At 46.6% G+C, this 71,371-nt stretch overlaps 4 protein-coding genes and 2 pseudogenes across 4 annotated transcripts; 5 read left to right on the plus strand and 1 right to left on the minus strand.

Annotated features, from left to right (window-relative positions):
• The first annotated feature begins 1,807 nt into the window (after positions 1-1,807).
• Positions 1,808-4,525, plus strand: LOC136523303 (uncharacterized; annotated as a pseudogene).
• Positions 4,526-6,541: 2,016 nt separating this feature from the next.
• Positions 6,542-7,972, minus strand: LOC136522700 (uncharacterized). The gene is made up of 3 exons (XM_066516512.1): positions 7,553-7,972; positions 6,897-7,400; positions 6,542-6,758 (listed from the first exon to the last, which is right to left on the minus strand). The coding sequence occupies exons 1-3, from the start codon at positions 7,670-7,672 to the stop codon at positions 6,621-6,623; spliced, it is 762 nt and encodes a 253-aa protein (XP_066372609.1). The 5' UTR covers positions 7,673-7,972; the 3' UTR covers positions 6,542-6,620.
• An 18,763-nt stretch (positions 7,973-26,735) lies between these two features.
• On the plus strand, positions 26,736-29,173 carry LOC136520428 (BAG family molecular chaperone regulator 1-like). Its single transcript, XM_066513940.1, has 4 exons — positions 26,736-27,298; positions 27,400-27,656; positions 27,847-27,993; positions 28,146-29,173. Exons 1-4 carry the CDS (start codon positions 27,004-27,006, stop codon positions 28,437-28,439), a joined length of 993 nt encoding a protein of 330 aa, XP_066370037.1. The 5' UTR covers positions 26,736-27,003; the 3' UTR covers positions 28,440-29,173.
• Positions 29,174-41,468: 12,295 nt separating this feature from the next.
• On the plus strand, positions 41,469-45,082 carry LOC136520774 (peroxisomal membrane protein 11-5-like). Its single transcript, XM_066514426.1, has 8 exons — positions 41,469-41,627; positions 42,482-42,689; positions 42,797-42,871; positions 42,964-43,038; positions 43,656-43,736; positions 43,885-43,959; positions 44,088-44,261; positions 44,695-45,082. Exons 2-8 carry the CDS (start codon positions 42,498-42,500, stop codon positions 44,725-44,727), a joined length of 705 nt encoding a protein of 234 aa, XP_066370523.1. The 5' UTR covers positions 41,469-41,627; positions 42,482-42,497; the 3' UTR covers positions 44,728-45,082.
• A 7,278-nt stretch (positions 45,083-52,360) lies between these two features.
• Positions 52,361-53,446, plus strand: LOC136521727 (dehydration-responsive element-binding protein 1C-like). The gene has a single exon (XM_066515499.1). The coding sequence runs from the start codon at positions 52,497-52,499 to the stop codon at positions 53,217-53,219; it is 723 nt and encodes a 240-aa protein (XP_066371596.1). The 5' UTR covers positions 52,361-52,496; the 3' UTR covers positions 53,220-53,446.
• Positions 53,447-55,295: 1,849 nt separating this feature from the next.
• LOC136522532 (pentatricopeptide repeat-containing protein At3g12770-like) lies at positions 55,296-60,425 on the plus strand (annotated as a pseudogene).
• The last annotated feature ends 10,946 nt before the right edge of the window (positions 60,426-71,371 follow it).

Genomic DNA, 71,371 nt, shown 5'->3' on the forward strand with positions numbered 1-71,371 from the left:
AAATTGGAAATGTGATTTGTGAGATACTCCCTAAATTTTGAAATGGTTAATTGTATTTCATACAGGAAAAGGTCAAATTTACAATTATTCAAACTACATACAAGTTAAGTTTATGATATAAAACTCACGTCAATAGATTTGTATTCAAGTACCTCCGCATGAAGCATGATGATATTGATTCTTTAGCAAATAATAACATTTTATTAGAGAAATCAGTGGTCAAATCTATTATGTATGACCTTTTGCTTATCAAAATATGCTTACCATCTGGGGACAGAGGGAGTATGGTTTAAGGGTTGCTAGTCAGGAAATATATGCCATCCCTGTTCGCTTCGCTGAAAAGCTATGACTAAAAGTACTGTTCACTGATTTATTGTGAGAGAAAAACATTGTTCATTCGCTGAAAAAGTACGGTGCCTCCACTCGCCAAAACAAGGCACATTTGGCGCCCACCATCTGGCCAGTGCAAAGCAACGGAGAATGGACCATATCTAGGCTGGCCAAACTTTGTTTTTTTTTTCCGAACAGAGGGAGATCCCCCATTTCCATTAAAGAAGTAACGGAAATACATCATCCAGATAGCGTTTCAGGAGAAGCAAGCTACAAAACAGAAAGAAAGACTACGGTAGCTACCCAGTACTAGGAGCAACTAACCATGCATTATCCGTTTATCAACCAAAACAACCTGATCGGGGCTGGCCAAACTTTGTTACTTATTAGTCCATTCATCCATAAAAGAATTCAATTATAGGTTTTGGATTAAGTCAAACTTTCTTAAGTTTGATCAAGTTTATATAAAATAATTATGCTTCCAAAAGGTTTATCATGAAAATATATTTCAAAATGAATCTAACGATACTTATTGCCGTCATAAACGTTAGTATTTTTTATATAATTTTGGTCAAAATTAAAATTATTTGACCCTTGGCAAAATAAAAACTACATTCTTTCTGAGACGGAGGCAGTAGCTTCCAATCAAACCCTAGTCACTTTTTCAAGGCAAGTCAATTTTCTTGACCTACTAAAGCCACAAAACATACATTGGCATAACCAAATTTTGGCAAAACACAACTTTTATTTTTTTAATTTTGAAAGGAATTTTAAATTACATTACTTAACCAGGTCAGCTAAATCGCTTGACACTAAGTGCATAATATAATCTGGCACTCTGGCCATTGCTACAGGTCCTGTTTTTCAGCACTACTTCAACAGTACTTTTCAGCGAAGGAACAATATTTTTCTCTCACAACAAATCAGCATAAGCAGCAGCAGCCAAATTTCAGCGTAACGAACACTCAACTTATCACTCATACTTCCTATAGAGGCTAGCTCATGAGCTACTGATTACATTCACACGGCACATACCTAGCTTGGAAATTCACAAAATTTTCCGCTATGATCTCCTTCAATTCATGCACCAAGCCACCCACTAAAGATCGCCTACTGCTCGTCGGATTCCAGGTAAACATTGTTCGTGCCTAGAAGCGCTGCCGCCTTCACGCCTTCCATGCAGGCAACTAGCTTCATACACAGTATATCTTGGCACATGCTGACATGCACCAACAACAACAAGGCAAAGTAACTTTGGCAATTGGCATGCACAAATTTTGGCAGGACTAGTGGGTCATAAACCAAACAGGGCCCTACTACCGAGTTGGGTTTGTTGGCCTATTTGGCAATTGGCACCTAGGGTTTACGGGGGAATCATACACATATATCGATCGGTCTATCTAAGGCAGCCGCAGCCGTAGCCTCGCCATCCACGTCTAGAAGAAGAGCTGACCGCTGGCAGGAGGTTAGGAGGACGATGGAGAACGGGGGTGAGATGATGCGGGGGTTCGCCTCGGAGTTGGTCATGTGTTCCACGTACTCCGGTTTTGTGATGAGGAAGGAGCGTACAACCATTCCCGATCCTGACGAGGAGGTGGTGACGGAAGCCGAGAAGATGCGGGACTTGATGCAGGCGATCCTGCTACACGGGCCTTCCAGGAGAAGGAGTCGGTTGAGGCGACGAAGAAGCAGTGGCAGGTTCTGCGGAGGAGGATGATGATTATGATGGAGACCAAGAGGTGCCCGGCTTGCTCCCGTTCGCTGTTAGAGATGTGCCCGACTTGCTCCCGTTCACTGTCAGAGAAGCCCGGGCCCGATGAGGAGGACAAGGCGGCCGGATCGAAGGAGAAGAAGAAGAGCTCGAGGGAGGAGGGCAACGAGTTGATGGCTGTCCTTCTGCCGCAGGGCGGGAAGGAGAGGAAGAAGATTGCGACGGAGGATGAGGCGATGGTGGTGAACGCCAGATCGGTGAAGAAGTCGAAGCAATCGAGGGAGGAGGGCAAGAGATCTAGCAGCAGATTGAAGAAGAAGAAGGCGAGGAGCGAGGATAAGGAGGGCAGTGGATCAAAGAAGAAGGCTAAGAGATCGAGTGAGGCATTTTTTATTTTCACAATAGCTTTCCTTTGGGTACTCTTTCTACAACTATATTAATATTAGTCTCGAAATACAACTACATTAATATTAGTCTCGAAATGCTTTTAGCGGAAATAGCTAGTGTAGAATTTATCTGATATAGAACACTCATCTATAAAATAGTTTGAACTATTTACTAGAAGGGCATGCAGCCCTTTTTCCAATTGCAAATCGATGACCTATGTATAAAAAAGATTTTTTTTTGGATTTGAAGAAGAATAAAAGGAATTCTATTAATTTTTATTTTCCATTTATTTAGTTTGTTTTTCTTAATGAAATCGAAATTATTAACTAACAGATGGAGGGCAGCGGATCAAAGGAGGCGGCGGAGACGGAGGGCAGTGGATCGATGGAGGGCAGCGGATCGAAGGCGGAGGCGAAGATGAAGGTCAGCGAATCGGCCAGCGGAAATGGGAAGACTAAGATGGTGACTAGGAGGTTGGACAAGATGTCCATTGATATTATTTTGAAGGATCACCCCCTTTCAAGCCTTTCACCTACACTACCCACAATCCCTTCATCCAATGCATGTTTGCTAGTGATATCGCCCAATATGAGGTTGATTGTGAGTTCCATGAGTACTTGCGACGCCAGTCCATCATCAGGGGGTATGTTGAGTACCAGCTGGAGGTCACCGATGACGAAAACTAGCTAATGACCACAAGTTGGTGTAGCACTATTGTCATGTGTGGTTGGTGTGGTAACGAGTTAAGGCTGCCTATAGCATAATAATAATCTTAGTATAAGTGATGAACCTTCACTTGTTTCAGAGGTATTCAGCTCTGTTAGCTTGTACTAGTAGTATTTAAGTTGTAAAAGTGGTATCTTTTGTGTGTGACCTAGCAGCATGCTCATTCACCCTGGTGTCATATGAGTACCTTGCTACTGATGTTATTCTCGCATCTTAAGACTTGAGAGTTGCTATATTTTCCTAGAACTCGATTCAGATGTTATTTAAACAAGCTATTGTTGATGTCTCCAACCAGCCACCCTGGTGTCATTGTCATATGAGTACCTTGCTACTGATGTTCTTCTCAAATCCTTAGGCCTTGTTTGGATGCATGTGTGTCCACCTCAATCCACATGTGTTGCAGTGGAATGGAATGGAATTTAGTTCAATTCCACTCCAATCCACTTCAACCAATGTAGATTGAGATGAATACATGCGCATCCAAACAATGCCTTAAAGAGTTGCTATATTTTCCTAGAACTCGATTCAGATGTTATTTAAACGAGCTATTGTTGATGTCTCCAACCGGCCGTGCTATTGTTGATGTCTCTAACCAGCGCGGCGGCCACAGTTGTTATGGGTGATTGTGTTTTTTCTTTTTTTTTGTATGGTGTTGTTTCTTTTGTTAACCTTCTTTCCTGATTATAACAACCTCTCAGTGTCGTACTAGCTCCTGTAATTTGGTGCTGTCTCATTTTCAGAAAAGAAATTCCAATATCTACACCGGTGTGGAGCAAGTAATAACATTTGTGGTTGGATCAGCTGGATCAACAGCTTTCTACTCTGGGAACAAAATACTACAATTTCCGTCTTTTCATTTCCTATGTATATCCATCGACTCTGCCCCTTGTTTTCATTTCTGATGTAGCTAGTGACAACTGCTAACTTTCCAGTCTTTCGAGGCTAGCCGTTTTGAAGCACTTCAACTCTGGGAAGTGGCATTCGAATACCTGCTAGCATATCTATCAAATGTCTTGGTATTCTAAGTTTCTAACAGATGTCTCTTCCTTGAATGATGATTGTTGCCCTACATCCTGTGAGAACACTAAGGAAGATTCGAGCTGGTTAGATAAGTAAGTGTGTCAAGTTCATTGTCAACAGCAAACATCAATAACCATTACATCTGCACTACCTCAGAAACATTTTGTCGGTGCCATTATTAACTGATTGCAGAACATGAACAGATTGGTGGATCTGAGGAGCTCAGTGATGCCGACTGACTGGATGCTTGGGTCTAGCTACTTTCCTGTTCTAACATATATCCTGGTGAACCATTAATAACAGGTTAAGTGATCTTACCATGTTTACCTTTTGCAGATGATACTGGATTAGTGAATCTAACAAAACTGTATATGAAGAGGGTGGGTCCTAAAGGAATTGAACAGCAGGTGATTAATAAAAAATATTGTGGGTTTAAAATACATATAAATTGATAGTATATGTACATGGTTCGAGGTGATTATAAAAATATATAGTTCAAGGTGATTAAGGAGTCGAAATGATTGTGTAAGCACCAGGGTCAAGCAAACCTCAAACACAGGTAAGCAGTATCACACCCAACAACGCTTGCCATTGGAGCTAATTAAGGATTGGCCTCAATATACTTTGGTGTTTGCTTGACCAAAATGAACTCGCAATGTATAGAACCAAATAACAATCGCTCTGAAATTATTCTACACGAACCACTGCTCTTGTTATCCCCAAAAAAGGAGTATCTCCACAAAGCATTATCACCAGGATTCAGGACATATATCAAGGTTAATGGTGTCCCCAGAGATCAAATTTGGTTTAATAAATAACTTATAAAGTTAATTTGGTGTAATAAATAACATAAAGTTAATTTGGTGTAATAAATAAGTTGCAGAATTATAAGGCAAGTGGCCTCAGAGATCAAATTTCACAAGATAATCATGTGCTCTACAGATTTGTATTGCTAAGAAACATGTGCTTAACTGAGCATGTTTGTTGACTAGAGTACATTTGATGGTGATGAATGGGTAAAGGTGTGAAACATTAGAGTGCCTTATGTAAATATCTCTCTTATAATCTAGGAGCCTTTTTACCTCTGCAGCTCCTTTTTCTACACGAATAGCATTATTGCATCAAGTCTTCTATCCCGACAGATGTCCATCCGAAGAACAGAAGCATCTGAATCACCTCCCAGTGCTCATGCTGACACACATGCAACAGGATGACCCATCCATGGACCCAAATGTGCATCAGGATAATCCACAAAGTATTTGATACAGATCAAAACTGAAGAAATGACAAGTTATGGCATTCTTCCAGTTCAATAGTTTCTGACTTTTAGTGAACTAAAATGGAAGCACATACCTTAGAACATGTATCATATAATGTGCAAGTGTGATCCCAGGCATACAAACGTGCAGTGTTGGCTGCTAGTGTTACTCGTTGGAGCAGGGGCAGGTAGATCTGATTCGTGTGCTGATGCAGTCTCTGCTCCTCTCGTCACCTGGCCTGTCCACGTCACGATCACGACGAGGATCGGCTGCCGCCTGCCGGCTGCCCTCAACTACTATAAACTATGCAGCAGGTGACGACAGTCGACAGGGATCAGCTTCGTTCAGAGTTGCGTCTTGACAGAAAGAAACACAGGGTCTGAAGAAGTATTCAGAAACTCTTTGCATGCATGGCCATTCCATTCAGAAGCTGAGACTGCTAGTGCGCGTAGATTTTTTTTTTTGAGCAACTCTAGTGCGCGTAGATAGATCATTCTCGATCTCACCTAACTAGTAACTCTGCCTGTCCTCTGCTGTCGTCGAGGCTTTTCAGTTTGGCATGCATCACATCTGGTCGGCACTTGTTTCTTCAGAAGCATTTTCGGTGGATCACATTGTGCTCTCTGCTCTGTATGTGATAGGTTCAGAATTCATGATGATGTATACAGTATGTGTGCTGACTGCTGACAATGGGGACTTGGGGAGTGTGTGACATAGAGAAAGCCTATGCTATACATACATGCTCCTAGATGGATTGGATGCCATCAACAGTACCAGAGGATTGCAATAATGCAACAAAGTGATCTGCTCTATCTCAAGATAGAGTACGCTCAGTTAGCATCAGATCTTAAGTGAAAATATATGAGTATCTGACATTGTTATCATCACGAAGCAAACTGAAGCGGGAATTCTATCGAAGTGGTACTAATAATACTGTGAAACCCATACAGACCTGTGTACAACTAATGATGATGGACGGAAGTAGATCAAAGCAGAGTAGGAACACAAATTACAAATATATATATATATATATATATATATATATATATATATATATATATATATATATATATATATATATATATATATATATATATATATATGGCTTCTAAGTTCTAAGGACGATCGACCAAGATCAGTTCATCCCATGCTTGTTATTGGCAATTTTTCACTTTTTCAGCATCCAACTAATGCTTACATCCAACCATGAGCCACAGCCTGCTCGTCAGGGACTTGTTTCGCTCCGCCTTCGTCAGAGACTTGCTGCGCTCCGCCTTCCTCTTCTCCTTCTCGCACGCGGATTTCGTTTCTTTCAGTTTGTTCACCTTTTTCAAATCAAACGAAACAACAAGATCAGATTTTTCAACTTTTTGCCCGCCTCTGCAATCCCTGATCAATGTGCGAAATCTATCAGAGAGTTTTTTCTGTCGTCGTCGGCGGTGGATCGTCGGAGCGGAGCTCACCTTGATGGGTGGGTTGGGCTTGCTGATGCTGCTAATGCTGCTGGTGCTGCGGTGGAGCTGGCGCGCGCCCCGCTGCAGGATCTCCACGGCGCTCCAGCTCCCGCCGGCCGCCGCCGCGGGCTTGCTCTGCACCTTGCCGCCGCCGAAAGCTGGGTCCACCACCGCCACCGGCACGGAGTCGGACCACGTGGTGGGATCCTCGACTGGCGGCACGGACGAGGAGGATCCCAGCCCCAGCCCCAGCCCGAACTGGTGATGGACGGCCTTGCCGGCGACGCCGCCGCCGCCGCCGTCCAAGCCCAGCTCGCAGCTGACCTGCCTGATGCGGGACTCCAGCAGGTTGAGGCGGTCCATGAGGTCGCCCCGCACCTGCACGTGCTGCAGCGCCGCCGGCATAGACTTGGTGTGCTGGTGCTGCGCCTCCGGCGCGCGGCGGGCCGGGGTGGGCGCGCCGTGCTCGGCGTGCGACGGGCGGCGCTGCTGCTGCTCCTCCAGCTGCCGCAGCTGCACGAAAACACCACACGGATGGAGGCATCAATTAATGTGCTCGCGTCATCGGCGTGCATGGACGATGTATACAATACAAACGTCCATGCGCGCGGCCGGATGACCGGCCGGCCATCACCCATCAGCAACTACCACGACGACGTACGTACCCGGAGGTCGATCTGGTCGAGGCGGCCGAGCAGCAGGCTCTCTGCAGGCTGCGGGGGGAGGCCGTACCCGTATCCGCTGATGAGGACGCGGCGCTGGGAGTCCACCAGCACGTCCGCCATGACGGACGACGGCTCGCGGCGCTCTGGGGCTGCTGGCTGCTAGCTACCGCGACGCGTGGTTTATGTGACGGTGACGCTGCCTGCTGCGGCTGCAAGGACGACGCGCGTGCCATCGTCAGTTATAAAGGCACGGTGGTGAGGACTGAGGAGCAGCGCAAGATGATCGGGGCGGCGATCGAGGAGCATGCAGCGGCATGGCGACGACGGGGTGCGGTGCAGCGGACGCCGCCATGGTCGGAGCCAAGATCGGGTCGTAGACTAGGCCGAGTCCAACAACGTGAACCATCCAGGGTGTGGTGTGGTCGTCTGAATCCTGTTTACCGGGCTAGATGACTACAGGATGTGTGTTAGTGGCATAGAGAGCCGGCCCATCTTCAAGAATGTGGCCCATATAGTTCTGTGATTCAAACAATGGCCTGCTTGGTTGGCTTCCAATCATATGGTTTTTTCTCACTTTGTTGATTCTACGGCAGAAAACTGAGTGCTGGGCATAGAAGGAATCCGAAATATAAAGTTCTTTATAACAAAAAAAAGTATAACTTCTAGAATCTATAATAATTAGAGACATAGATACAAGTTAGACTCATAATCCTCTAACACTACTCCCTAGCTATTTCAAAATTCTAACTTTGTTATTTTAATTAGCCTAACATATAAGGAGTTTATAGTACAAAAGGTGGTTTGTTTGATTTGTATTTAGAAATGGTTCCTAATTGATGCGCAAACTTTTGTTGCTATAAATTATATACTTGCCATAGATTATATAATATAAACATGTCTACCATATTTATCTTAGGCCAATCTCAGTGGCAAGTTTCATAGCATAGTTACCAAAGAGTGCCACATCAGCTTTTTGTGTTGGTAGCTGTGACGGCGATTTTCATGCTGATAAAACTCCATGAAACTCTCTCTATCTCTCTCTTCACAATTAACCTACCAAGTCATCAAATTTGTTGACGTGTCACAATATTAATGAAATGAAACTCAGATGAAACTCCCACTGCGACTGGCCTTAGTGCCATCCCCAATCAGGTTTCCGATGTTAATGGTATCTCATCAAGGTTGAGCACATTTCTCTGATGTTCTCCTGGCCATGCCCATCTATCATTCATTGTTAGAGCAATTCCTTGCATAACCCTTGTGTCTTAGCTAATCGTCATCAAGCTCGACCGCTAGAGCTCACTTTCTTATTGTCACTCCTCACTTGAGTTAACCAACCTGACAAAGGTTTAGTTGGAAAGTGAATCAACTTTTGGTTCATATCTATATGTGAATGTAATTGATGATAATGTAAAGATACAAGTTAAAGAATCATCAACAGTAATGCAATTAAAGTTTTTCTTCTCTATTTAACTCCAGTGTTGATGAACCATGTTTCTAGGAGCATCTGAACCAATGATACTTGCTAGAATTTTAGACAAATTCAGGCATAACTTAATCCAGAAAAAGATTACCAAAAGATTTGTGACATCAAGCATGTGCACGTTTGATCCAATTGCAAACAAGTTAGTCGACATTTCCATTAATCGACATAGCCTTTGTTGGTGTAGTCGTCCTGCTGGGTGTCATGCAAAAGGTTGTAGTGCCAATCACATCAACGAAGATGCTAGGAAGTAGAGGATCAGAAGGTTGCCGAGAAGTAGTTGATCGGATCGCCAAGAAGTAGTGGATCGGATTGAGCAATCGCATGTAGACGCTCACCAAAAACCTAATTATCGGCCTTCACCTGAGCTGATGAACGCAGAGGATGAGAGGATGGTGTGGTTTTAGGGGCCAATACCTATTCCTGTGCGCATAGGAGCAGGACGGGTACTGGACATCAGGTTTTGATTCTAGTCCACCAGAAAGAGGGGCGTTTCCCCCTTATTACAGCCACTCCCACAGGAGATCAGGAGTCTCGAGAGAGGTCAAGAGTCAAAAGTGCACCTGGATGCTAGAAGAGCAATCACGCAGAAGCATAAACTCCCGCATCAATTGCATCATCAAAAGGCCCAAGTGGCAAAACTAACCCTAGCCACACACCACAACGTGTCATCAAAAGGCCTAAGGAGCTTCGCCATCAGCTCCGGTATCATCGACAGCACCTATGCCAACATAAGGGTTTCCATTGGGCCGACTACCCGCCATGGGTCTAGGCCGGCCCAAGGTCTGCTTGAAGACATGGAACAAAGGTAGCGTGATCTCCAAGTAATCAAGGACCGACCTAGTCAGATTTTAGGAAAGTTAGTCTCTGTAATAGAACTACAGCTCCTTAATTGTATCCGGCTAGGACTAGAATAATACGCCCTACCCTCTGGACTATATAAAGATAGGCAGGCACGCACGCCTTGTATCCAATCAATCATACACAACACCCCAACGCAAAGGCGCCACGCCTAACTAGACTATGGTATTATGCTATTCTAGTGGCCTGAACCAGTATAAATCGTTGTCTTCGTGTTTACAGCTAAGTTTTGCATACGCGAAAGCTCCCCAAACTCTATATGGGTAACCTCGTGATAGGTTGTTGGTCATTAAACACCAACATTTATGTTGAGAGGCTTTGCCATCAGCTTTGGCGTCACCGATGTCGCCTTCATCGCCAATTTGGAATGGGAGGGGGCTCACCATTAACATCAGTGTCTTCAACTTCACCTTCACCATCAATTAAGAGTGATGGGACCATCATCAACATCGATGTCTTTGCCTTCGCCTTAGCTGTCAGTTTGGAGCGGAGGGATCTTCATCAACATCGGCACGTTCAACATTAGCTTCGCCATCAATTAGGAGCAGGGTGATCGCCATCTACATCAACATCTTTGACTTCTCCTTTGCTGTCAATTAACAACAGGGGGATCGACATCAACATCGACATCCTCAACATTGCATTAGACAAGCAATCTACTCAAAGACGCAAACCTTGCCAAACATCTATGAACGAAAGTTTGAAAACTGTCGGCTACATCATTGCTTTCATGAAGGCTCAAATATGAAGAGAATCTATCGAGGGCACAAGCCCAGGCAAAAGAGCAAGCCACCAAAGGCTAAGTCTTGGAGGTTCAAGTGAAGTTTACCAGACATGCATCTCTAGATGATCTCTGTATAGACAAAAGCCATGTGTGTGCTCTTTTCGTCATACCCTTTTTCCCCGTAGGGTCTTTGGGATGAAATCTTAAGTGAGGCGCATACACGTGGGTTGTGAAAGGTGGTCCCCACAGCTGAGTCTGAGTTGTGATTAGGCCACACTTAGTTGTATTCAGCTATTGGGTCTTGTACTTTCGATTAAAATCGAATAGTTGAGAGGCTACTATTAGGGTGTATCATATAATAGGGACTCCATTAGAGTGTTTAGGCCCAATTACAAAGCTTGAGGGCTTGTTTGAAAATACTTAGGGACTATTTGTAGCCTCTAGAGACTCTTTTATAAATATAAGCTCCACTAGATGACAGAATGAAAAACTTCCAGCCCACCTCGCATTTAAAGAGGGGGAGGGGGAAGGCGGAGAGGACCCTTGGCCCATCACTCACTTTCTCTCTCTACCTCTCACTCTCCACTCCCACCTCATTATGTTCGGTGTAGGACCAACATTGTGACTTTCCATTTGTATTTCATGGACAAAATGATAATTTTTTGTATAAGAGTAACTTTGCATTTGTATTTTGTAGACGAAATGATAAAGATCCTTCACCCATCATCCCTAATGCCAATCTAAGGAGGTTCTTGAACATATCAGATTTGGTTTAACTATAGGATGTTGTCCTTGGTGCAAATCATAAGAAGGTTCTTGAAAGTATGAGTTTTAAAGTAAATAGGATCATATTTCTTCAAGAGTGTGGGGTTGATTTCTCTCTTACTGAATATTACAATGTTGTTTTCTTTATTCCTCTTCTTCTATCTGTGCATGAGTTCCTTTTAGGCGTGATGTAAATACTACCTTGTTTGAATGATAAGTACATTGTCTGGTAATAAGTTTAACCTGAGTACATCATTTCTTCTTAACCATTTAAGAACTCACTCTCCGTGTAATCAACCATCTATCAGCCATAACTCAAATCTGCTAGTGTAGCAATGAATTAATCATGTGTTACCTAAGTTGTTTAGCTGGCCTAGAGTTCTATTAAATGATCTAGGCATGTGTTGTCCTGATGATGAAATGCGTAAAGAACTTAGGTACAATTTTTACCTGCATAAATGTTTTTGTGTTGTAACTGATCTTTTTTTTGTAAAACTTGTTAATACCAAAGTTGTAGGAACTTTGATATCTGTGCTCCTAAAATTTTGAGAAACATTAGGATTGGGTGTTGTGATTTTCTGAAGATTACTGTCAGATTGGACACTTCTATGGGGCATTGCTTCCTGTTTTTTTCGACCTTGTTAACCTGTGTTTCAGGCTTGCGATGTAATTAGAGAGTTGAGTGCGTTTAATAAACTTTCCAAGATGTTAATGAACATAAATTTTGGTTAACTACAACCCTAGTACTACTGTCAAGCATTTTCAGAACCTCTGTTCACATGATGTGGCTGTATACATAGCTCCGTTAGAGCATATTTCTATATGTGCAAATATATATTCTAGACCTTGATGCAGAGGAGGACGATGAGGGCCATGCTGCGGAGGAGGACGATGAGGTTCATGGCGGAGATGGAGCAGGCTCACCATATCATTTTCTTGTCATAGGATGACGGGGTGGACCAGGAGCGTGTTGGGGAGGACCATCGCATATCATCCTCTTGTCATCAGATGACGAGTAGCAGTAGAGTGTTATGTAGAATAGCTTTCATGGTCACAGAAGATGTGATGTGAAGAATCTTGTATTAATTTTGCGTACGACTACTATTCTAGAAAAGACAGAATAACTTACATTTTGCGTATAACTTTCATTTTGCGTACGACCACTATTCTAGAAAAGACAGAATAACATAATCCTGTATCAAATTTGCGTACCGCCAATATTCTATTATAATCATACTACTTTGAGTATTTGCGTAGGACCAATATTCTATTATAATCAATTTTGTGTCATTATAATTTGCCGAATCTTTATCAATCCTGGTTTCACCGGTGACACTACAACCTTTCATATACCAAAATTACAGCAGAACTGCACCAGAAAGACCTCGACCATACTGTCAGGATTAGGGTCTGAACTAATGAAATCCCCTACACTCAATTTTCACAATATTTATCAATTTGGTCATTTGAAGTGCACAGCCAGAAATGTCCACCCTGATATACTTTGTCCAGAAAAAAATCAAATGATACATTTGTTTCAGCAAAACAAGAGTGAATAGCCTTAGAAAAGTTGAAGTCCAGTAAAAAAAGTATGGCAGATTATTAGTTGCTTTTTAGTGAACAAATATTTGTCATACGTTTAAAAAGTGACAGTGATTTTACATTGGTATAACCGCATTGCAACACATAATAAGGTAGGCAAGGTTTTTTTATAATATGTTTTTTTCTAACCGCATTGATGGACGGAGGTCAGCACAGGCTCCTAAAGTATCGAGTACAACCCATAGACAGTATGATGTCTCTAAGGTTTTGAAACTCACATTCAGACAATCAAATAGACAGCTCGTACAATGGGTTATACATTTAACCATCTACAGGTTGTTTAATGCTTACAGGTAGCCACTATTAAATATGAGTATGATCCTTGTATACCATTGTGTTGCTAGTTGATACAAATCAGATCAAGCATAATTAAGATGATATAATTACACTATTTTTAGACAAGTAATTTCGGCAACATAATCAATCATGAATATATTTTTGCATAGTGTCGTACTGATACAAGTAGGTTACCATAATTTTTGAATTTTTATTGAGCAAAATAGTTTTAAAAATATATATATATATATGAATGATTACACAAAATAAAATATACAGAGGACCTCCAAGGTGTAACATGTGTTGTATCACTTGTAGGTTATAGTTCCGGTCGAAAAGAACCTAACAAAATTTGAATCATAATTTTGTATTCGAATTTGATTTTATATGGATTTTATAAGTTTTAGTAAATGTGTGCACTGCGTCTCTCCCACCTTTCATCCACACCCACACCTACACACGTTGGTCCATACAGCCATATGCATTAGTCGATGCAGAGACTATGATATTAATATATTCATTTTTCTAAAAACACACGTTGGTACGTAGTTGATTCCTCAGAGCACAGGCCGAAGCCGACGTCTCACAAGACGACGAGCCCATCCCATCCTGTGAGGGATGTTTTTTGCAAATTTTCTCAAACGCAGACGGCTCAAAAAAGTCCTGTTGTACGTGCCCTTAGAACCTCAACATCTTTAAGGCCAAGACCAACGAGTCCTGCAATATCATAAATCTCAGGAAAGAGATAAAAAATTTATGCCCAAGAGAAGATAATAGAGCCAATAGAAACGAAAAGGTAGATACCGGAAGTGACATGACACAGAATCTTTTTTTTGTCAGGGTTAGTATTTTGGTTGTCAAGGATTTAGGCTGCTCCACAAACTCTGCTCTAACCTTTACCGTAGAGTAGCTCTACAAAAAAAAAACTAGAGTGTGTAAAGCACCTTTTTAGGTGCTCTAACAACTCTACCCTTTTTCCTCGAAGGGAGTGCGTGGAGTTGAAACCGTTTAGCTAGCAAACGTGAAGCAGAACTAAAAACGTGGACCGAAGCATGTTCCAAACACCCCTTAACGTGTAATGGAGATCTGTTCCGGTGACACAAAATCTTAATATTTAAGGCATGATGAATGCATCCTCATCAGATAGCAATGGATCCAGCAGACTCCTTTCAGTCCTAACTGCAAAAACTTAGCTCTGCAATGCGAGCACCCACCAGCAGGCTAACTTCATACATGCAGAAACAGAGTATCCTGCAATTCTTGCCTAGCTCGTTAATCTTGTTATTTACTCGCATGAAGATTAGCACTTTGCAGTGTTAATCCTATTTCAAAAAAATGTAAAAGAAAAGAGTACGTCTACTACACAACTATTATGTTTTATGCAGTTTCAACATATGAATTTTTTTGCACCATAGGATTAAGATCCAACAGCCTCCACCCTTCTTCTAACTCCAGCCTCCAGGCTCCACAAATCACAATTTTTTTTCTATGGAAGGACAAATCACAGATCCGCCGCCGCCACTGCCATGGCCGGCGCGGGCGCGGGGAGGCGCGCCGGACGTGGGTGCGGCCGCCACCGCCACTGCCATGGCCGGCGCGGGGCGCGGGCGCGGGCGCCGGGGCGAGCTCGCCGGTCGCCGGTGCCGGCGCCGGCTGTCACCGGTGAGAAAGAGAGAGAGATAAAAAAAATCCATATGTTTTTTTTTTCTAAAACACATACGTGTTGTATAGTATTTCTGAAAGGAAAAATAAAAATAAGGAGAAGAAGAAAAAAAGGTCCTCTTCTCTTTTTTGTTTCAAAAAATAGTACTGTATTAACTGGCAGAGTTGCTGGTCTTTTATTACATTATTAGTCTGCCCCAAAAATGGAAGAAGAACGGCAAACACATTCTTGCATGCCCTTCTGCCGTTCCCTCGTGTACAAACTTTGAATTTAAATTCGAACTCCATCCTCCCTATCAGTCCAGCGTGTCTCCTCTCTGCTCAGTGCTCGAGAGACTACGGAGTATAGAGTAGCAGTAGCCGGTGCAGCCAGCTCAGTAGTAGCTCCAGAGCGTTATGTCGCCGGCGCACCCGGCGGCGCCAGCCCCGTCGTCCTCGCTGTCCACGCTGCTATGCCACGCGCTGCCGCCGCCGCCGCTCTGCCAGTCATTCCCGCCCACCATCCCGTCGTCGTAGTAATACGAGTGGCCGAACTCCATGCCGCCGCCGTCCGCCGCCGCGGCGTCGTCCGCCTGCTGGTACGCCATAAACTTTTTTGCCATAAATTATAGAGTTTTGCTCCTCTGAAGCTTCCGAAAAAGTTTTCAGACATCTTAAAGTAACTTAATATTAATTAATATAATATCCCCAATCAAGGCTGAGCACATTTGTCTCATGTTCTCCTGGTCATGCCCATATGTCTTTCCTGGTTAGAGCAATTCCTCACATAAACCGCTTGTGTCTCGGCGGATCGCCATCGAGCTCGAGCCCACCTTGTTGAGTCGTTGTCACTCCTCACTTGAGTTAACCATCCTGGCGACTGTTTAGTTGGAAAGTGAATCAGCTTTGGGGTCATGCCGATCTGTGAATGTAAGTAATTAACGGTAATGTAAAAATACAAGTAAAGAAATCATCAACGTATGTCATCAACGGTGATGTGATTAAAGCTTTTCTTGTCTGTTTGACGACTCAATGTGTTGATGAGCCAGTGGTCTGTTCCATGCATGTTTCCAGGAGCATCTGAACCAATGATACTTACGCAAAATGGAATTAACAAATTGACACTCGAAGAAGGAACAAACGATGAATTTGTCCATTCATATGTTTGTTACACAAGTAACAGTGAAGATTTCCTTTCTCACTTCTTTTGATAAGTTTATATATTTTTGTTAAATAAGACGGCGGCGATGCCTCCGGCCCTGTGCCAATGATGTCTGAAGCTATAGACATACAGACACCGACCATGCATATAGAACCAATGATGGCAGTCAAAAGCTTTTAATTTTGTTTTGCTTTCCGGTTTCGTTTCCAATGGGAAAAAAATTGCCATCTACATATATGCAGCCTGTTCGGTTGGCTGGTTCATATCGTTGCTGGTTCGTGAAGAAGTACTGCTGGTTGGTTTGTGTAAGAGAAAAATATTGTTCCGAATGGAAATTTACGATCATTTACGATAAGCCACAGCCAAACGAACAGGCTGATGAACGAGAAGTGGTCATCCTCTGTCTCTCTCTCTCCATTTCACACTTAACTAGCTGGCCGGCGCTGCTTCTCTTCTGCCCTGAAAAAAGAAAGGAGAAAGCCCAGCAATGGTTTGCGAGTGAGTACCAGCTTGCAGAACACATGGAGCGTCCGAAAGTCAGAACCCGGATGATTGGTCCGGAACGGGGGCATCTATCCCCAAAGTCAAAACCAACTACAGTGTGGATCAGAGAGAGATCGATAATGGGCACAAATCAGTACCACCATGGATGCTTGTATTTGTATACATACAAGTAGCTGTCTCGGGATCCACAATCAACTTGCTCGATTGCATTGCTTGGGGGCCTTTTGGCTATGCCTGCCTGACAGTACTGCATCCCTCTCTGACCGGCCGTTAAAACGTTCTGAACATCCACGCGGTTCCGATCCGGTGCCTGAAACTCGTGCTGCACTGGCTAAACAATTCCATGTTGTTTCCTTGGTCAGCGTTGCATGCAACTGATGACCAAATGTGCATATTTATATAAAAGTTCATGCAAACACTGGCTCACTTTTTTAGATAATAATGAACCACTGGCTCACTAACCTTTACTTTTCACTTGACACCCCCCAAAAAAATAAACCTTACCACTTTTCACCAGTAGGACTTTGAAATGAAAGCAATCTTGCGATAAGATGGATTATTATATAGGACGTGTGGAAGACTACTACAATGCAGAAGAAGCACAGTCGTCGTCCCTCCACAAGTCCACATGCATGATCGATGTACATACAGACGTAACCACTGATGATTGACTGATTGACCAAACGAGCTAACAAATGGGAACGAGACAGATCACATGCAGCACATGGCTAGGTAGGATGGACACTGATAACCTTGATCCTGCATGCATGCATACATAGTCAGTTGCCGGACCAAATTTTAAAAAATTGCTATAGTACCTATTACATCGAATCTTGCGATACGTGCATAGAGCATTAAATGTAAGTGAAAATAAAAACTAATTGCACAGTTTGGTTGGAAATCGCGAGACGAACGTTTTGAGCCTAATTAGACCATGATTGAACACTAATTGCCAAATAAAAACAAAAATACTACGGTAGTCCAAAATCCAAAATTCACCCAACTAAACACCCTCATAATCCATCTCGCCTATTATTAGAGTATTATATATCAGTTATTATATATATTAGGAGTACTGCTACATGCTATATCAATAGGGTAGTTGGCTAGTTGCAGATGGCATGCATGAACGACGAAGGTGGCCATATGAGCTAGCTAGCTAGCTACTCCTTCCATCCCAAATTGTAAAACGTTTGACTTTTTTGACCCTAAGTTTGACCGCTCGTCTTATTCAAAAAAATTTATGCAAATATAGTCAAATTTAAGTCATTCTTGAAGAATTTTTATTAATAAACCAAACCACGACAAAAGAAGTGATATTTTACACAAATTTTTGAATAAGACGAGTGGTCAAACTTGGTGTCAAAAAAGTCAAACGTCTTACAATTTGGGATGGATTGAGTATATCCAAATACATGTTCCAAACTGTGACTGTAGGTGGTGTTTAGTTCCCAAAATTTTGCAAAATTTTTCAAGATTCTCCGTCACATCGAATCTTTGGACGCATGCATGAAGCATTAAATATAAATAAAAAATAAAACTAATTACACAGTTTAGACGAAATTCACGAGACGAATCTTTTAAGCCTAATTAGACTATAATTAGACACTAATTGTTAAATAACAACGAAAATGCTACAGTACCATTTCTCAAAAAAATTGGCCAACTAAACAAGTTACCTAGCTAGCTAGTTAAAGTACTACTGCAGTCTAATATATGCCTGTATAAGCAAGAAGGCTGCAATATGGTGCTTCTCGAAGCAGTGTGTAGCTGTACTGAACTGAAGCGAACTCTGTGCGTGTGTGCTCATGTGATTGCTTGCATGTCTATACTCCATAGCGACTGCATGGCACTAGGAGTATCATGCATGGGTACAGCCTGCCGATGGAAGAAGAAGATGGAGGGATCGGAGCTACCAAACCTGTTCCAGGTTTACTACGGGTCGACGTCAGGAGGTGGATCGATCGGAATGATGGCCCGAACGAACGAACGAGCCGACACTTGTCTGCATAGCCGAGCCGGTCAAATCAATATAATTCGGAGCAGAAGCTTCCCTCGTTTCCGTGGAGGATAGAGATGACCATATCGCTCAAAATTTTATTCGGATCATTACCAATTTTATTCGGACCATTAGCAGATGAGAAATTACGGCGCTACCTAGCTGCTTTTTTTATCTATATATATTCGCTTAATTTTATTCTCCTCACTCACGTGTATGGACTAGCCAGCTACTAGTTACTATACTATAGGTGACGGCGTCAAGATAAAAGAGCCCGTCGCAGCTCTAGCTAATTAGCTAGGTGCGTGGCTTGCGCCCGCGCGTCCGGTCCGCCCCGTCCACATTCGTCCCGTGCCCACGAGTGCACTTCACCTCTGTCTCTGTGCCTGCCAGTCCTTCCCCTGACCCCATCCTCTCTTCAACTCTCAGCGCGGGCGACACTCGGGAGCCGGGACGAGCGCCCCCCGACCCATCGGCCCCAGCGCCTCCGTCCGCCGCCCTGCCCCCTGGGCGTCGCGCGCCCTGTCCGCACGAACACCGATTCGCCCCCGGCCAAACAACGTAAAACACTTGCAACATGAATGCAATATAAGAATGAAAACAGATGAAACATTTGGAACATGCACCTGCAACATGTGTATGAAGCACATGAAACATCCAAATAAAACACTTCCAACTTGTAACATGAAGCCACCTGCTGCAATATATGACTGAAACAGATGAAACATTTGGAACATACTGTTGCAACATATGTGTGAAACATATGCAACATCCAGATAAAAAACGATTGCAACATACGTCTGGAAACAGATGAAACATTTTGACAAACGTTTGCAACATACCTCTGAAACACTTGCAACATATGCAAACATGTGCAACATCCCTCCGATCTACCTTTGCAACATCAAGATGAAACAATTGCAACATACATTTGAAACATCTGAAATATTTAAAATATACATGTGCAATATAGAGGAGGGAAGGTCGGGCCGGTCGATTTCGGCCTTCTGGGTGGGAGTCGGCGGTGAGCCGTGGCGTCCGAGCACCACCAGCACCGGACGCACTCCGTGGGTGCCCTTGGCTCTGCCGGGGAAGACCTGAGGCGCCATGGCACGTGCGCCCCAGCGGCCATGGCGGGGTCAGCGGCGCGCCCGACGGCAATGGGGACGGACGAACTCCGAGGGAACGCGCGGCGCAGGTGACTGGGATAGGCGCGCGCGCGGCGCGGTCGGCGATGGGGGGGAGGGCACGGCGCGGCAGCCCAACGAGTGCGCGATGGGGGAAGGGGGCAGACGGATGAGGGGCCACGTTGCTTCAGGCGCCGGGCGGATAAGCATGTGAGGGGGGGGGGGGGAGGGGCGGACGGATGAGCGACCATGCTGCTTGAGGCTTCGGGGGATATGCCGATGAGAAAGTGGAGCCGTGTCCAGACAAAAGTCACGGGACAGACGGCCCGTGGTGAATCATTATCCATTAGCTATGGGTCGTCTATCTGGAACTCTGGACGAGGGCCACCAGCTTGCATTGTGTGGCACACGTAGATCACAGTCGTCACCGGACGTACGTTGAAAATCGATCGACGGCCGCCTGACAAATGTTAACGTCTGGACGCTGAAACATACTACTACTATAAAACACCGGTAGAATGTACTCCGTAGAGGTGAACACACGAACGTGCGCAATAATGGAACTATATACTTATATGTATGCAATGATGAGGCCCAGCAGGTGCCAGCACGCTGGCACAAAGAGCAAAATCTTGTAGATTCTACTACATACCTAGGTGGTGAGTTGAGGTGTAGCCACGTAGTACGTACGGCGATGATATGTGTCGTACACCGGTGAATTTGTCATCAACAGGTCCGGCCGGCCCGGGAGGATTTGGTGAGGGGACGCCGTCGCCACGCCTGTGTGCCGGCGTGCCACCCACCCGGCCAGCTGGTGAGGTGAGGGTAACTACGGACCTGCATGCCCCCTGCTGCTCCGCTCCATTCCTCTCTCCTCGTACACGGCAATCCACCCACCTTTCCTTTTTCGGGCCTTCTATCTCCGGTCATTGGACAAAAACAGACGGGCCCTCCAATTTCATCTCATTTTTATTTTTTTGTATGTACGGTCTCCTTATGTATTTAGGGGAAAATACAGAAACGGAGCGAAAAACAAGCATCCTACTTCATCTTATTTTTTTATTCTCCTACGGTCCCTTTTTTTATTTAGAGAAGAAATACAGAAACAGAGGGAAAAACAATAGAGGGTTTTCCGTCCATTTTCATAAGCCCACAATACATCCCAATGCTCGACATCAATCCAAACAGGCTCCCTCCATACTTAGGCTTTATTTAAACACATGTATCCATCTCAATCCACGTGGATTGAAGTGGTTTGGAGTGGAATTAAACTAAATTCCATTGCAATCCACTCCAACATATATAGATTGAAGTGGATACACATGTATCCCGGCTTTATAGCGAGAAAAAAATATAGGAGTAGCTAGCTGCTGCAACTGCAAGAAGGCATGCAGGAGAGAGGTAGGTAGCTAGTAGCAATAGCAATAGTCCATCATGCCATGGTGGATGGCTTGGAGCTTTCGCTGGGGGACGGATTCCCGATTCCTTCTCGTCGGCTGGCCGGGCGCGTCGACGTCCACCTGTCAGGGACGACGAGCTTAATACTACGAACGTGGAACATGCCTTGGCCACATTCCTCAAAATTAATAAATCTCGATCAGCCTGTTTATGCATACTACTACGTCAAAAGACGAATTCGGCCGAAATTCGATCATGTCGACTGCCGTACCCAACCCAACTGGATCGACCGAAATCCGCGGGACCAGCTAGCTATATATGCATGGTTTATTAATTTGGAACGAACGAACGAGTCTGAAGAAGCAAACGTGGTTAGCAACAAGCTGCTGCTGGGTGTTTTGTTTTGGCACGGCACGAGCGAGGTCCCTCTAACTGTTGGGGCCTGCCAGGGTTGCGCCTGCATGCGAGGCTTGCCGCGCCGGGAACACGCGAACATGAACAGACACACGGCCGCCGGCCGGCCGGTAGGTAGGTTCCTTCCAGCGTCTTTTTCGGCGGCGGTCAACGCCGGCCCCGGCCCGGCCGATGGAATGGAAGAATTGAAGAGCCATGGAGATGGAGGGGCCCAGGGACCAGGGCGGGCGGCGGCCAGCGTGGAATGGAGGGGAACCCCGCGACACTCCTCACTGTCGGTGGAGCGCAGACTGTCACGTACGTGTCACCTTGTGCAAAAACAAGCGCAACGATCGTATCAGTATCACCTTCGGCAACTTTTGCTACTGCTCTCTCATATTCTCGATGCATGACCACCGGTTTCCTTTTTCCAACCTTTTTCTAGTGCCGCAGTGTTAGTTACGACTCCTAGTATTAATCATCCACTGTACGTGAATGATGTATATTTAGCATGGGACACGGCCCTGTCACCCACATGCTCACTGGAGTACTACCCACTGAGTTCGTTGTACTACTATTTCCACAACGGCAAAGGTGTAATAAACATATATAAAAAAGATATTAATACAGTGTTCACTATATTAAATAAGCATTGTGAGATTTATTATACAGCATATATCTTTTAAGAATATATCTATTTAGAGTTATAAATGGTGATACTATTTTTAAAATGGGCACGGCTATTGCAGGGTCGGCCGAGCGTTAGGCCAGTGCCACAGCCCACCGCTCTGCACGTGCGCTCTCTCTCTCATGTTCATCTTCTTTCTCGACACCGCGGTCTCACTGCTGAAACCCTAGCTCACCCGCGGCGCCATCTTCTTTCCTCCCCCCCCCCCTAGGGGGGGTCTCCGCCAGGGCCATGGCGCCCCTGCCCCGACCGCCTCCACCACCGCCAGGGCCCCTAAACCGCCCGCCGGCCTCCCCACATCCTGGCCGGCCTTCCTCCCCAACCCCCTTTCCTTGTAAGGCCGTCAGAGTTTGGGAAGATGAGGGAGAGATCTCTCCCTCATCTTCCCAAACTCTAGAGCTCGCCGGAACCCTGAAGAGCGGATCCAGAAGGAGGAGGAGGCCTACCTCACCGGTGCTAGAACCCGCCGCCGCCGCCGGAGAGGAGAGAGGGAGGATCCGTGTGGGGAGGACGTGGAGGAGATGGGGCTTGGGCACGGGCACGGGGGTAGGTCGCCGTCAGGGAGGAGGTCGCCCTGGAGCAGCTCGCCGAGCGTTAGGGAGGAGCTCGTCGGGAGAGAGAGAGAGAGAGAGAGAGAGAGAGAGAGAGAGTGTGCAGGCGAGCGGCCGTGCGTGGCATTAAGCGCCCGTAAAGAAGTCTTTACCTGTTAAAATATATATCTATTTAGAGTGATAAATAGTTTGACCGGCTAATCTATAATCAAACTTTTTTTTGAAACAGAGGTGGTACAAGAAAACGTATGCCTTTCTCAACTAGGAGCAAGAGCAGCGGCAGCAAGCAGCAGGGGTCACTGTTACTGTTAGTGAGACGGCCAATGTACATATAATGGCGTCCTTCCATGATTGGAGATTTGACGCGGACGCGATGACGCTATGGTAGCTAGCTTTGCCACCGTCTGATTAGATCGCACTGTTCACTCCTCCTCTGTACTCCCACTGCATGTTTGGCCCCTTGTATTAATGCCCATGGACATCCATCACAATTCATTTATTTCTGTCTGGTTTTTTTTCCCTCGTAAAAACACCGACGACGATTTTCCGTGTACCTAATCGTACCAGCATCAGCATGCCGATCCGATCACGTCGTCCGGACGCTGATTGCACACTTGCTAACGTAGTTCTGTCGCTTCAATTCGCCTTCGCTGCCAGGAGCGAAGCCGGTGGATGATACATTTCTCCTACGGGGACAAGAGTTTGTACTACATTTCTCTAGTATTACAGGTGACTGATCTTTTTGTTACGGGAATTGGTGGCGCCCGGACGTCCGATGGAATAGGATTCCACTAGACGGTACTAAACAGCCCAGCACAACGTGCCGCACTCTCACCGTATTGCTGCAGTCCTTCCCCGTCTGCCTCGTCCCACCAAGCACACGTACCCCGCCCCCGTCCGTCTCGCCCCACCCTGCACATGCCGCTCCTTCCCCCTAGCTCCCTCCACTCTCTCCACGCGGGCAGGACCCGGAAGCCGGGACAAGGATGAGCATGACCCGTCCGCAGGTCCCAGGCAGGCCGCTCGCCCTATCCGCCGGCCCCTGGCTCGCCGCGCCCCTTCCTCCAGAGCCCGGTCCGTGCCCCACATGATTCTCTGAACATACCTCTGAAACACGAAACACTTGAATTAAATGCAACAAAAGTCTGAAGCAGATGAAACATTTGGAACATACACTTACAACATGTGTGTGAAATATATGTAACATCTAGATAAAACACTTGCAACTTGCAACATGAAAACACTTATTATTGCAACATAAGACTGAAACAGCTGAAATATTTCAAACATACTCTTGCAACATATTTGTGAAACATAGGCAACATCCAAATAAGCACACCTGTAACATACGTCTGAAAAAACAGATGAAACATTTAGAACGGATGATTGCAACATACGTGTACCACCATTGCAACATGTGCACCATCCATATGAAACACTTGCAAACCTCTGGAACATCTAAAATAATTGAAACATACTCTTGTAACATTCGTTTTCAACGCAACATCTCCTTGTTGCTCGGCACAATAGAGGCCCATCGATGTGTGGTGTTCACCGGAGGCAGCGGCCCGATGACAGTGGCTGCACGTCGCGGAAAGGAGGCATGGGCCGCACGAGCGCGGTAGGGCGCCACGCCTGGCAAGGCCGGCAGCCAACCGCCGCGACTCGAAAGCGGTTGCGTGTCGTGCCTGACAAGGCCAGCGGCCGAGCGGTGCGCCTCGGAGGCAACCGCGCGTCGTGCCTAGCAAGGCTAGCGCTCGAGCGGTGCGCCTCGGAGGCGGCCGCGCGCTGCGCCTAGGAGGGCCAACAGTCTTGTGCTCGGAGGCGGTAGGCGAGCGGATAAGAGCGATAGGAAGAGTAACGAGTGGATATGAATAAGTGGATGATGAGTTTTTTTTTACAAACGAAGGAGTGTGGGTTGTTGGACTGGCGTCGTGGCCTAGGAACGGAGCGTCTGGGCGGACGGACGCCCGGTCCAGAGCATTAGAGTTTGTTATTGTTCAGGCAACATATAATTTTACTGTTGTTTGGCTATAGAAAGAAAGGAGTCTGTCTATGTCATAGTCGGGTGTTTTTTCCGGTTTCAACACCCGATTTTTTTTCAACTATACGATGAAGATCCAACGGTCCTGGTCCTTTCTTCTACCTCCAGACGCCGCCGCAAGAGCTCGCCCCCGCCGCAGCCCACCATAGGAGCTCGCCCCGCCGTCACCCACCGCGCCCGCGGCGGCCTCTCTCTTCCCCTCCCCTCTTCCCGCCGCCAAATTTTTCTCTAACTCCGGCGAACGGTCGCGACGCCCCCGCCCCGACCTGGCCCGGCCGCCTCCACCAGGGCCCCACCGTCCCCACCGCCTGGCCTGCCTGCCTCCCCCGGCCGGCCCCTTCTATACCCGCCGGAGTTAGAGAAGAAAGAGGGGGAGAGGCTCACCGGAACCCTAGTCACCGCCACCATCGTCTTCGTCTGCGGTGGAGGAGGAGGAGGAGAAGGCCGCCTACCTCGTTGGAGCCGGCGCCGCCGCCTCCGGAGGGGAGAGAGGAAGGCGTGCGGGCACGGACGTCGGGTTGTCGGAGTCGGGGAAGAAGGAGAAGGAGGTGGGGGAGAGGCGTCGGGCGCAGGAAATTCTAGCGCCGGCGGCTAGAAAAACACTCGGTTGTGCGTTAGCTTTTCCGATAAAAAGTGTAAATTGTCTCTTCTTAGCTTACCTTTTAATTATCCTGGTAAGTTGTGCAAGATTGTTGTGTGAAAGTTTAGGCCCCTGAGATAAAAAGCAGCTCCTTTTATACTACGAGGGTGTAATTCTTAGCCCCTGAACGGTGAACCTGATGAATGAAGGACAATACAACAGTATTATGTGACAGCTTCAAACCGTTTGCTGTTTCCTCAAAACTACAGTATCATCCGACAAATAAAGCCGCGTATTAACACCGCAGGTTTAGTTTGTTCAGGCTTCAGATCAGTAGTTGGATCGGAGCTAACTAACCCAAATCATGCCTCCTCCGATCCGGCGCTAATAATGCTCTTGCTCCTCCCCTGATCACACCCTTTCTCCGCGATGATTCGTTCATTTCCATCACCAGCTGCATATGCATCTCTGCATGTGCTGAACGAACTACCGGTCTACCCAGCCAGCCAACTGCTGCTGCATTGCTGAATGCTGGAATTGCTGATGCAGTGGTAGTTCAGTATAATTTTAGCTCAGCACGAGTGACTAGTCAGTGTGAGTGAGCACCTGCAACCGTTTCAAAATCATTCGTGGTTGTTTCTGCTTGTCGCAAACGGCAAACGTAAATTCAAATGCAAATTTTCCTTGTAAAATTGTGGTGCTGGTACGGTGGGCGATCGACGGTTGAGACGTCGTTGCTGCCTGACAGGCACAGCCCATCGCGATTAACGTCAAAGCACAGGCAAAAACCCATGATTACGAGACGCCGCTCTCTCCGCCCTCTCCTCTGCTGGCATTGGTAGCCGACACTGCGCGATTCCAACGTCCAACCAAACCGAAAGAATCGGGCGTCACCGATCAGGATTCTTCTACTATTTTCTTATTGATTATCAAACAAAAACCGCAAATAAATCCACAATTAAATAAATAAATCCAGGCAGGTAGCTAGCGTGAAGACAAGCAGGAAGCAGCACCGAAATGATGGAGCAAGATCAATCTGTTTTTTTTTTGCAGGTAGCAATAGCAATAGCAATAAATAAACAAATGAAATGGTTTCACATCAGCATCATCAGCTAGAGACATGCAGTGAACCATTTCATTTCTTTCTGCTGCGCGAATTAAAAACGGTTGGTTGCGATCGATCGATCGAGCCAAGCTCTCTGAAAGTTAATTAATCAATTAACCGGAATTATGTATGAGAAGTGGGGCTTGCGATTTTAAATCGTCTTCCTCCTCTGGACCTGATGACCGACGATGGTAATGGTAATGTATGCGGTCGCGGCCATGTGGGCAGTGGCCGCCGCTTCCGGTATTCTATTTGGCGTATATATTCCCCCTGTCCATGCGGTGGTTCCCGCATCCACCTCGCCCGCTGCCTCTCATTATTTTCTTCTCCTCTTCGCTGTCCATCCATCCATCCGTCCGTCGGTCTTCTTCCTTGGCTTCTCCCTCCGATCCCCGCTGCCCGCCCCACCTGCCTTCATATTCGCCGCCTGGCCGACAAGCTGTGGGCTAGCTAGCTAGCTGGGTGTGCTTTCTTTCGCGCCATTGCCTCGATCGGCGGCGGCGGCGGCGCCCAGGTTTGAGCAGTCGAGCAGGCAGGAGACAGGCAGTATGCTGGGAGCGAGCCCCAAGAGCAGGAAGGGCGCGCCGGTGAAGCTGGGGTCGACGAAGGAGGCGCCGGCGGCGGTGGCGGTCGCCACCGGTGGAGGGAACGGCGGAAAGGTGCCGGCGGAGGAGGTGTGGGAGGTGCGGCCCGGCGGGATGCTGGTGCAGAAGAGGGGCGGCGGGGGCGGGGCGGGCGACGACGAGCCGTCGCCCAACGTGAAGCCGGTGCCCACCATCCGGGTCAAGGTCAAGCACGCCGGCGTCACGCACGAGATCTACATCAGCTCCGAGGCCTCCTTCGGTCAGTCATCGGCTCCGCTCGCTTGCTCGTTTGTCTCGTCCGTTCGTTCGCGCCGGCCGCCGGCCTGACTCTGCTGCTGCTGCTGCTGCTGCGGTGTGCAGGGGAGCTGAAGAAGCTGGTGGCCGCCAAGACGGGGCTGCACCCGGACGACCAGAAGGTGCTGTACAAGGACAAGGAGCGCGACTCCAAGGCGTTCCTGGACATGGCCGGCGTCAAGGACCGCTCCAAGGTCGTCGTCGTGGAGGACCCCGAGGCCCGCGCGCGCCGCCTCATCGAGGAGCGCCGCAACGGACACCTCGAGAAGGCCGCCAGGGCCGTCGCCGCCGTCACCGCCGGGGTCGACAAGCTCGCCCCCAAGGTACATTTTAGCCATCCCCATCTATCCATATCCATCCATCCATCCCAAAGATTGCATCTTTTTCCGAGCCCATCTCGAGAGCAGAACGAACAGAACAGGGGACTAGGGGAGTTGACCAACCAAACAAGCAGTCGGTGCTGCTCACCTCTGATTCTGAAAAAAAAAAAAAATCTGATTGGCGGCTTGGCAGGTGGCGGCGCTGGACGCGTCGGTGCGCAAGGGGGAGAAGGTCGCGGAGAACGACGTGGTGCAGGTGACGGAGCTGCTCATGAACGAGCTGCTCAAGCTCGACGCCGTGGTCGCCGACGGCGACGTCAAGGCGCAGAGGCGGATGCAGGTGAGTGAGAAGCAAGCATTCACTAGTAGCAGAGTAGCAGTACAGTAGCGCATCAATTCGATATTTCGCCTCCCCACCCCACCCGCGTTGAATTCCAATGCCGCGGCTGACTGAATTCGAATCGATTCCGGCCGCCGCCGCCGCCGTCGCAGGTGAAGCGCGTCCAGAAGTACGTGGAGACGCTGGACGCGGTGGCGGTCAAGAACGCCGTCATCATCCGCAAGTCCAGCGAGAAGGCCGCCCCCAAGCCGGCGCCACCGCCGCAGCAGCAGCAACCGAGGCACCAGCACCACCAGCAGCAGCAGCAGCAGGGGCCGACGCGGTGGGAGATGTTCGACCTGCTGTCGTCGCTGCCGTCCACGTCCTCGGCCTCGTCAACGACCACCGTCAGCTCCACGGCGTCCTCTGGCGCGCCGCCGACGAACCGCCTGGACTGGATGCTCTGACGAGTGAGTGCAACCCGGCACCGGCCACCAGCGCAAAAGCAGCAGCCAGTCAGATGTGGGGAAAAGCGAAAGGCTGGTGCGATGCGATGCTTGTGTGCCAAGAATTGCACCCCCTGCCCATCGATGAGGCCATGATTGGGCAGGCAGGGCTACCTAGCTTGGTCACACAGCTGCATTGCGCTGCATGGTACCGTACCAGCCAATTCTAGCTCATCAATCATGTGAGAGTATTTCTTTTTCTTCTCCTTTTTTCTTTCTTTTTGAGATTCTTTTTTCTTCTTCTGTTCTTCTTCTTCTTGTTGTTGTTCATGAAACGTTTGAGATTCTTTTGTGTGCATACTATTCAGATAGAGAAAGAGAAAGAGAGAATGAGAGAGTTGGTTAGGGCAAGTGAAGTGTATTCAGATTGGAAATAATTAAGCTAGTCGAGTCAAAGAAAGGGTTGTCTTCCATGTCCAACTGCAGTTGTTGGTGTCTGAACTCTGAAGAAAGGAACAAAGAAAGAAATGTAGTCATGCCTGCGTAGTGCCTACTACACACATTACATACAGTACTACTACTACTACCACCAATACATGGATTGTGAGTATTACACAGTTGTTTGAGAGTGATGAGAGATCGATCGATGGTCGGTTGTCTGTCACTCCTCACTGCTGTGGTGGTGCAGATGCAGAGAGTTTTTTTTTTCCCTTCTCCTGTATAATGCAGCAATCAAGCAATAAAACAAAAACGTTTTAAATTCCTGTTGCTGTTGCTGAGTTAGTTGGCGCCTATCTGTCAGAGATGATGAACAGTGCCTGGGTTGGTGCGCTGTTGAATTCTTTCGTCCTTAGCTTATAAGCCGTACTTTATCGGCCAACCGTGTTTTTCTCTCACAGTAAATCAGTCAACAGTACTTTGGCTTATTAGTCAAGCGACAGGGCTTTTACGGTGCTGCCACACCACACCACATTTTTAGGTGCCCCATTTGCATCCAACCACAATTCCAATTCCCGTTTGGTTTGCTTGTTGCTCACTTGATAAAAGCAAAGAACCCAAGCAGGACAGATGGAGAAGGAGAAGACGACGACGACGACGACGACTCGCTCAACCAACAGCAGTGCAAGTGTGCAACTTGGTCTGCTGATTGATCAGTTGATTAATCGGCGGATTAGCAGGAGCCCGTTGCCGTTGCAGAGGCTGGCAGTGTGGTGTGCTGTCAGCGGTGCGCCCGTGTATGCAGCAAGCGTATTATCTCCGGTGGTTGAGAAGTGGGGGATCATGCTCATGCGTGCCAATGCCCGATGGTGAGATGCGAAATGCCCGGCTCTTCGCTCTCGCGTTGCTGCTGGACGGAGAGGGAGATGCCTCCCGACCGACTAATGCCTATCACCCATGAATCGTTTTGTTTAGATACACCCCCAAAAAAAATGGCACCAATTAGAGAGAGGCACCTATGGTCCATCAACCTGCATATGATAGTGATTTTGAAAGATAAAACATTCGCAAGTTTTTAGATATATATACTCTCTCTATTTAAAACTATAAGATGTTTTGACTTTTTTTAAATTCATAGCTTTCGATATGTACTTAGATACACAGTATGTGTCGGCGTTTTGGACCGGGGGTCCTCAACCAACCAACTAGTGAATTTGAACTGCGTGCCCCTAATCCCGGATGGTGATACAAAGAGACACAAGGTGTATACTGGTTCAGGCAATCGGTGCCCTACGTCCAGTCTGAGAGATCGATCTTGTATTCCTTGCACCGAAGTGCTTGTAGTAGGGGGTTACAAGCTGGGTGAGAGAGGGAGCTAGTCCCAAGTCTCGGCGTGGAGCGGTGCATGCGCCTCGGAGTCGGCCTCCAGAAATGGCCCTGGCTGCCCCCTTTTATAGCTGTAAGGAGGGAGCCAGGAATACATGAGAGAGCTACACATGGAGCCTTAGCGAGGAAGGAAGATCTAGTACTGTGGCCTATTCCTGTAGCAGCACAGTGTCAGGAATGGCAATTGGTACTTGATCACTGGTGCATCATGCCGGCCATGCCCGAGGCTGTTGAAGTCGTAGGGGTCCTCGTTGACGTCTAGTCAGCATGGCCTCCGCTGTAGGTGACATGCCGTGCCTTGTGAATTTTTGACTTGGTGGCGCGCCGAGGCCTGGCAGGTGTTTGTGGCTGACTGTGCAGAGGCCTGGGAGGTGACCTGAGTATGATGCGGGGGCCTCGGTGGTCAGCGTCGTACCCGGTTTAGGTGGAAAAGTGCAGGGCATGTGGCCACAGGGCATGGTAACCCCTGCACCGTCAGTAAGGGATGATAAAAAGGAGACTTGACCGTTGTCCCATTGCTCCTGTTGCTGTACCCTGCCAGTCGTGGCTGACGTAGTGGGTGCATTCAAGCGCATTAAATGGATGGGACAGCCTGCCAGAGGGACGGCCTCGGCGAGAGGGCCTCGGCGGGGGGAATCGGCCTTGGCGAGAGGGCCTCGGCGAGGGGCGTCGGCGGGGCGAATCGGAGAATCGGCCTCGGCGAGAGGGCCTCGGTGAGGCGAATCGGAGAATCGGCCTCGGCGGGAGGGCCTCGGCGAGAGGGCCTCGGCGAGGCGAATCGGAGAATCGGCCTCGGCGGGGCAAATCGGAGAATCGGCCGAGGCCTCGACGAGAGGGCCTCGGCGAGAGGGCCTCGGCGGGGCGAATCGGCCTCGGCGAGGGGGCCTCGTGGTTGTCCTTCGGCTTTGATATTTGTAAGGTCTAAGCAATCTTTTTTGTTCTTGCTTAGGGTACCCCTTTTTATGGTATCCGATAGTAGCCCCCGAGCCTCGGGGGGAGTGCGAGCACTCTCCCTAAGGGTTTGTCGAGACTTGGCTTACAGCTGCTCTCGTCGGGATTGTGTTTTGTTTTTTGAGGTTCCGGTGGGTGCGCGCGAGCGCACCCGCCGGGTGTAGCCCCCGAGGCCCTAGAGGAGTGGAGTTACTCCTCCAGGGGCTTTTTTCGTTTTCGTGTTCGAGTGAGGAGTTTTTGTCGTATTTGCCGAGCCCACAAGTGCGAGTTTGGGTCGCGGGGTTTCGGCAAGGTCATAGGGAGAGCCCCCGAGCCTCTGCACGAAGCGAGAGGGCGATCAGGAGTTCCCCTGGCTTTTTATGCGACCCTCGGACCTCCCTGTCGGTCTCGGACATGATTTACGTCGTGGCAGAGGACGATGAGAAGGACGAGGAGGAGGTGATGAAGCTTGGTGGAGGCGGCTGAGGCCCCTGGCACGTCGCTGGCCCGGCTGTTCGAAGAGGAGGTGGCTCCTCCTACGCCGTCCGTCGACGCTGGCGACCCCGTATTCTAACCTGGGTCAAAGGGGTCATGTAATAGATTAGGACGTACATCATTGTACCATAACGTTTGTGGCCGTCGAGGCCTTTTCAGTACTTGTGTATATATGCATCTTAATCGTTTTCTATTATGTTTCCCAGCCCTTGCTCTCTGCTCCGTTTCTGAACATATCACTTGCAAAAAACTTCCTCGGAGCCCAAGCTGCCCCTCTAGCAAAAGGTGGTGAGGGAGTTGCCGTAGCCCAGATGCGTAGGCAGTCTCGCGGCTCGGCCGGCCTTTTGGCCTCGAGGCATACTTTCGGTCCTTAGGTTTTTTACAATTGATTTGTCAGAGTACGCGAGAGAGTTCGGCGTAGGAATTTTTTCGAAAAGACGACTAAAAAACGGTGTCCCCCTGTCTCGTTTTTAGACAAGTCCTTTGCAAAAACTTCCTTGGAGCCTAAGCTGCCCCTCGGGTGAAAGATGGTGAGAGAGTTGCCGTAGCCCAGAGGCGTAGGCTGTCTCACGGCTCAGCCGGCCTTTTGGCCTCGAGGCAAACTTTTGGTCCTTAGGTTTTTGCAAGCGATTTGTCAGAGTTCGTGACAGAGTTTGGGATTAGGGGGGGAGGTTCCCCCCTAGCCCCTGAGGGAGGCTCGGTTCTGCAGAGGCAGAGTCGAGTCTCCCCCCTTGCGTTATCGTAACACCGAACCCGTACCGATGGGCTCGGGGGGTTCCTCAAAAATTTAGAACAATTAAAGAATGCTTCTTTATTGTATTTCGAGGAAAATTGTATGACACTTGGGAATTTAAGGGTAGAAGCGACGTATCTGTTCTATGTTCCAAGTGTTGGTGAGGATTTCGCCCTTCTCGTAGGCTAGCTTGTAGGTCCCGTGCTTTAGTACTTGGGTGGGCCACCAACTTCCAAGTCGTCAATGAGGTCACTGGCCTTCCTGGACTTGTCCTTGATGTCGTCCACACCGGCCTCGACGGTTCGCCCGATGTGCTCGCCCAAGACCTGGGTGGTGCACCGCTGGTACGTGGCCCCTGCATTTCTAAGACTGAATGGCATAGTCACATAGCAGTACATGTCGAATGGGGTGATGAAAGAAATCGGCTCCTCAGGAGGTGGCGGGGCAGAGCTTGATGGCAGGACGTCGCTCCGCGCTACCGGCGTCTTTCCCCTGCCCAGGCTTAAGCTAGACAGGTCCCCAACCAGGGACTCTGTACCAACAGCCGGGCATGGGATGCCGACGGGGCGTCGCCGCATGCCGCCGGCGTTTCACCCATGTCTAGGCTCAGGCAAGTCAGGTCCCCAACCAGGGACCTTGTGCCAACAGCTGGACATGGGGTGCCGGCAGAACACGGTGCGCCACCATGAGCTCGCGTGGTGTCAGGGTGGTCCTACCCGCGTTGCGCCTGGCGAGCGTGACGAGAGCGGCGGCTTGGGAGCCGCCCGTGCCTAGGCTGCTGGTGCGTGATGTCGCCGTCGGTTGACGGGGCTCTGGGTGGGAGGAGTACCACGTCGTACTTGTATCCTAGAGACATGAACTCTAGGCCCCCGAACCAGATCATTGCGCTGAGATGTAGTGGTCGTATGGGGTCTGCCATTCGGGACTTGTTGGGATGATTAAGCTTACACGCAGCATTCCCCTACCTGGCGCGCCAACTGTCGGCGTTTTGGACCGGGGGGTCCTCAACCAACCAACTAGTGAATTTGAACTGCGTGCCCCTAATCCCGGATGGTGATGCAAAGAGACACAAGGTGTATACTGGTTCAGGCAATCGGTGTCCTACGTCCAGTCTGAGAGATCGATCTTGTATTCCTTGCACCGAAGTGCTTGTAGTAGGGGGTTACAAGCTGGGTGAGAGAGGGAGCTAGTCCCAGGTCTCGGCGTGGAGCGGTGCGTGCGCCTCGGAGTCGGCCTCCAGAAATGGCCCTGGCTACCCCCTTTTATAGTTGTAAGGAGGGAGCCAGGAATACATGAGAGAGCTACACGTGGAGCCTTAGCGAGGAAGGAAGATCTAGTACTGTGGCCTGTTCCTGTAGCAGCACAGTGTCAGGAATGGCAATTGGTACTTGATCACTGGTGCGTCATGCCGGCCATGCCCGAGGCTGTTGAAGTCGTAGGGGTCCTCGTTGACGTCTAGTCAGCATGGCCTCCGCTGTAGGTGACATGCCGTGCCTTGTGAATTTTTGACTTGGTGGCGCGCCGAGGCCTGGCAGGTGTTTGTGGCTGACTGTGCAGAGGCCTGGGAGGTGACCTGAGTATGATGCGGGGGCCTCGGTGGTCAGCGTCGTACCCGGTTTAGGTGGAAAAGTGCAGGGCATGTGGCCACAGGGCATGGTAACCCCTGCACCGTCAGTAAGGGATGGTAAAAAGGAGACTTGACCGTTGTCCCATCGCTCCTGTTGCTGTACCCTGCCAGTCGTGGCTGACGTAGTGGGTGCATTCAAGCGCATTAAATGAATGGGACAGCCTGCCAGAGGGACGGCCTCGGCGAGAGGGCCTCGGCGAGACGGCCTCGGCGGGGGGAATCGGCCTCGGCGAGGGGCCTCGGCGGGGCGAATCGGAGAATCGGCCTCGGCGAGAGGGCCTCGGTGAGGCGAATCGGAGAATCGGCCTCGGCGGGAGGGCCTCGGCAAGAGGGCCTCGGCGGGGCGAATCAGAAAATCGGCCTCGGCGAGAGGGCCTCGGCGAGGCGAATCGGAGAATCGGCCTCGGCGAGGGGCCTCGGCGGGGCGAATCGGAGAATCGGCCGAGGCCTCGGCGGGGCGAATCGGAGAATCGGCCTCGGCGAGAGGGCCTCGGCGAGAGGGCCTCGGCGGGGCGAATCGGGGAATCGGCCTCGGCGAGGGGGCCTCGTGGTTGTCCTTCGGCTTTGATATTTGTAAGGTCTAAGCAATCTTTTTGGTTCTTGCTTAGGGTATCTCTTTTTATGGTATCCGACAGTATGTCTTGAAGATACACAGTATTTCTAGATATATAGTATACTCAATATATCTAAAAATATCAAAATTTATTATAATTTAAAACGGATGGAGTAGAAAATAAATTCGGGGTACAAACCCAATCAAAATTATTTTATCTTTTGCCGTGGATCTGCTAATGCTTGTCGGTCTGTCGCCTATATGTGAATCTCGATTATTCAGATACGTCTCCAAAAACAATTTGTCACGAATTAGAGGCAGACACTGGTCCATCGACCTGTGGAGAGGGTAGTGATTTTTATATATAAAACTGTTACAAGTCTTTGGATAAAAAAACAAGTTTGAACGCAGACCTAACCAAATGTATTTTTATCTTTTGTAGCGCAACACTCGTGGCACTTTCTACGATTTTATATGATCGTGAGTTACCGGTTGCTTTATTTAGACCGTTTTATTCTAGTTTTCATGCTTTGCATAGCACCTCCATCGGTGCCTTGTGCCTTAGATGTTTGTTTGGCTGTGTCTTCGGTATAGAAAACGATATGCTAATGGCTTCATACATGTCTTTATAGGCCTTGTTTAGATACCATCCAAATTCCAAGTTTTTTCACTCTCTCTCCATCACATCAATTTTTAGCCGCTTGCATGGAGCATTAAATGTAGGTAAAAAAAATAACTAATTGCACAGTTTAGTTGGAAATCACGAGATAAATCTTTTGAGCTTAGTTGGTCCACGATTGGACAATATTTACCAAATAAGACGAAAATGCTACTATTCATCGGTTTGAAATTTTTTGCAATCTAAACATGGCCATATTATGAAAAAGGCATCGTACATGTACATGTTTCTAGGCTACTTTTTTAAAAAATATTTCGTAACAGCATGTGCGAGTAATTTAGGTAAACCAACATATTCTCTCCCTTCAAAGCTATAAATTGTTCTTATTTTTCTAGATATATAGTAGTTTTTATTATGTATATTTTTAATGAAAGGCACGAGACAGCGCCAAACTCTATTTATAAAAGAAGAGGAGTTACAAGGTTTGCTAGTCAAGCCAAAAAAAAAGGTGAAAAATTACTCTCTGCCAAGGAGAGGTGCAAGGCACCTCGCACCTGCCCATGAACCAAGCTTCTGCATCTCCTTGATCTTTGTTTAGAAGTGCAACGGTGGAAGTGTTTATACCAAAATGTAGGAAGAAGAACGTGGGAACTTGAAGCTTATATGATTGTGTCATTAATGAATCGATTAGATGTGAATCGGTATCAGCTGATTTAGATGCGATGTCAGACTATTTTATAGATGACGTCAGTAGACGGCGTCAATGGGCTATGCTTGAATGGCGCAGGTAGACGTGTCGGACTCTACAAATAAGAACAATTAGGTTCAAAGTTATTATTAAGGAAGTTTTCTTTTATTCTAAGAATTGTAATGAGTCGTATTTGAGGAGGATTCATATTTAGGTTCTGGGTATAAATATTAGACCCTAGTTATTGTAAAGGGGACGAACACTCAATCAATACAATTTTTTCGGCTTTCGCCATCATATTAGGAGTAGCAATACTGTAGATTTCGGCGAGTTTTTCAGCAAACAGGGCTGCATCGACTTATCGACCTCCAGCTTGCTTATGAGTACCGTCACAACTTGTATTGTGCTTATAAAGCTGCATCAGCTGATTGATCTTTTATGAACTATAATATAAGTTAGTTATTGATCCATATCATTGTTTCTAAGGCTGCATCAGCTGATTGATCTCTTACGAATCATAATATAGATCAAAGTTATCGACATTGTGTTAAATAACTTGTTTAATACAATATCACCGGTTATCGAATCTGTTAAGATTAGTAAGATTTTTCTTGTTGATTTTTGGTCGATTCATTAGTTATCGATCTTGTTATAATTAATATTTTACCAATTATAACAAAATCACCCGATTGATATAGAGATAGATCGGCATCATATCATCTAAATTGGTCGTCCTTTGATCTAGTCACGCTTTAAATCTTATAATCGATGGCTTAATTCTGCTAGATCGGCTGTTTTATCTCTATTCCAATCAAACATAGTATGCATCCAAAGACATGTTTCAATCTTGAATAAACTCACTAGCTAATGAGATCTAATCTAATGACACTACCATAGCTTCATTGATCCGGTCGAACCTCACTGGTAAGACTATATATTAGAAATTATCGATTAGTGGTCTTGTTCATGATCAAGATATGTACTCTGTTTGTTTGCTATGACTGCATCGGCTATTTTAGCCGATTTATATATACTCTCACACATATAGCATGTTTTTATGAATCTGTTAACGTATAGATGGTTTTTATAGATTATTTGGCTTTAGTTTGTTATTATTATCATAGCTGCATCGATCCGATCGAACCTCACTATTGATGATAATAGATTAGATTCAAACTGTTTGTAAATTTATTTATATTAGACAGTCGATTTGTTCGCATGTTATAATCTTTTCATCAAAATTATCGGCTCGACGCTTTTATATCAATCATGTTCTATTTAGCCGATGATGCTTTCTTATATCGCTTCTTTGCTGATTATTAATTCTCTAATCGATCAATGACATCAATCGACCATTTGGTCATATATATTAGAATTTTAAGGAAAGATCTTCTGATTTTGTATTTGGGTGTATTGTACTTGTTTTTGTCTAGATTAATCAGTCATCATAAATCTGCTATGATCCATGAGCATCGGTTATTTTGATTCATATCATTATCATTTAATATTAGCCGATAATCCTTGATTTAAAGATCTTTATTTCATGGATATGCCGGATATCGACTATTTAGTCGATAGCCTTATTGAATCGGCTATCTAGCCGTACATTTGGAACTGTCTGGTGCAACATCAATATGTTCCACCTTAAATTACTGATAAGATTTTCTCTCCTCGTCAATTGCAGGTCAAATTGACTGGCACGTCGTTGGGTTTTCAGAATCGGCTGGTTCTGTGTTGAAGCCAGCTTCCCTGTGCCTAATGCTCTTGTATTCCTCTCATTCCACGGTTCCCACACAACAAGCATGATTCCTTTCTTGGGGATCCCAGATGTTTCAGTCAACCATATCCACCATTCAAGCACAATGTCGGTGGGAGACCAAGCGTTTGGGCGTACTTGCGGCTCCATTCCGCAACCATCAACCAAATGCGTAGACAACCCTGGATGACTTATAATTTGGAACGGATGGGGTATAAGTTATCTAGGCTACTTTCATGGCGACAGAGGTGGGAAACTTATGTCCACACTAAAAAGGGTTGCTTTAGAGTATTTTCCATAAGACGGATAATTAATACAGTGGGTAATTTAGCTGAAGGTTTACAGTTTAGGTTATTTCTAATAGTGGCACATGTGTACATGTTTAGTGTGTCATTCAACATTATTTGTTATAATATCGCCTTAGGTGGGTAATTGAGATGAAGATTTGTGGGTGGCCTTTTATTTTTGTTAATGGTACTGTAAGGAGAGATATATATTATTGCTGAATGCTGATGATGATCATAGTACATCGAACACAAGGCTAGATGTTTATGTTTTGTTTCCAATAACTCATAGAATCTTTGGCCTTGGCGTGTATCAGCACGAGGATCAACGTGAATGCTAAAAGGGAAAAGAAAATAGTCTCTTTCAGTAATCATAAGATAGATGGGTAGCTCGGTTGGTCTAAGAAAAAAATTATTCGTTAAAAAAAACCAGTGGTGTCTCGGTATATCTCTTCCTTTGGCAGTTACGACGCGTAGCACTGTCGGCGCAGAGCAGAGACACAAGAGTGGCATGGAGAGAAGAGAAGAGAGGCTTAGGAGAGAGGTTTCTTTCTTTCGCGGGCTCGTGGAAGTCATGGCCGTCCCTTTTTGTGAGCAGGACAAGTGCTTTCGCACATGAGCAAAGAAGACGAATAAGAAGAAGGGGAAAAAAAGACAAAAAGAAGTCATACGTCCTTGGTGTGTGTTTTGTTAAGCACGCTCTGCGGCCACGGGGCCGACAGCGACGAGAACGGGACAGCCATGACACTTGCGTGGCTGTCGGTTGCATGGTCGCGATCTCGTCTGCGACGGCAACCTGAAGATTTTTTGGCGACGAGACGCGGCAGCAGCCAGCAGCATTACCTACCCAAGTCAGGCCAGGCCGCTGGGCTCGCACGCCTGACGACGACCACAAAAACCAAGCCCAAGCGTACAGTGCCTGCTACGACCTCCGGCCGTCCTGACACGAGTAAGGCCCAGTGCTGGCGACGGACCGGACCGCAGTCAATGGGCCGTTTTCTCCAAGTTCAGCAGGCCTGGGTAACATGGCATCACTTGTCTACACTGCTGTGTTGTCAGTGTCGGTGTAGGCCGTCTCGTGGATTTGGGCCATGTGCTATTTGTTAGGACACATACGGAGTACACAACCGTGCGTTTTTTTTCTTCTTCTCAGAATTAAGCAACTTTACCATTCGTTTAGCGCACCAAGGTGATCTCCAGCTAGACCTTTGTATGAATCAAAAAAAAAAACAGACCTTTGTAAATTGTATAATCTCCATCTAGCTAGGCCTCCTAAACTTCGGTACATCCAATTGCACGCACGCGAGCCAGCCTTTTCAGTTATGCCCATGTCAGCTGGGCCCCACAAAAGCGCTTTCTTCTAGGTTTATGCAACCGGGACATCTATCTATCTATCCGTATGTGCCACAGTTATGCTACGCGGCACAGCCAAATTCACACCCGAGAAAGAAGACCGTGGCAGAACCGCCAATTTAAACTAATCGAATACTTACTCGCTCACCACTGAGCATTAAGTAAGCAAGGATTAATTTAAATCCGGTCGTCTGTCGAGTTCACCGTCTAGAGAACTCGAAACCATCCACGTCTGATATAGGACCTATGACCAGTGTTATCCTAAACGTTAAACGGTAAACAGTCGGTCACCTACCGTTTAGCCCATTATTCGGACAAAACGGGTGTTTAAACAGGAAAAACGGCCATTTAAATGGTCAAAACAACCGATTAAACGGAAACGGTGTACCACTGTGTAGCGTTTAAACGGTGTGTAAACGGACTAAACGGACGTTTAGGTGAACAGTGCCCATGAATGAGTTGCGAAGTACATAAATAACATTACAAGCTTCAGTTCACATACAATACATGATCCAAATACATTACAATACCAGCTTTTAGAGTGGCAGCGGAATTTAATACATACGAATTACAATACCAGAGGTTCCTTTTTTACATTATTGAAAGCTTAAACCGACGCTACAAACTTAACTACGATAGTGGTCGAAGCTGAAATCCCCACTGTGCCCATCAGGGAGGATTCAACCAAGCAGAAGCGGAAGCAACACACGGGTACGCTCTTCTAAGGAAGGACCCGCAAATGGTTGGACACCCGCCTACACCTCAGGGTTAACATCTGCAACAAAAAGGGTAGAACAAACCCTGAGTACACGATGTACTCAGCAAGACTTACCCGTCTAGGTGGGAATAATTTCCCAACTCTCAAGGGTATGCAGGGGCTATTTGGCTTGCTAGTTCATTTACATTTTGCACGAAAAGCATTACTAGGAGTGCATCCTTATATTTGAAGTTTTAGCAATCATATTAAGTGCATCACCTAACCATTCTAGTTAAGCACTTGTGCTACTTTTAAGCATGTGGTAAGCAATTAGAACAACTTAATTCCCTTCTCCAACTTCCACCAGGTTCATTACTCTTCATTTTTCATGTCCATGTCTTATTATGATGAAATATACAACTTATTGCGTTACCTAGATGAATTACAGTCCGGAGGTTTATGCAATGGTCACGACGATTGTCTTATGCTTTAGAATAGGACTCGCAGACCTCACACCGTAATTCTTATAATTGTATTGCGTAGATTTTGGTGTCAAGTAAACGAAGACAGATCGGAAAAAAATAATGTTTCCATATTGTATAATTGTATTGCAACGAAAGACAAGCCAAACCTTAACGTGATACTAGTATATTTTTATTTGTATATGGTTACACCCTTGCCTGTGCTTCGAATCTAGATATTAGAAAGCTTGACACGAAGTAAACCTTGTTTGGATCAATGGAGCTAATAGTTATTTAGATCAAATGGGTCCAACTAATAGTCTAGCTAATTATTAGCTAATACTAGACAACTATATCACTAGTTAGGCTAATTCAAAAATAGCAGCTAATAATTAGCTATATGAGTTGTTGGCTAGTTAACTACATTTTTTTTTGAAACAGACTAGCTAACTATTAGCGGTTAATAGATCTAAATAAGACCTAAACTAGTATGGACTCTTCAATTCTTATTATCGTTATCCCTAGCAATGTGTTTGTGTTCATCAAAACCAAGAACTCAGAAGGAATTTCACAAACCTTATGACAAATCGCCCAAATCATCCTACAATATAACCAGTGGCGGATGTGGGATGCGGGATAAGGGGGGGCTAAAACAACAGAGATGTTGATTTGCATGAAGATTTAACGGTGAAATCAAGTTTTTTGCTACAGTAATTAGCATTGAAATCAAAAAATTAGGGGGGGCTGGAGCCCCCCAGCCCCCCCTTTGGATCCGCCACTGAATATAACTCAACTAGGATGATGTTGTAACCCTATTACTCAACTAACAATAATCATTAGCCAATTCAAAGTTTCAAACATAAGATTAAAAAGAAACAGGGTTACAATTTAGTTTGCCACGGTTTCATCTGGCTTAACAATTTGTACTCCTATTGTTGTAAAAAAAAACAATGTGTACTCCTACGAAGCGAAGAAGCGCACGTTTTGTAGTAGTAACAGGTTTCCATACCTGCCCAACAATATTTATAGAGAAGAAAAAAAAGACGTATGCTTCGCGTGGTGTCCTCGTCCTCCGCCTGCCTGTGCACATCCCTGTCCCAATCAAATTGATCGATCGCCCGCAAGGCCGCAACAGCTGCAGCAGCCGGCAAGCAACAAGGCGAGATCGTCGTCGGATTCGCAGGAGCAGGTGAGAGCTTCCTTGCACGCCTTCACTCCCATCGATCGCTCGCTAGCGAGTCTGTGCACTGATTTCCGTAGGGGGATTGAGCGTATTTGATAGGGGGATCGCTAGCGAGTATTCGTGTCCCGATTCCTCGTGTGCGCCGCCCAAAATTCCGGTCCTGATTACGCCGCCGATTGGCTAGCTCGCTGGTCTGGTTGGATTCGTTGCGCGGTGTGTTTCTGTTAGGGGGATCTCTCTTCCTTGCCGCCGGGCCGCCGCTGTCGATCTGGTTGGCTTCTACGGTCCCCCCCAGACTTCGCCGCCACGGCGCCCACCCGAATCCGCCGCCGCTTCTCTCTCGGTCGCGGGCGGCGGCTGGGTTCGGTTGGCCGCGTAGAGACGTGCCGGTGATGTGCCAGCCGGCGACCTCCAAGGAATCACCGCACCATGGATGCGACTTGGGAGGCACGGCTCACGCCGTCAACCCGTGGCGGCGGTGCTGCTGTTGCCTCAGGTGCCTGTTGCTGCCGAGGTCCAGCTCGCTCGCTGCAGCGTGGATCTTGCAGCTGAGCTAAGTTTGGTGGCGCAGGAGAAATTGCATCTCATGGAATTGAGCTAACTTATATGTTCCTTGCAACCGTATTACTAGCTACTTTTAATCTTATACGGGATCCGTGAATTTGTCGTTAAGCCACACTCATGTAATCTTAGGATCATTTATCTCTGCATAACTAATTAACTATGCAAGATAGTTCATTCATTGAGTGCCCACACCAATTTTCAGTTTCTCCTTGTGTGCTTCAATTGCATACCTGCTCCTGTCATTATGTTGTCGATCCATTCACCTCCATAGTTTTGACTCAGCGTCACTTATGCAGTTACTGAAGATTCAGTATGGGTTCTCTGGACACCGTGAGAGGAGACCTTGCTCTGGTTGTTTTGTACCTAAACAAGGCTGAGGCAAGGGATAAAATCTGCAGAGCTATACAGTATGGATCAAAGTTCCTGAGTAATGGAGAACCAGGGCCTGCACAGAATGTCGACAAGTCAACTAGTCTGGCTCGGAAAGTTTTCCGGCTTTTTAAGGTACTTTATATGTATAATCATCATTATACTTGATACTGATTTCAAGTTGAAGGGCTTCACATTTGCATCATCGTATGATTTATGACTCAATCTATCCTTGTTTACAGTTTGTCAACGATCTTCATGCTTTAATTAGTCCTCCTGCCAAAGGAACTCCACTTCCACTGATCTTACTCGGGAAGGTACGCTGATTGCTGATTACATGAGACCTTGTTCATCTCAGGATGGTTTTGTTCTGAAGTTTTCTGATTGATTTTGTTTATGTGTGTTCCAGTCGAAGAATGCGATGCTGTCAACTTTCCTCTTCCTGGACCAAATTGTGTGGGCTTGGAGGACAGGAATATACAAGGTATGAATTTCTTTTCACATCTTCATGCAACAAAAAGATTGATTGGCTCTGGTCTTCCCCTGTGTCTTCTAATTTGGCATAGCAAAAAGGACTGTGTTGCTATCATTTGTGTTTTGTTTTCACATAAACAAAGGAAACAAGTTGATGCAGAAGTGTTATTCCCTAATATCTAGGCCCGTTTGGATCCTTGGAATTGAATTCATTCTAATAATTACAATTTAGACATAGATTAATTAAGCTAATATAGTTGTATATGGAATATATTTGTATATATATTGTTAGGCATACAAGGGACATACTTATATGTTGCATTTTTATTGTAGGGAAGTGAGTTGAAGAGTATGCTATAAGTTGGAGAGTAGAATTATAGCATAGTGATCTATATAATCCATTTCCATCTCCCACCCTATGAATTTGAGATAGGCTTATTTGTGAGCTTGGGAAAGTTATGGAATGTTAAATTCCAAGCCAAATAGCCTAATCCATTAAGTAGATTTCAATTCCTCCAAAATGAAGGGATCCAAACGGCCCCTTAAAGAAATTACTCATGGAAGTCAATACTACTTAGTACATGATGATACACGAGAGACAGGAAACTAATCCGATTATTTATACAGAACAAGGAGCGGGCAGAGTTCCTTGGAAGGATAGCATTTTATTGCTTCCTCGGTTCTAACACCTGCACAACTATTATCGAGGTACGTCTCTTTTTCTAGTATTTTACCATATTACCATAATACCATGTGTGTAAGTATGTAACCATATAGAAACAACTCTTTTATGTGAGCCTATACCGTTCTCGGCACGGTCTTGTTCCCACACCTGATTCATGCTCAAACCGTGTAGCTAGCTGAGCTCCAACGGTTGTCCGCTTCAATGAAGAAGCTAGAGAAGGAGCTGAAACACCAAGAGTTGTACAAGGTACGGTTTCTCTTTTGATACCAAAGACATACGCATAGTACACCATGCCACCTTGATTGATGGAAACGAAACTGCTCTCCCACATTTCTTCTTTCTGATGATGCATTTGGCTGTTATCTGTGTGCCAGAACGAGCAGTACCGGATGAAGCTGCAGAAGTCCAACGAGCGGCTGCTCGCCCTCATCAAGTCGAGCCTCGACATCGTGGTTGCCGTGGGGCTGCTGCAGCTGGCGCCGAGGAAGGTGACCCCTCGTGTCACAGGCGCGTTCGGTTTCGCCAGCTCGCTGATCGCTTGCTACCAGGTAAGTACCTGTACAAGCGTTGCTTAGACTGACCGCACCGCTGACCTGCAAAGGAGCCGGTACGCCAGCGATAGCGTGCCGCGCTCCTGCACCGTCCACCTGCAAAGCCCCCGGTACGGTACCGGCTGCACAGGAAACCGCTAAACGCACGCGAGAGGGCACGCTAAACACTGTAGCAACACTGTAACTGCGAAAGAGAGAGAGTTGGTGGGAGAGAGAAAGAGAGAGGGAGGGGAATAAAATATGGAATAGTGGGTATAGAGTATGGGATAGAGATAACACGGGTGCGGGAGAAATGGGTATAGAGTAGAGAATCTCGATGACTAGGATAGAATATTCTTTTTTAGAGATGAAAATAGAGGTGAATGCTTGCCCCTGTTTGTGGAAAAGACGGATCAGCTGGAGTTTCATCTCTTCTTTGTCGCCTTGGCAGCTGCTTCCGAGCCCACCAGCGAAGAGCAAGTGAGGTGGCCTGGTGGTGTACACGACGGTGGCGGCTGCATACGCAGAGATTGGTTTGGTGCGTCGCCGATTGATGGATGGCATCGTTGTCACCAGGAAATAAATCCCGGATGGAACTCTCAGCTCTGCATGTAGCGTGTACTAGTAGGTTGGCTGCCACGCAAGGTGGCGGTAACCACGGCAATGGCGATGTCTGGTAGACTAATAATTCATAAATAATCCTATTGTGGATGGTTGGTTAGTTGTATGGTCGTCGGTTAATCTGTAGCTTGATGAAGGCACTGTGACCTGTGGCAGAATAAGAAATGGTCACCCGTGGAAACGACGAGTGTTATAGCATCTCCAAGCAGTGTTCTTTCTATTCATCATTCGCCTTACTACTGCTTGTTTGTTTCATTGTTTGGGTATATAGGCTTTGAGTGGATCGAAATTCACGTGCTGCGTGCAAGTGTAAGCGTACGTTTTTTTTTTATTATTATTATTTTTGAGAAACAAGCGTACGGTTGTTGGGGGAACGAGGAAGGAAACGATGGATTACCCGGAAGTGGGGTGCACGTCGGCCAGCTTCAGCCCAGCCCACATGCGGGCCAGCGGAGTTCAGCTCTGCGTACGGGCCGTGGGTCCGTGGTGGTGGTTCCGACTGGATTAGGATGGATGGATTTTCCGCGCGTTCCTGGACCGGAGAGGCGGCGGTCTGTGTGGCTGTGTCTACACTTTACTGTGCACCTGATCCTGCCTACAAGCAGGTTTTATTATATTTTATATATACGCTTTTTTAGGAGTAAGTAGTCGTATATTATTAGCATTACTAATTGAGGAGGTCACCAGAGGTGTACTACATGACATGACTACACTCCATTTATTTATGTATGAATGTATCCACTCGGTGACGTGGCAGAAGGCGGGACGAAATGAAAAATCCTGGATGTAGTGGACGTGCATACGGTTACGGATCGGGATTGCAACGACGGTCGGCGACACGGTCAAAGAGGTGAGAGAGAGTATCCCGGTATCCATTTCCCATCGGGGCGTGCTCGTGATGATGATTGACGAAGAATGGACCGACCACGATGGATGGGCAGCCCAATGGGCGGTCCACGCGTGGCTCTCCGCCCGGGCCCTCCTGAGTCCTGACGACCCGGTCGCCTTGCTCAAGCTCAACCCGGGCAGGCCACGCCGCCACGCCCACGTCACGACGAACCCCATCGCCATCACCCCCCCCCCCCCCCCCCCCCCCCCCTCTCCGTTCCTTTCCTCGGCGGGTTTGATTCGGTGGAGCCCGGGCGGGACGGGACCAGCAAGGAGAGCCCGACGGCAGGCTGGCCGCCGCGGCCCGCTGATTGGGTCCAGACGGCGACACCTGATTTGAGAGCGGAGTAGGACGGACGCGCGGCGCGCGGCGGCGGCGGCCACATCATCGAGTCCGGACGAGGAAACAGCCGCAGCAGCAGCCTCGGGTCGGTGTCGGGCGCGAGGCGGCAGGTAGCCCACGCGTTTCCGCGGGCGGCGCCACGGACACCGCTGTGTCCGAGCTGTCACAGGCAGGAAGTCGCCCCAGCGGCAAGCCGATGCCGAGCCGAGCCGACGGAAAACCAAACCAGTGGACTGCCGCCGCACAGGGTTGGGCAGCACGTGCCAAGGCCACCGGCCGCCGTCGCGTGACGTGCCCACGACTCCGATCCGCCCACGGCTTCGCTTGGAGAGACGAGAGGGGATCCGAGTGCAAAAAGCGCCGGCGTATTGTACTACTACTTACTACAAAAATCTTGGAAACATATAGACAAACAGAAATACCATACAACACACATGTATTTTAGCAAAAAAAAAAACACATGGATTTTTTTATCTCTCTCCCTCTCTCTTTCTCACTGGTGACCACCGACGCCGGCGCCAGCGACCGGCGAGCTCGCCCAGGCGCCCGCGCCACGCCGGCCATGGCAGTGGCGATGGCGGCGGATCTGTGATTTGTTCTTCTATAGAAAAAAAAATTATGATCTATGGAGGCTGGAGGATCTTAATCCTATGGTGCAAAAAAATTCATATGTTGAAACTGCATAAAACACATGGTTGTGTAGTAGACAGACTTATAAACAAATCTTTTTATCTTACGTCAAATCAAAAAATAACATTTTATCGATCTGGTAACTAAAATTGAACCTGTCATAAATAATAAGATAACGATACGAAGCCAACCGGGGAGAGAGCATGTAGGCCCCTTTTAAATCCTCCGGATTTTTAAAAGTTACAGGAAGTGGCTTGGGATGATTCCTTTTGTTATGAGTAGGTCCCACATACATGTGTGGTTTTTTTTTTGACAAATTTTGAACTCATAGATTGGCATCTTTGTGGGAAGGAGAGTCATTTTTTGAGAGTTGCTCTCCGTGCTGGCCACGCGGTGGAAGGAGAGAGTAATACTCCATCCGTCGATAAAAGAATACAATTCTCGTTTTTTGAGAAGTCAAACAGTTTGAACTTTGACTAAATTTATGTAAAAAAGTACTAACATTCGTGATACAAAATAAGTATCATTGAATTTATTATAAGATATATTTTCATAATAAATTTATTTGGAGACATAAACATTAATACTATTTACTATAAACTTGATCAAACTTAAATTAGTTTGATCGGCACGAACCCTATAATTGCATTCTTTTATGGACGGAGGGAGTAATATCGTATCTGTTGACACAAAAATGTGACAATGTGATCAACACACAGCAAGCCGGAAGATCTGAAGTGGAACGGGACCAGAGATCTGCTTGGCTTCAACAAAGAACCAGTCGATTCTGAAAACCCAACGACGTGTCAGTCAATTTGATCTGCAATTGACAAGGAGAGAAAATCTTATCAGTAATTTAAGGTGGAACATGTCGGTGTTACACCAAACAGTTCTAAATATACGGCTAGATAGTCGATTCAATGAGGCTATCGACTAAACAGTCGTTATCCGACGTATTCATGAAAAGAGTATAACATGAGAACAAATCTCAAACCTTCATTCCAACAATGTCTAAAGAAAGGGCAATTCCAATATGACTCAGCTTATTCTCTTTCATATCTTTCTTCTTCTTGTTGACGTTGATATTCCCTTTCTTCCAACCAGCGCTGATAATCTTTTTCTTTCTGCCGTTGCCACTTATTCAACAGGATTCGAGATGTAACACGTGGTCTCATCGCACCATCTCTCGATATTTTTTTCTGCTCATATCGACTCTTTTGTTGGTTACGACGCCTTTTAATTTCTCTATATTCATCAGCCGATATTTACATCTCTGGATCAACTGTTCCAGTTTCTCTTGCCCTGGCTGATGTTAAAACTTTAGCTTTCCCTTTGAACAACTTAGCATCAACCATATTCTGATCCTTTGGGAAAGGATTATCATCAACTTTCATTTTCCGAGTTGTATCAAATTTAAGCTTCTCTTGTTGAATAACCCTCTGAATATGCTGCCGAAAAATTCTGCAATCATTAGTAGTATGAGAAGTAGTGTTATGGTACTTGCAGAATTTTTTATTCTTCAACTGATCGGGAGGTAATATAACATGATTGGCAGGCAGTTTAATCTGTCCCTTCTCAAGCAAGAAATCAAAAAGTTTGTCTGCTTTAGTAACATCAAAATCATAACTCTCTTCAACTTCTTTTCTCTAAAGATTTGAAACCATTACTATCTTTTTACCCCAATTCCATTCAGCAGCAGCAATTTCCTCTTCTTCGTCATCCTCATCGACTAAATATGGATTATAAGCTTCAGCGATTGCAGCATTCTTCTGGAATCGGGTATCTATGCGCATATTCTGAAATTGACTATTAAGTGCTGTCATCCGTTGAGCCAATTGACCTAAATTATCAAATTCTTGCCCAATTAACTTTTCTCTCCATGTTGGCAACATTCCTTGAACGGCCAACGCAGCTAGCTGATTATCAGTTAAATTCAACAAAAAGCATAAGTTTCTGGTTTCTCGGAACCTCTGAAGAAACTCAGCACCCGATTCATTAGCCCTTTGCTTTATAGTTGCTAAATCTATGATCTTTCTTTCCCCTATCCCAGTATAGAAATATGTATAAAATTTCTTTTCAAGATCACTCCAGTTGGTAATAGAATTAACTGCTAGTGATGAAAACCAAGTGAAAGCTGGTCCTGACAGGGACAAAGAGAAGAAACGAACTCGATGCACTTCCTCAATAGAGGCTTCACCCAACTGAATAAGATATCGATTGACATGTTCTATTGTACTTGTGCTATCTTGACCAGTGAACTTAACAAATTTGGGAAGCCTGTAATTCGTAGAAAGGGCCACTAGATCATACCACTCTGGATATGGACGTTTGTACGAAAAGGTCTGCCCTTTTGGTTTTAAACCAAACTGATTTTTCATTATTTCGGTTACTCTGAGCAACAATTCATCAGCATTTGAGTTTGAATTTCTTGGCAATTGCCGACCTATCTACGGATTAAAATTTTGAGTGCCTTGATATCCTGGATTTAGAATCATATTGAGGGTATTATAATCTGAACCATAATGATATCCTTGGGGAATATCTATCTGTCGAGCCCCTTGCTGATTTGTTGCTTAAAATCTCTGATTAAAAACATTAAGATCTATATTTCTACGGATCATTTGAACCGATGGTGCTATTTTTTGAGCCGACAGTGGTATTTGGCCTGATGTACCAAAATTAACCATCTAATTCTAAACTTGCCCTGTCAGCTGTTGCACGTGATGTACTTATGATCTAAGATTATATTACATTTGATTAGTAGTAGCACCCTAAATTTGCTCAGATGAATTCTGAATTGCCTGGGCATCACCACTCTTAGCTAGTGCTGCTTCTTGGTGGCTAGTACCGGCTTGATTAGTTCCCTAAGTCCATGGACGTGGAATATTGTAATAAGCCGGTCCAACCTGATCAAATAGAAATCCATGAAACATCCCCTTCATGGCATTGTGGAATGTATTTAAGAAAACTGTATTATGATTTAACATTGCATCATGAACAGATTTATTGACAGCTTCTACAAAGAAACGTCTATCATCAGTTTCGTCTGTATTTGACTGTCCGTGCATCAAAACTCTCGACAGTGGATATTTGTGAATAACTTTATTGTCACGTGTTTTGGTGTATGACATCAGTCACTTGTTCTGAAACTTCTCTATAGCTTTACCAATGACATATTTGTCCTCAGCAGGCAAGTCTTCATAAGGCACCATAAGAATGTCCTTGTTATTGTGAACCGCCATGACGATTGTGGTCCCACCGAATATGTCAAAAAGTGTGTTGACACAAAAAATTGACGATGTAACACACAGCAAGCCGGAAGATCTGAAGTGGAACGAGACCAGAGATCTGCTTGGCTTCAACACAAAACCAGTTGATTCTGAAAATCCAACAACGTGCCAGTCAATTTAACCTGCAATTGACAAGGAGAGAAAATCTTATCAGTAATTTAAGGTGAAACATGTCAGTGTTACACCAAACAGTTCCAAATATATGGTTAGATAGCCGATTCAATGAGGCTATTGACTAAACAGTCGATATCCGGCGTATCCATGAAAAGAGTATAACATACGAACAAATCGACTGTCTAATATAAATAAATCTACAAACAGTTTGAATCTAATCTATTATCATCAACAGCGAGGTTTGATCGGATCGATATAGCTACGATAATGATAACAAACTAAAGTCAAAGAATCTGTAAAACCATCTATATGTTGATAGATTCATGAAAACATGCTATATGCGTGAGAGTATAGGAAAATCGGTTAAAATAGCCGATGCAGTCATAGCAAACAAACAGAGTACATATCTTGATCATGAACAAGACCACTAATCGATAATTTCTAATCTAAAGTCTTACCAGTGAGGTTCGACCGGATCGATGCAGCTATGGTAGTGTCATTAGATTAGATCTCATTAACTAATGAGTTTATTCAAGATTAAAACATGCATTTGAATGCATACTATGTTTGATTGGAATAGATATAGAACAGCCGATCTAACGGAATTAAGCTATCAATCATAAGATTTAAAGCGTGACCAGACTAGAAGACGACCAATTAAGATAATGTGATGCCGATCTATCTCTATTTCAATAAAGTGATTTTGTTATAATTAAGAAAACATTAATTATAACAAGATCGATAACTAGTGAATCAACCAAAAATAGCAAGAAAATCCTACTAATCTTAGCAGATTAGATAACTGGTGATATTATATTAAACAATAAGTTATTTAATACAAGATCGATAACTTTGATCTATATTATGATTCGTAAGGGATCAATCAGCTGATACAGCCTTACAAACTACGATACAGATCGATAACTAACTTATATTATGGCTCATAAAAGATCAATCAGCTGATGTAGCTTTACAAGCACAATACAAGTCGTGACGGTACTCACAAACAAGCTGGAGGTCGATCAGTCGATGCAGTCCTGTTTGCTGAAGAACTCGCCGAGATCTACAGTACTCCTACTCCTAATACGATGGCGAAAGCCGAAAAGATTGTATTGATTGAATGTTCGTCCCTTTTTACAATAACCAGGGTCTAATATTTATACCAGAACCTAACACATGAATCATACTAAAATACGACTCATTATAATTCTTGAATAAAAGAAAACTTCATAACTTAATAATAACTTGGATTCCAATTTTCCTTATTCGTAGAGTCCGACACGTCTTCTTGGCGCCACTCAAGTATAGCCCATTGACATCGTCTGCTGACGTCATATATAAAATTGCCGATTCTAACATTACATCTAAATCAGCTGATACCGATTCTCACCCAATCGATTCCTTGATGACACAATCCTGGAAGTTTCGAGTTTCCTGCATTTTTCCCTCCCAAATTTTAATGTAAACAGTATCTTTCCCAAGAAAAAAAACCAACTTTCTTTTCTACTGTACTAGTATAAAGAATCGCACCCATGCCCTGCTAGATCCTGTGGCCTTGTTTAGATTAGGGTTAGGAATAAGTATTTGGCACTGTAGCACTTTCGTTTGTATTTGACAATTATTGTCCAATCATGGCCTAACTAGGCTCAAAAGATTCGTATTGTAATTTACAATCAAACTATGTAATTAGTTATTTTTTTATCTACATTTAATACTCCATGCATGTGTCCAAAGATTTGATGTGATAGAGAGAACGAAAAAAACTTACAATCGGCCTGTGTGTCCCTCCTACTGGTTCTTCGTGAAGCCTTGGATGTCAGTGAGTGAGTGACCGAAGACCGAAGACGGCAGCAGCACAGCCTGACAGGTAGCCCAGCCGCCCAAAAGCCAGCCGCTGTCGCCATCTCCACGTGCCAGTGCCACCCCCACCTTCCTCCACCTTGCCTTCTTCCTCTGTCGCTGCCATGGCGGGGGCCCCAAGTCTCCCCAATCCGCAACGTTCCTTAACGCCGTCCGCTAAGCAATGGCATGGACCCCACCCTACGCGACGCCACGCTGACGCCAACACGGCTTCCCCCGCCGCCTCGCCACCGTCCCGCACGCAGCACTCTCCCGACCACCCCCAGCCAGTCTCCAGCTCACCTCCGTCTCCCGCCACGCGCCCCGCTTCAAACTTCTCCCGCTCCTCTCCATATCCATGCCTGCCCCTCCGGCCTCCGCCACCAAATCCTATATAAACCAGGCCGCACACACGTTCCCACTCCAGCCATCGATCCATCGCCAGCCACGCCATCCATTTCGATCGAACCAAGGAACATTCTAGACACCACTGGAACGATCGCCGCTACCGCCACCGCCGCCCAATCCATGGAGTACGGCGTCGCCGGCGACTACGGGTACGGGTACGACGACCAGCAGGAGCCGCCGTCTTCCGCGGACGGGGACGAGTACGCGACGGTGCTGTCGGCACCGCCGAAGCGCCCCGCGGGGCGGACCAAGTTCCGGGAGACGCGTCACCCGGTGTACCGCGGCGTGCGGCGGCGCGGGCCCGCGGGGCGGTGGGTGTGCGAGGTCCGGGAGCCCAACAAGAAGTCCCGCATCTGGCTCGGCACCTTCGCCACCGCCGAGGCCGCCGCGCGCGCGCACGACGTTGCCGCGCTCGCGCTCCGCGGGCGAGCCGCCTGCCTCAACTTCGCCGACTCCGCGCGCCTGCTCCGCGTCGACCCCGCCACGCTCGCCACCCCCGACGACATCCGACGCGCCGCCATCCAGCTCGCCGAGGACTCGTCCGCCTCCTCCCCGTCCGACTCGCAGCAGGACGCCCCCGTGGCCGTGGCCGTGGCGTCCACGACGCCCGCGCCCCAGTCGGCGCCTTCGTCGGCGTACCAGCAGCAGGCGGACGCCGCCGCGGCGGCGGCAATGTACGGCGCCAGCTTAGAGTTCGACCACCCGTATTACTACGACGACGGGATGGTGGGCGGGAACGACTGGCAGAGCAGCAGCGGTTGGCATAGCAACATCGACGGCGACGACGACGGGGCCGGCGCCGCCGAGTGCGCCGGCGACATGACGCTCTGGAGCTACTACTGAGCTGGATGCACCTGCACCGGCGCAGATCAAGCGGCTGCTCTAGAGTCTCGAACACATGAGATTGGGAGAGGAGGCACGCTGGACTGATAGACAGGAGGGAGCTTGAATTTAAATTCAAATGTTTGTACACGAAGGAACGGCAAAAGGGCATGCAAGAATGCATTTGCCGTTCGTCTTCCTTTTTTGATGGGGAGAATGATAATAATAAAGACTAGTAGCTCTGCCTAGAGATGCTCTATTACTATTTTTTGAAACAAAAAGGGAGGAATCTTTTTTTTTTTGCATTTTTTCCTTTACATTTTAAGAAAAATAATAAGTTTGACACTGCTAAATGCTAATGTTCATGGGAGGAGAGGAAAACAACTAGATTAAGGGCTCGTTCGGTTAAGGATAAATCTGGATAGGAATTATTTCTGGTGAACACCGGCATATAAGTTACACTAGCAATCCTGGTTGTAATGATTCTAGGACACAAATCCATAGCAACCGAACGCAGCCTAACTAGGCAGGAATTCCAGGATTCCCTGTTGCTGCATGTATGGGTTCGAGTGTAAGTTGGCCCTGCCTGGTGCTCGCGTTGCAGAGTTTAGACCTGCATCCTGTGCGTGCCTGGTGGTATACCAAGTACTCCCTACATCCGGCAACTATCAATTTTGGATAAGCCAAACAATACAAAAGTTACTAACATTTTACATTAGTGGTCATCATATTTTTTTATGAACTTAGTAAAATTTAGAAAAAATTGCCTGGATTCAAATCCAAAATTGTAGTATTCCAAAAGAGGAGGGAGCAGAAATGGCAACGGCACGCAGGTCAGAGACAGGTACGATTGGATAGCAGATGCACGGGCCTGCGGCGGCGGTGACGGTGATCCATTCATCCCAGCCTCCCAGGCAGTCGGACATGGCGCACGTGCTTAGACAATCATTAAAATGAGGCCCCGTTTACATCCAATTTTTTTTGATTTTGGCTACCGTAGCACTTTCGTTTGTATTTGAGAATTAGTGTCTAATTATGGACTAATTAGGTTCAAAAGTTTCGTCTCGCGATTTCTCACCCAACTGTATAATTAGTTTTTTTTCATCTACATTTAGTACTCTATGCATGTGCCGTAAGATTCGATGTGACAGGTACTGTCCAATTTTTTTTTAAATCTAAACAGGCCCCGAGCACCGCACCGGCCTCGGTTGCAGATTTGCAGGCAGAGACGCGTTTGCGCGGGCGGCGCGCATGCAGCTCAGGACAAATCTGCCTTCCCCATGGCCCATCGTATCGTATTCTCTCAATCTGCGGGCCCGCATGACGCAGACTGCTTCAGTGCCACACCCCCATGTGCGTTTACTAATTCTATCTGAAAACTAACTGCACTAAAATAATCACCGTAATCACTGCACTAAGATCTTGGCGGTGGCCGCCGGCGGCGGCGCAAGTTCCAGCACACGGTGCCGCACGTGCGACTCGTTGACAGCTTACGACATGTGCCCTCCCTTGACAGGAGAGAAGCAGGCGAGCTTAATGAAGGTCGTTGCTAATAAAGATACTGGTACTCCTGTACTACCTGACGGGGAATCATGCCGATAAATATAGGTCGTTGCTAATCATATGGGCACCGGCCGCCCTCCTACTCGCGTAGACGCGTCTGCGCGGGCGGCGCGGCGCATGGCCACAGCTCACGACAAGCGCCGCGCATCATCACCTCCGGTTGCTACGGTCACGGTCAGAAGCAGCAGCACGAGGATTCACTGATGATGCCTGAATCTTCAGACTTTCATTCAGGGCTGCAGGTGCAGCTCCAGTGGATGGGTTCGTTCGCACCACTCTCTTCAAGGAAGGGGAGGTGGCGGACGCTGAGCTGATATTTGTTAGAGGAGGAAATTAATTTTCTTTACGAATTAACTAAGAATGACATAGGGTATATTGTTTCGTTGCATTTCATGCCGTGTGCATGTGTTTCTTTGTGTGCAAAAACAATCTTTTAATGTGCTTAGTGCCATAAGTTTTGGAAAAAAGTTTCAAAATCAATTTGTAAATAAATAAACTTGTTTAAAAAGGAGAAACACAAACACACCTGGTCGACCGGCCCACCTGGCCTCTCCCTCTCAGCTCCCTCCCTCTCTCACTAACGCGTGGCCCCGCCCCGTCAGCCTCTCTCAGGCTCGGGCTCTCAGCGACGGCGGGGCAGTCCCAGGCTCGGCAGCGGCGTAAGCGGCTCCCCCTCCCGCATCTCGCCACTCACCTCCGGTCCTCCGCACACCGGTCGGCGACCCTGCGTGCGCGCCTCCCGCCTCCGGTGGACCGTCTGCGCGCCGCGCGCCGCCGGCGGGCAGCGGGAGCCAGCAGCCGCTGCTCCACCAAGGCGGTCGCGAAGCGTTACCCGTCCGCTTAGCGCTTCAGCGCGCTGAAGCGTGCGCTTAGTGCAGCTTTTTGGAACCCTGGAGATGGCCAAGTTTCAGGTACTTCTAATTTCCTGCAATACAAGTATCATATCTTTTTTTGCCAAATAGAACACCATAGAATTCTCTGCTCATCCTTTTTTAGGTACTGAATTCCTTTGTGTTTGTGTAGTACTGAAATTATGATTGGCTATTTCTCTGATGCAGTGAGGTTAATAGTTTCATACCTGTAACTTTTTCCTATGAAATATTTCTGAATTTTAAGTTACTATTAATATTTGTTTTGTGTGCTCCATTTGGCTCTGATTTTATTGATCATTGCAACCACTCCAATGCTGTGTGTAAATGAACGTGTCATGCTTTCCAACTTGTGTATGCATGACAATTACAATGTTTTTCACAGTCACTAGCACAAATACCTCAACAAGCATGCCGCACGAGGTTTTGTTATCTGTGATGGTGTATTTGTTTCATGCAATCAATCATTATATTAATGCCATTAAATGTGATATGGTAAAGTCCTCTTTTGCTATAGTTATTTTGTTTAATGAATATGCTTTCATGATCTCAATGATGCAACAACTACGAATTTTAGAAGGTTTCCCCCCTGCAGCAATTTAGTTCTTATTTCATCCCTATGTACATTCTACTTCTGACATGCAATCCGAGCACCTTCTTTTGAGGTCCGCATGCCAACTGTTATCCACCTGGTTCATAGAAGATTTATTAGTGGGTGTCAGTGTTATTGAAGATGGTTGTCCCAGATATCCGGAATCATATACAGACACAATGTAACACATCTTGTTACTTTGAACTGAAAACTGTGTCCTGCTGTAGTTGAACAACTACATGAATAATGTAGCTGCCTAACTGTAATTCATCTTCCAGTAGGTTCATAGGAACCTTGTTTTGGCCTATTGCTATTTCACTGGTTTAGATTATGCATGTATTCTCTGCATAAACTATCATGCCACCTATATCTTTGTTAATCACTGCCCCTTGCTTCAGGAACGGTTGAACCGGGTCATTGTTGGTCTGTCAAGACAAGTTTGAAGCAGCCAAACTCCAGAAGATGAAAACAGATGCAACTCAGGAACTGGAATCTTGTGTCAACAGATTTATCGATGACAGCATCAGGGTCCTCCCCCATGTGGAGCAGATCAATTCCACTCTCGTCCACCGCTACACCCGCCTCATCATCGCTGCCTCCGCCTCCTCCCCAGTCTCCCTGCGCGCCCTCCTCCCCATCCATGCCCGCGCCATCGTCCTCGGTGTATCCACCAACCCGGCCTTCGCCACCAGCCTCCTCGCCGGCGTGGCGCCCGCCTCCCTCGTCTACGCACGGGATGCCTACATGTGGAACACCCTCCTCCGCGAGCACGCCCACTCCCAGTCGTCGCACGCTGCCGACACCCTCGCCCTCTACAAGCGGATGCGCGCCGCAGGCGTCGCGCCGGACCATTACACCTACCCTATTGTGCTTCCAGCTTGCGCGGCTGCGCGCGAGCCGTGGCTCGGACGGGCCGCACACGGCGACGCGGTGCGGTTCGCGCTCGCTGGGGATGGGTTCGTGCAGGGGCGGATCCAGAACGGGGCTGCGCCCCGGGCTGAGCTGCTGATTCACATTCAGGGTTCGTGCGCAGCGCTCTCATCGCGATGTACTTCCAGGAAGGGGAGGTTGCAGACGCTGAGCTGGTCTTTGCGGAGAGCCATGGCTCGTCCCGGACGGTCGTGTCGTGGACTGCCATGGTTGCTGGCTACGTGCAAAACTACTTCTTTGGGGAGGCAGTTGCGCTGTTCGGCACGATGGTTGCCGAGGGTGTCCTTCCGAATGAGATCACTCTGATCAGTTTCCCACCCTGCGTTGGCTAATGCGCTCATCGCAATGTATGGGAAGTGTGGGAGCATTCCCATGGCAGAAGCTTTGTTTGAGGGAATGGCAGTACGCAGTATGGTTTCCTGGAACACGATGGTTGCAATGCATGAACAACATGGTGATGTGGTTGAGGCAATCAAGTTATTCTGTAGGATGCTTAATGAGAAGGTGGGGTTTGATTGTGTGACCTTGGTCAGTGTTCTGTCTGCTTGCGCACAATCAGGAGCCCTGGAGACTGGCAAATGGGTGCATGAGTTTGCCCGGAATCATGGGCTTGACACAGATGCAAGGATCGGCAATGTTCTTGTTGATATGTATGCAAAGTGCGGCGAGATTGCTAGTGCAAGGAATGTCTTTGACTGTTTGCGTATGCGGAGTGTTGTGTCCTGGAGTGCCATGATAAGTGCATATGCTAACCATGGTGATTCTGAAGGGGCTCTTAAAATCTTCTCCCTGATGAAAAGTGGAGGCGTGAGACCAAATTCCGTTCACATTCACTGCAGTTCTAGTGGCATGTGGCCACTCAGGCCTTGTTAATGAAGGACTAAAGCATTTCAACAGCATCCTTTCTGACTACCAAATGTCGCCTACACTGGAGCACTATGCCTGCATGGTTGACATGCTAGGGTGTGCTGGTAGACTTGTCGAAGCATATGAAATCATCAGGGGAATGTCTTTGTGCCCAGACAAGTGTGTGTGGGGTGCATTCCTTGGGGGTTGTAAGCTTCACGGTAATCTGGAGCTAGCTGAATGCGTTGCCAAGGACCTCTTCCAGTCAGGCTCCAATGTTGTCACATTCTATGTTTTGATGTCAAACATGTACTTTGAAGCTGGAATGTTGAAAGATGCAGAAAGGATGAGATGGGCCATGAAGGAGATGGAACTCAATAAGACAGCCGGGCGTAGCGCAGTAAACCAATAGGGAGGTAGCAGACCTGTGTAATTCTGATATTAGTTAGCTTTATTATTTACCATTATATACTAACATGAAGTTTTGATGGTCATCATCTGTAGTAATTTAGGGTATATGGTTCACTAGTTATTATAAACTCAACACATGGGGGCTCTTCCCTTCTCTCACTGACCATTTTATCCGGGACGTCTAACATGGCTTTCCAACCTTATACTAAATATCTGCTGATATCCTCTTCAGGATTTTCAGACATGAGTTTGATGTATTTTTCATATCAGAGCAACAAAATTATTGGAAACAAAGACCACCTTCAAGGTACACTATGAGTAAACCCTGAAAAAGGTGCCTTTTGTGCATGCCATATTCAACTAAAATGACATTGTGATGCCTGAGCGGAACTTCAAAATGTATCCCAAATATACCCTGACCATTACTGAAAGGTGGGACTTGCTAACTCTCACTCCCATGGGGTTGCAAGTGTCACATCTTGCAGCACTCTATACTCATGAAGTAGGAGGAGATCCACAAAGTCCCCAGGCCACTTGCTGACCAAGTCCGATCCGCCTCGCTACTCACTCCACCGTGCCAGGGCTGTGAGTAGGGATAGAAATGGATGTCTGAAAATCTGAATTATCTGAATTCGTATCCGCTAAAAACGTAAATATGGATATTCGTATTCGCATCCGTAACTAATATGGATACCCTTTTGTTATATTACCTTCCCTTTTTATGGGCTGATGCTTTTGCTCTTTCTTTACATTACCATTTGTTTTATTAGTCCATTAGCTCTTTGGTTTTGTAGTATAGAATTTTCTCCTGTGGGATGTTTTCCTGTACACAATCATCGGACTCTGATGTTTGATTTATCTGTGTTCAATCTGTTGAGCATCAGTCATTCATAGTTTCAGTCTCAATTTAATTTTGCACAGGAACATGTTCAGTTTGGCCAGCAGACAAATCTTCATTTTGGCCATTCAGTTATATGTAGCAGGCTTTTTATCATTCAGTATGATCTAGCTGCAGATAGTATGTTCCATAGTTTTAGACTTTTAAAAATGGCTTGCATAATTTCAGGCTTGCGTGTCGCCACGTCTGCTAATCATGGATAGCTCCGATCGCTTCCTATCAGTCAGGTAACCCGTCAAAGCTTGCCTGTGTTCTGCGGGTCAACAGTGGGTAGGAGACACACATGCTTGCGTGCAGGACTGTGTGCGGTGCTGATTTTTCACATATCCCTAATAGCCATCACTCTTATGCTGTTTGGTTCTGATGCAATTAGTTCATGGATGGATACGGCTTTGCACTGTCCATATCTAGGAAGATTGGACTCTGCAAACACTGTAGGTGGTCGATTGTTGGCATTGCACCATTAGTTGATTGGCTAGCATCCAAGAAAATTAGTTGCAACATAGTTACTGCTCATGGAAGTACTGCAACTGTAGGTCATTATCAGGCATTTGGATATCTGCAGCGATGTCTCTGGCATTACTGCCTTCATTTTCCTTACTTTGTTTGTCATCTCAGGGACCAACCTTGTTTGGAGGAACCACTATTGGCAACCATGTCCCACTCGTCGTGCCTTGGTGTGCAGCAATCATCGGAAGCAGAAATTAAAGCACGGTCCACCCACAGCCATGTAGAAAGGTATATGAAATAATGGTCATTCTCTGAAAATTTTCAGCATTACAATTTTGTCTCTGTGCTAATTATTTAGTGATCATACTGCTAGCAAAATTTGGAATGGTAGTACAAACAAACGGAACAATATGTAGTGTCCTGGCATCATTGTTCTTTCTTTCTTTTTCTTTTTGACAAAATTACCATCAGTTCTTCAGCTGTTTCTAAATTGGTGAGGCAAGAGGGCAACCTGTTTCATATATATAGAATGATATTGAATTATTTCAGTGCTACTTACAATTAGGAATTTCTTGAATAACAAAAACTTAAGTTGTTCAGTTCATACATGACAACACTGGGATCGAAGTGGAACTTTGTCAGGCACATGTCATATATGTGAAAGCACTATCGACTATCAAAATAGAGAATAGCAAAGTTTCTTCTTATTTTGAAAAACAGATAATGGTGTTCCCAAAAGAACAGCGCACAGAAGGGCCCTTGAGGTAAGCCAACTTTTAGGAGTCAACATTTATCCAAAACAGGGATCTAAATATCACTCTTCTGATTTGTTGTTCTCTGTTACTATCAGTTGGTGGAGAATGATAAGATAAGACATGCAAACATAGGCCCTGACAACCCTCCGAAACAAGCTAGGACAACCAAAAGCGGTGTGCCATCTCCCTTTGAGGTCATAGTGAAAGAGATGGAAGGAAACTCTGGCAAGTAGCTGATAAAGGAGATATACCCGACTTGTGGAGATCACGGACCCAAAAAAACATACTTGCTAATGTTTCCTAGACCTGAAGTTTTTGCTCATGTCCCATTTCACGTGGCACACACTGTTCTGGAGAAAGGTATGCTCAGGAATCGTGCTCCACAAGAATCAGTGCATTTGAATTTATTAGTGATGTAGGTCCATTAGGTATATATGGAGCAAGCATTTATAGTTGATTTTGAATTTCATGTAGATCATGCTTGGGCGGTAGCTCTTTCATTTTCTTGGCAGCTTTTTTGCACACGAACTGTTAAAATGAGTAGCATGTAAAGAACTCTGTGCTGACACTGTTTTTTTTTTTTTTGCCGACTCTTCTGGCATCCAAACTATTTCATATTTCCTTCATTTTTGTGAAAATCCAAGAAAAAAAATGGTGAAGCATGTTTTCCTTTCTTCGAACAAAAGAAACTTGTGTGCCTATTTAGTCAAACTATTTATATTTAGCCAGTTCCTCAACTGCTTGTGTATATGACTAACAACCTGCTTATTTCACATTCGGTGCAGACCAAGAACACCTTGATTTCAATACCAAGAAACTGCAAAGCTTTGCCAAGGAGAAATCTTGTGATCGCTGAGAAAGCCTGCCCTAGCAGGAAGATTCAGCGCTGACACTGAAATCCTTGGTTAGCCTTACAGACACACCTAAGTTGACATGGGAGGGAGCAGAAGTGAATTATCAGTTTGGTTGGATCGTCAACTGTCCAACTACAATGTTGTAGGATATCTCCTGTATAGATTGCTTTCGCGTCGAACAAAATTTGGTGCGATTGTTAGCACTTGCAAAAAAACTGTTGCAAATTGATTTTGAGTTGTTGAACAAAATGTTGATTGTATAGTTTTTGAATTATGTTTTCCTATGACATTTAACGCGATAAGTGTATAGTTCCTGATGGAGCATCCTTGATGGCTTAGCTGTAGTTCCTGATGGGGAATCCTTGATGGGACAATCAGTGTGTAGTTCCTGTTTCAAACTAAAGACAGGTGGCAGTTTGTAGTTGCTGTTTCAAACTGAAGACAGGTGGCAAACCTTAAGTGCATTATGTCTTAGCAACACCAATGTTAGTCTTCCTCACAGTGATAACTTGCAATGTGGGTCAGTGCAGTGGGTGCAAATCTGTTTACTCAAAATTGTGCAATTGCAGCAGATATGACTCTTCAGCTCAGATAGCTCAGAACAGTGGAGGGCATGTTGCAGGGCAGGTGGTGTTTACCTCTGCGGTAAACCAGACATGTTGTATGAAATATTATTACCAGCGAAGTCTATTCCCTGTGTGTGATCCAAAGAAGCTCCATCCGTGGTTCTATTCTATGGGATACTTTACAGTTGAGTTTATATTTATTAGTGAATATGAGCATGTTCCTATCTTAAGCGTGTCATAGACAAAGAAGTGGCAGAAATAGATAATCGTAATGAACTTGGTGTTTGCCGTCGCGAGGGCCGACCAGTCGGCCCAGCACCAGCCCCAGCGGGAAAGGACTGGACAAAGGAGGAGTCGCCGGCGCTGCGCGTCAGTGCCCCGGGAGTACGCCGGGACGGGGCCAAGCCCAGCCTTAGCCGCGACTGCAGCTGCTCCTCTCTGGCCCCGTTCGGCGCTGGTCGAGTTTGCGGCTGAACCGGCTGGAGCTAGTTGGACCCCGTGACCCAGGCGGAGGACCAGGCTGGTTGACAATATTCAGCTGCCGCCATCCTACTCTCTCTCCCGTCTCATTCGGTCGCGTGCTTAGGTTTCCATCGCTCCCAGCTGCCGCCATCCTCACTCACTCTCCCTTCTCGCCTTCGCCCGCGCCGCTGGTCCCTCATCGCCGCCGAACGCCGTCCGTCGTAAACCCCTCCCATCCCTTTTCCCAGAGAACGAAGGCGACATCCACACGGGCCGTCTCGCTAGTTCTGGTTCGGCGGCGCCTTCTCGGAGCCGTAGCCGTCTCGCGAACCAGATCCAGCCGATTTGTCGCCGCCGACGGGAGATCCGCCTTCCACGGCACCGGATCCGTCACCTCCTCCTGCTTCCGCCGTCCCTACAATATTCAGCTGCCGCCATCCCACTCTCTCTCCCGTCTCATTCGGTCGCGCGCTTAGGTTTCCACCGCTCCCAGCTGCCGCCTTCCTCACTCACTCTCCCTTCTCGCCTTCGCCCGCGCCGCTGGTCCCGCATCGCCGCCGGACGTCGTCCGTCGTAAACCCCTCCCATCTCTTTTCCCAGAGAACGAAGGCGACATCCACACGGGGCGTGTCGCTGGTTCTGGTTCGGCGACGCCTTCTCCGAGCCGTAGCCGTCTCGTGAACCAGATCCAGCCGATTCGTCGCCCTAGGCGGGAGATCCGCCTTCCACGGCACCGGATCCGTCACCTCCTCCTGCTTCCGCTGTCTCTACAACGGTATTTTCGGTATGCTTCCCTCTCCTGCTATCCCATTTTTTTGCATGCCGCTATCAGATCCGCTGGGTTAGGGTTGCAAGTTTTCTGCTCCGAGGTGTGGATGCCTAAGTAGAGACGGATTTTTGGGGACACATTGGTCTTGCACATCCGTTGCATCGAGGGTTAGAATAAACTCCATTTTTTAAATGTTTTCATTTACACTTGGCTCCCCTGGTTTGTCATGTACTCCAATCATGGATGAGTTGTACATCTGTGTCCTCATACCCCTGCTTATGCAGTCAGTCAATAAGCAATATGTGGATGTGCCTTTCATTCAGTTTCACTATGAAAACAATGCAATGTTTGAGCCTATAGTTTACCAATACATGTTGACTTGATGATTCAAATGCACAGAGTTGTATACATCTAAGGAACCGTTGCATTCAGTAGGTTTCACCAGTGGAAATGGTAGCCTGTATGCGTCATTTGACCTATTCAGCAGCTGTTCAGTATTACCGATGTGCTAACTTCTTTTGTTATAATAACAGTAATTAGGTTACTTCTTTTGTTACTTGTATAATCTGTTGTTAGTACAGAATACATACAGTTCCTGTTTGGAAATTATACATTTGCATGGGAGTACTTTGGTAAGCATTTAGCTCTGACATGGGAACATGTTTATCATGTAGGTGTGTTCTTTCGAAGTATATATACTGGCACCGTCGTCAACCGCTTCCTGCTCCCCGTCGAAATCCCCCCGGTACAACTTGCGTTCCAAGCGCGTGAAGCGAGAAATCAAGGCAAGTACACAATTCTGACCATTGCATCATATTTTAGTTATTTCGTTCAATCCCTTAGTTTTTTCGCTACCATTAGTATGTCCAGCCACAAACGACAATAGCCCTTCCACGTTCCAACAGATGCCACAAAAGCGTGCAACTTGGACCGAGGATGAAACCAAGCTGCTGCTTGACCTTTGTCTTCAAGAGAAGGAAAAGTGTAACTTCACCTAGCAGGGTCTCACTAGTGGTGGCTGGCACAACATTTACACTTATTTCCCCCAGTTTGATAAGAGACAATGCAACAATAAGCTAGGATACCTAAAAAGCCTACCAGACATGGAAAGATGGGTTGACAGCCACTGGGCTTGGGAGGAACCCACGTACGGGCGCCATTGATACTGACACTGAGTACTGGGAAACTCAACAGGGTTCCCAGCCCATGAACTCGGTACGTGATCTTGATAACAGTTTCGATTACATAGGTTTCATTGTTTAACATTATGTGATCCTTTTGTTTTTTTAGGATGGTAGTCAGCCTGAGTCCCTCCATGGTAGGCAACCTCCCTTCCTGGACCAACTGGAGGCACTGTTCGGGGACCGCAACCGGAACACGGGCTGCTTCGTGTCCGATGGTGGTATTCGGGAGTCAACGCCTCCTGCTACCGTGCGTCGGCTAGACTTAGGCGGCCCATCCAGCTACCATTCTGGTTCGAAGAGGGACAGCAGGGATCATGTTGTCAACAGCCCAGAGAAGAAGAAGAATTGCAATGTGGGGGAGTACATTGCCCGGTTGTCTGAGAGCATTGTTGCAAGGAGCGCATCAAGGGATAGAGAGCGGACCCATGAACAGGTGGAGGTAGATGAAGTAATGCAACTTTTACGAGATGACGGTGTGCCAGCCACTTCAGACATGTTCTTCTTGGCAACAGATTTGTTCAATAACTCAGTGCCCCGGCGGGTGTTCAAGAATCTGCGGACATCCGAAGAACGTATGGCGTGGCTGACATATCGAATGAACAAGAACAAGTAGTTCAACAGCTGGGATGTTGATCTTAGTGTGAAGCAACGGTGGCATTTGAGTGTCGTCTTGTATCCTTTACATTCATTGTTGTCCTAGATGTGTTGAGGTTCCATGTCTTGTAACGGGGCCTTTGCCCAAAAACCATGTGTCTTATTTTTTTTCCAGAACTTGTTATCAGTTGTGTGATGCGATGTATTTGTTTGAGCTGTCAGTCATGACTTGGTTGTTGAAACTATAAATTATTTCATTGTTAACAGATGCTTTAAAGTGATCTATGTTTTAACACATCAACATGGGGTACTTTTGTTGCAGGTACATCAGGGACTGGTTGCAGAGGTCATCAGTAATCGACAAGGTTGAAGGTGTGTATGCCTTTTTCCAGTTTTAGTGTAATACAGTTATAGTTTGATAACATCTCATATGCAGTTATAGTTCTATGAATAAGAGTAGGTGAAGTCCAGTGCTATCTTCTAGTTTAGGTGTTCTGATATGTTAGTAATGTGGTTGCAATGGTATCTGTAGGCATTGTAACTCGGCGGCCGCTTGTGCTGCAGCTCCACAGAATTGATGGTGAAAGGGAATATGCTAAGTTTATGCACCTTCCGAGAAAGAGATTTACAAATTTTTGTAATTCATCTGCTCCTTTTTCCTTTGGTGCTGCATGATTCATGACTGATCGGATACGATTATATCAAATTATATTGTCACTTATGGTCTTCAATGCTAAACTAGACTTTTTTAAACTGTAAAGTCAGTTTATCCAAATGGTACTTGGTAGATAATTATAGTTGTATTCTTGCAACTGCTGTGAGGAAGGAGATAGCTGATGAAACTAATAGAGAAACAGGCCGCTCAAAGCAAATATCTTCTGTCCCAATCCATTTACACATATTTTCTCCACATGGTAAGATGCAAACGCTAGCAGGGTATATTGTTGTTGTTGCATTATCACATCTCAACTGTTCGGTTCCTAGAGATTGTTGTTTGTTGCAAAGGATTTATGGTTTTCCTTTAGCTCGTCGACTCTGTCATAAGTTGGACAGCCATAACGTAATTTTTTTTGTTTTGTCTGACAATTTTACATTCTTGCAGTTGTGAATCTAACTCTTACTTGATCTTCCCGGGCTTACTAAAGTAGCAGTTGGTAAGTCATTATCAATTATTTGTTTTGTTACTCTTCTTTATTTAGATGTTCTTGTCTTAATTTGCTATTGTCATAAGAAAACAGCCTTTCAGCTATGGCATACCAGCTAGGTTGTAAATGGTTAACGAATATGATTGATTAAAGAAACTTAGAGTTCAATTTTTGGGTTAATGGTTTGAGTCTAAAGTGCTCTCATACCAGCTTGGAATGTGCTTACCAACGATGGTTTATACTTTTGCTTGCCAGCATTTAGGGGCATGGACAACAGCGACGAGGAAAGTCAGAATTCTAGTGAGATGAGTTTCAACGAGGTGGTTATTGCAGCTATGGCTGTAGGCATAGCAATTTGGGACATGCTGCAGGTACCAACACAAGGTAACCCTTATGTCCCAGTGCCTGAGCCTACCAGAAGACAGTGGGTAGAGATTCTGTTGTCAGATGCTAGTAGGTGCTATGAAAACTGCCGAATGCGGCCTGAAAATTTGGTTAGGTTGCATAGCATACTACGTGATAGCTATGGCCTAAAAGGAAGTAGGGAGCTTGAATCAATTGAAGCTTTAGCCATGTTTCTGTGGGCACGTGGTACAAATCAATGCCAGAGACAAATGCATGAGAGATTTAGGAGGGGGTTGGGGACATGTAGCAAGGTATTTGCCCATGTTCTAGCTGCCATGACTGCATTTGCAAATGACATAATTAGGCCTAGGGACACTAGTTATTCAGTAGTGCCCGCTGAATTGGTGGAGTACTTGCCATTTTTTGATGGATGCATAGGCGCCATGGATGGCACTCATATAGATGTCATAGTTGATCAAGGAGTCCATGATAACCACATTAATAGGAAAGGAAGGCCAGCCCAAAATATGATTGCGGACTGTGACTTTGACATGAGGTTCACATATATTGGGGCAGGGACAGAGGGTTTTGCACATGATATGCGGGTCAAAAGAAAGGCAGAAGTCGATACCTCTTTCCCACATCCACCGTCAGGTTAGTTGAACTTAGATAATTTTGGTTGTGTCAGGTTGTAGCTTATTGTATGTTAACTATTCAGTTGCTGTGAATTTGTGCAGGACGCTATTACTTGGTGGACTCCGGTTACGCACTTCGCCCCGGGTATCTGACGCCGTATCCAAATAAGAGGTATTGGGTGAAGGACTTCCAGACAAGGGGGGGCAACAGATGCGCAGGAGCTGTTCAACCGGCATCATTCCAAGCTACGAAATGTCATAGAGAGGACATTTGGGGCAGCGAAAGCAAAGTGGCACATGTTGAAAGGCATACCTCATTATCAGGGGACCAAGCAAACCCAGATAATTCTTCCGCTTTGTGGACTGCACAACTACGTGCATGAGCTGGAGGGTCAGAATTGACAAGTGCGGATCAGGCAGGCGCCATAACTTGGCCCTTTGGGTCAAGTGGCAGCTATGGCGTTGGGAGATCCTAATGACATGGAACATGTCCGCGAGTGGATAACATATGGACTGCCACTCATTGGGAAGACAACGTAAGTGAAACAATTTCGTTTTGTGACTGTTATAACATAAGTCATGCAATTTTCATCCTGGCTGTCTAGTTTGGGTCTAATGAGGATATGTTCACATGCAGGTGAAGTACCTGCCTACATAGTGCAACATGGCCACTTCTTTTTTTTGCTTCAGGTATTACTAAGCAAATCATTGTCCAATCCATGTGTAGTTTTTTGTAGCAGTACCAACACTTTCATGTCTGCTCTATTGCCTTCACTTCTTCTTGGTCAATATCTGTACTAGTTGGGCATACACAGACTTGAGATTTGGTTGGACATTGGTTGTTATTGTCTAAATAAAACTATGGAATTTACATGCACTGCACCATTCTTAGCTGTATTTTACTTTGCTTTAGCACGGGAGCACACCTCTCTTGTGTAACATGGTTGCAGGAATCAGGATAGACAAGGTAGTGTAGGTTCCAGGATATATCAAGTTGAGGCAATGAAGGTTATTTCTTCACATTTGAAACAAACTGGTTCATGTGGCAAAAGATTCAAATGTGTTAACTGATGAGTGGTAACTTGTCCGCAGGATGAGTACACTGACTGCCTTCTTTTGTTTCTTTATGAAGTACTACAGAGCAACATTTACAAAACCCTAACAATTGCTAACTTGAACTGTACCTGCAAGCAGTGTACTGATCTAATCTTATGTTGCTCATTTCCTTCGCTTCTTGTTTTTGTCTAGATGAAAGCTGGTGGGTGCATTCCTTGCTGCTGCGATTGAACAAGTTGGAGGTCAGACAGCTCTGGAAGCTTGATACATGTTTAGGAATTCTTTTGGTTGCAGCTTGTATCTGAAAGCTATTGTCGTTTCAGAGCTGATCAGCTTGATGCAGGTTTAGGAAATTTGTTTTTGTTTCAGCCTGTAACTGAAAGCTGTTGTCGTTCCAGAGCTGATCAGCTTGATGCATGGTTAGGAAAGTTGTTAGTAGAGTATACATAAGCCTGTTGTTGTTCCAGAGCTGGTGCAGTTTCGGTGAAATTATGTGCTGTTGTACTGAGCTGTTTCATTGATAAGTAGCACAAACAGTCACCGAATGGAGGTGTTTGAATTTGAATTCGAAATGCATTTAATGAGGATGTGGGGCTATTTTCTTTGAATGCTGTTGCTTGCTAGTTCAGCCGGCTAATTGTGGTGCTATTGGCTGGTATGAGCACTGTGCCGACTTTCAGCTCCAGCCGGTTTCAGCTAGAAACTTCACCAGCCGAACGGAACCTCTGTCCCTCAGCGGCTGAGAATGTAGATGCAGCGGAGGTGACTCGGGGGCGTTGCGGAGGTGGACGAGCGGGCGCGCATGGGAACGGCGTGCGGCGGCGGCTCCTGCTGGGTGTGTGGAGGTGGCGGTGGCTCAGGCTGGGCGCGCTCATGCGGCGGCAACTTAGGGCCAGAACGCTCCGCTCGCGAATCCACCACAAGCCTAGAGCGTCCGCCATGCTCGCCGGCCGGTACTCGATGTAGGAAGGGGAAGCACGGGACGGATGAAGCGAACGGCGAGGCCGCCACCGCCAGGCCGGACTCGTCCCCGGAGCGGAGTGGGATGACACATGACACTGACACTGACAGGAAGGCGGAGTGGCAAGAGTCGCACGGGAGAGCTAAGTGCCTCCACAGACCAACATGGCCTCCGATTGAATGTGATCATCAAGTCCCTGCACGTTAGGCTGAAATTTAGCTTACGCTTTACTTACGCTGATCTATAGTGAGCTTTACTTACGCTGATATGTGGCGAGAGAAAAACACTATTTATTAGTAGCAGGAATAGGGAGCCTTTGTTTTATAGATGAAGCCTTTGTTTTATACTCCCTCCGTTCCTATTTACCAGGACTACAAAGCCAAATACCAGATACCAAGAAGCGCTTATGCGCCCTGTTCGTTTGGGTTAGTTTGGCTTATAAGCCATGACTGAAAGTACTGTTGACTGATTTCATGTGAGAGAAAAATACTATTCGTTGGCTTATAAGCCATGGCTTATAAGCCAAATCGACCAAACGAACATGATGATAGAGGTACGTGCACGTATTAACTGTGTCATTTGCTGCGCCGGATTAGTATCGCGTCGCCGGCTAGGAAATCCTTTTTTATTTGGGAGCCCCGGCACCCGGACGTCCAATGGATACCGATCCATCGAATGGTGTCGTGCACGCCCACGTCTGACCCGCCTACGCCTGCTGGCCCGTGCTATTGTCGCTGTGCACCCGCTTGCTGCTACTGCGCAATTGCCTCCCGATGCTGCCCGTGTGCGGCTGTGCCTGCTGCTCGCGTCCTGTTGCTTGCATGTTGCTGCGTGCGGTTGCTTGCATGTTGCCGCGTGCCTGTGCTTGCTGCTTGCATGTTGTCGCGTGCCTGCTCCTGCTGCTCTGCTTGTGTGTTGCGTTGTATGCCTACGCCTGCTGCTCGCATGCTCTGCTTGTGCGGTGCGCTGCGTGCCTGCGCCTACTGCTCCCATGCTTAGCTCACGTGGTGCGCGCTGTGTGCTTACACTTGCTGCTTACCTGCTATGCTAGGTCTACTGTTGCGCATGCACGTAAGGACCATCCCGCTGTGCCGCCCATCCCCCGCCATCCTGTCGCGCCACGTAAGGACCATCCCCCGCCGTGCTCACACTAGGTGCGTCGCATCCTCATCACGGTACAAGTCTACTGCAACATCAGAATAAAATGACTTCAATAACATAACAAAACTACTGCAATACGAGATGCAAGATAAAAAAAAAGAAACTAAATGCAACAAAGAAATATTACTTGTTACAACACCATAACAAGGCTACTGCAACAAAAACAGAACAAAAAGCAAATGCGAGAAAGCAACATCAGAAAAAAAGACTAATGCAACAAAGAAAAATTACTTGTTGCAACAGCAAAACAAAGCTACTGCAACAAACAAGAAACAAAGCGAAATGCGAGAAAGCAACATCATCAGAAGACTAATACAATAAAAAAAATACTTGTTGCAACACAAAACAAAGCTACTGCAATAACATGAAACAAAGCGCAATGCGAGATGCAACATCAGAAAAAACTAATGCAACAAAGAAAGTTTGCTTGTTGCAACAACAAAACAACGCTACTGCAACAACATGAAACAAAGCGCAATACGAGATGCAACATAAGAAAAAAGAGACTAATGCAATAAAGAAATATTACTTGTTGCAACAGCAAAACAAGACTACTGCAACAGAGCTCGACAGAACCCTAGCCACCGCCGCGTCCCTCAGTTCTAGATCCCGAGGAGGAGGACGAGGAGGGGTCAGAACCAAGGACCCGCCTACCTCGCCGGCGCAACATGGGCGGGCGATGTGTGCAGGATGCGCTTGATTTCTTCTGCATGCGGCTGAAGAGGGCGACGCGGGGCGGGGACATGAGGCGCACAGCACGGGCTGGGTCCATCGGCAAGAGGCGCGGCGGAGGGAGTGCACGGCATGCGCGGGAGACATGCGCACGGTGAGGAAGGGCGAGCGGCCAACACTGAGACGAGCGGATAAGCATTGGAGATTTTTTTTGATTGTCAGAAAGAGAGCGCGGACGAGGAATGAGTGCTTGCTTCTGTCAAGCGGCAGCGGCACAGTAGCCTAGCATGCAAACCGACGGACGGACATCTGGCCTCCACTCTGCTCTCTAACGCCAACGCCACCCAATGGTAAAAGCGTTTTATTTTGTACTGCCGGCGGCTCCACTCTGCGCGCGACATTCCGAAGGCGGAGCAGCGTGGGACACGTGGCGCCGTATCCGTTCCTTATCTGAC

The sequence above is a fragment of the Miscanthus floridulus genome, chromosome 18 (genome assembly GCF_019320115.1).
Source record: "Miscanthus floridulus cultivar M001 chromosome 18, ASM1932011v1, whole genome shotgun sequence".
In the NCBI taxonomy this organism is placed as follows: Eukaryota; Viridiplantae; Streptophyta; class Magnoliopsida; order Poales; family Poaceae; genus Miscanthus; species Miscanthus floridulus.

Coding starts and splice junctions, on each gene's coding strand:
- LOC136522700 (XM_066516512.1), bottom strand. CDS start 7,672: ATGGCGGACGTGCTGGTGGACTCCCAGCGCCGCGTCCTCATCAGCGGA. Junction 7,401..7,552: donor TCGACCAGATCGACCTCCGG/GTACGTACGTCG, acceptor GTTTTCGTGCAG/CTGCGGCAGCTGGAGGAGCA. Junction 6,759..6,896: donor AGCCCAACCCACCCATCAAG/GTGAGCTCCGCT, acceptor GATTTGAAAAAG/GTGAACAAACTGAAAGAAAC.
- LOC136520428 (XM_066513940.1), top strand. CDS start 27,004: ATGCTGGGAGCGAGCCCCAAGAGCAGGAAGGGCGCGCCGGTGAAGCTG. Junction 27,299..27,399: donor CAGCTCCGAGGCCTCCTTCG/GTCAGTCATCGG, acceptor TGCGGTGTGCAG/GGGAGCTGAAGAAGCTGGTG. Junction 27,994..28,145: donor AGGCGCAGAGGCGGATGCAG/GTGAGTGAGAAG, acceptor CCGCCGTCGCAG/GTGAAGCGCGTCCAGAAGTA.
- LOC136520774 (XM_066514426.1), top strand. CDS start 42,498: ATGGGTTCTCTGGACACCGTGAGAGGAGACCTTGCTCTGGTTGTTTTG. Junction 43,960..44,087: donor AACACCAAGAGTTGTACAAG/GTACGGTTTCTC, acceptor TCTGTGTGCCAG/AACGAGCAGTACCGGATGAA. Junction 44,262..44,694: donor CGCTGATCGCTTGCTACCAG/GTAAGTACCTGT, acceptor TCGCCTTGGCAG/CTGCTTCCGAGCCCACCAGC.
- LOC136521727 (XM_066515499.1), top strand. CDS start 52,497: ATGGAGTACGGCGTCGCCGGCGACTACGGGTACGGGTACGACGACCAG.